The sequence below is a fragment of the Macrobrachium rosenbergii genome, chromosome 52 (assembly GCF_040412425.1).
Source record: "Macrobrachium rosenbergii isolate ZJJX-2024 chromosome 52, ASM4041242v1, whole genome shotgun sequence".
NCBI classification, from domain to species: Eukaryota; Metazoa; Arthropoda; class Malacostraca; order Decapoda; family Palaemonidae; genus Macrobrachium; species Macrobrachium rosenbergii.
In genome coordinates this window covers 27,119,424-27,190,398 of record NC_089792.1, presented here as the reverse complement: position 1 = coordinate 27,190,398, position 70,975 = coordinate 27,119,424, and the positions used below count along the sequence as shown (strand labels likewise).

The 70,975-nt window shown below is 41.2% G+C and overlaps 1 protein-coding gene across 1 annotated transcript; it reads right to left on the bottom strand.

Moving 5' to 3' along the window:
• Window positions 1-14,709: 14,709 nt before the first annotated feature.
• On the bottom strand, window positions 14,710-62,146 carry LOC136833942 (dentin sialophosphoprotein-like). The gene is made up of 5 exons (XM_067096223.1): window positions 61,970-62,146; window positions 60,695-61,381; window positions 23,770-23,954; window positions 16,559-16,769; window positions 14,710-14,952 (listed from the first exon to the last, which is right to left on the bottom strand). Exons 1-5 carry the CDS (start codon window positions 62,144-62,146, stop codon window positions 14,719-14,721), a joined length of 1,494 nt encoding a protein of 497 aa, XP_066952324.1. The 3' UTR covers window positions 14,710-14,718.
• Between the last annotated feature and the right edge of the window lie 8,829 nt (window positions 62,147-70,975).

Sequence of the window (70,975 nt, the reverse complement as noted above, 5' to 3'; positions counted from 1 at the left end):
TGGCTAAGAACCAACTGGTTACTTAGCAACAGGACCTACAGCTTATTGTGGAATCCGAACCACATTATGCCAAGAAATGAATTTCTATCACCAGAAATAAATTCCTCTAATTCTTCATTAGCCGGCCGGAGACTCGAACTCAGGCCTAGCAAGTGTTAGCCCACAATCTACTGACTCCGCCTGGAAGTGAGCCCTCCTGTAGCTTGATGCAAGGCAATTAGTTCTGATGATCACCACAGGACTGGTCGCCATCAGAACAGCCCTGTAGTTTTAGGGATAGTGTTAATTCCTGCAGTATGGAGTTTTCCACTGAGAAAGTCACTAGCATTATCTACACTTTGAAATTCATCTGCATTGCTTTCTATATCACTCAACTCCTGGAATTTCTTCCAGTCTGCTTTTTCAAGCAACCATCGTGGTGATCTCTGAATAGGTGGGCTTTCATTGGTGTTGATAACTGGCACATGATCACTTGCATGCCAATAAATACATGAGTGTGAGCTCTCCTGTATTAAGGAGTCTCATGTCCTCACTTTCTATAAGTGATAAGATTAAAGTACCCTTGTGTTGGCTAAAACATCACCCCACAAAGGATGTCTGCCATTCATATCTCCGGGTAGGAGGAATAGACACGGGAGCTGATGAATCAACTTGATCATATCATTATATGAAACATTACAGTTTGGATGCAAATGGTATATCTCCTACCTATATCGGTTTGTACAGCCACTGCCTGAAGAGGAGTATGTGACACCCCACTTGTTAGTTGTAGGGCCCTGTAGCTTAAATATTTCCAGGGGAAAAGATCATTATTGTCAAGTTAACTTTCCTGTAGACCTAATTATGGGAGAGTATTCATGAATAAGTAATTTTAGCTCTTCATATTTAGCACTCACACCTTAACAATTCCACTAAAGAATATGTATTAGAGAAACTAAGATTTTTCTAGGGAGACTCTATACAAGGTGTCTTCACCAGGTTTTTAAATTCTGTTAGAAGTACCACAAGATGCACTGGATAATGGAGATCTTGAGATCTTTAGAGTGCTACCATTCTTGCTTCTAGCATCATTTGTGGGTGCACTCTGGGGAGCATGAGGGATCTCAACATCAACTCTGACTGATTTAAATCATTTGTGGATCTTCTAACATCCGTTTGGATAGTGTCTGTTGATGATAATCTTTTATTTTTTGACTTGGGAGATAAGGATGGGGTTCTCCTCTTTCGCAATTATTAAATTGTGAGCTACCAAGGTTAGACACCCGCACAATGCAAACTATAGTCATTTGTTTAGTAATCAGGTCAAGACATCACCTGAGAGGATCGCACTACTCAGGATTAAAAACAGGCACCCGTGCAGACTACACAACATTTGTTCATGTTTTACGATTTCTCTTCAAGGACATCATATCTAACCTGAATGTCCTAGATGATAAAGTCGTAAATTTTCTGTTGTTGTCAAAGTCGTAAATTTTCTGTTGTTGTCACTGCCTTTGCGTAACTTTTCACCTTACTTAATAATCTTTTTGCATACCCTATACTATACTTATATGTTCAGTGGCAGACTTGTTTAGGGCTTTTTCTTCATTTTTATATTGGTCACAATTCTTGTCATTAGATTTAAGACTCATATTGCAGCTGATGCATTTGCCTTCAAGTGTGCAATCTCCATGTTCAGGTATAGGGCAAGCATCGCATATTTTTTAATTTTTACAAATATGCGATGGGATGCTTGAAACAACTGTAACATTGTAGTGGTCTCTGTTTGAATGGCTTAGCTGCTATTTTTTCCACTTTCAATATTCACATGGAGGTACATCAGGCCCCTCAAAAGTAAGGATAATTATAGATGTCCTAGGAACTTTATGAACCATCCACACTCCTACCTTACATGCTTAATATCTTCACTTCTGTAACTAGATCTCTGTTGGCATTACACCCTCTACCATAACTAAAATTTAAATGGGGTTAGGTATCAATCATCATATCACTGCTGTTAGTTCCTAAGCTGCAAAGCATATATGACTGTGTAGGAGACTTTGCATGAACGAGGACATTATTTAGTCCAAAACAGGAGATATCATCAGATCTTATTGTTCCAGCCTTTTTCTGAAGGCATCTGCTCACTTTAAAGTAATTACCATTACCCTCTCTGGCTGTTGCAATAAGCCACACTGGAAGTTTGGGTTTTCTCACTGAGAGTATATCTGTTCCTACATTATTTGTTTTATTGGTCCAGTCTGTAGGTCAGTAACCATCCGTCATCAGGAACAATTTCACAGAGACTGGCTAATACCCTCCACATTATGAAATGACAATTTTTGAAGTAATTTTGTATTTACCAAAATACAAAACCGAGGTCTTACATAAGGGATGAACTTTTAGCATGCTGGTAGTCTAGCAGTTAAATTTTCGCAAGGGTGGTTATGGTAACAGTTACCAATGGTAGGGGCAGAAGTACCGTCCACCTAATCAGTATACATTCATTTCTATGCTGTTTACCTTTTGGCCCAGGTAAGAGAATGAGGGGTGGTAAGAGGTGGGCCCTTGATGTAAAGACCTCAGGTTTGTTTGTTAGGAAAAATAGAAATTACTTTAAAAATTTGTCATTTGTTCCTACACGAATACAAACCCTTGGTCTTTACATATGGGAGACTTACTTTTGGAGTGAGGATTCTGAGGAAATCTCTGAACTCTGGGTACTCATTCCTGGTCATGAAAGAGCCAAGGAAGGGAGACCATACTTCGATCTACTGAACAGGAGAGATGTTCAATCGTCAGATCTCGACATTTCAATTAAAGGAATGGCTATATCCTTGATTCGGTGCTTGATGAACACCCAGGTGTCCCTGGTTATTGGCGTGTTCGGTTATCGGCTACAATCTACTTTACGCGCTTTTGTCTAGCAACGATAACTGGATTTTTGGCGCCACTCTCCGGTTATTGGTGCCAATAACCAGATATCGGTACTGATAACTGGGGATCAGCACTATTACCTCTGATTTTCACTTATCGTCATGCCGTTGGGAACAGAAACCCCCCGATAACCAGGAACTTCCTGTGGAGCTAAGAATAATCAACTGGTTTGCCCATAGTCAGTCCCTTTCTCTCCCTCGCTAGAGGAGGGATCTGCATCTACGTACCAATTCAAATACAGTAGTTAGATTATAGATAGGATACTGTCATCTAGATCACCTGCACATGCCAGTCCAGCATGACAGCTCGTTCACTGTTCTTCTGCCCATTGGAAGAGGAAGGAAGACAGGAGAAAAGGAGGAGGCCAGTCCCACACACACCTTCTTCTAGCAACCGCACACCTTAGGCAACATGAAACCTGTTCCTCAAGAGCTGGGTGAACTAAATGACTAGTTGAACATCCACCATAGGATCCAAGGAAAAGGAGTCCAAGGACCTATGGGCAATGTCCCCAAGTAAAAGGAGATGAATGTGACCTGCAAGATTACATTCCATCCTAGTAATCGACCGACAGGTTCTTCCTGAATGCGATGGACAGACCGATGCCCCTGGCCTCGAAAGATCTGGTCTGAAACGTACTGATGTCCACCAAGAAGCTGTAGGGGTACACTCACTTGATATCTCACTAGTCAGAGAAATGACAATTTGGACACTGTTTCTTGGTCAACTCGAAGATAATGAATGAGTCGTTAGCACTGACGACATACTGTCACTGCCACCACAGGACAAAGGGAAATGGAATGATCCATCTCACTGAACACTTTGACATACTCGTTACCCAATACTGGCACCATAGGACTCAAGAAGTGGAATGATCCATTCACTGAACACTTTCGAAACACGCAGAATGCATTCAAAGGTAAAAGCCCAGATGTAAATGGGTACCAAGATGCCTCATTTTATTCAAAGGTGCGAAAAGACAGAACAGAACAGCGCCAACTTCAGTAAGTCAAGAAAGAAGGACTATGATCAAGTTTCTTCAGAGGTTGAGCAAATAAATGTTGTACTGATATCCATCTTCATTATAATGCATGGTTGGTCACTGCACTGAATGTTTTTCTGTCTGTTCGCAGCTTACACTGCAACAGATGAGATGAAAGGACACTAGGACATTTTGTTGACCATGGCACTACCGTGGGTGTCATTGCTATCATAGCGAGAAGGTCTACCTTGATCTTGAGACGCTTGGAGTCTAAAAAAAGAACTGTGCTTAAGTCATAAGAATGAAAAGTCTTTGGAGGAGGATAGTGTAACCCTGGCACTACCTTGGCGTCGTTACTATCAAAGGAGCACCTATTTGGGTACTGAGACTCGGAAACTGTCTTAAGATCCACATAATACTTTCCTCAAGTTGTGATTAACTGGTAATTACAACAGCAGCAGCTACGTTATATCTTCCCACTTATAAGAGGAGGTAATCACATCAAGTCAAAAAGAAATGGATCTCCTACACAATTACTTTGACTGAATATGAACCAACATTAGTTGTCAGAACTAGTTTGGAGGTATTGTTGATCTCCCGCAAGTCAGTAAAATAACGGGAAGTTTAAGACAAGACTTGGAATCATGATGCAAAACCAAATCTTGTCTGTCAAACATCCACCATTCTGAGTGTGTCTGGTTGACCACCAGCGAGTGTGCTATTGTTAACCTGCACACCCACACCGCCAATGGAATGTGTCTGGTTGACCGCTGTGCTGAGTGTGCTACTGCAAACCCGTGCACCCGCACCATCAATTGAGGTCTTATACAGCTTCTCATAATCGGTTTCTAAATGAATTTCCTTAACATAAAATATCTTCAGTTTTCCAATGTTAGCCATATTCTGTGATTTGTTACTTCTAGCTTTTTTATTATTATTATGTTATTATTACAGGTACAGTATTATTATTATTCCCACAGGTGCCATTAGTAACCTTACTTAAATGGCACTTTGCTCCATCATCTTCACTGTCATTGAAACTGGCTTGTCCATTATCTGTTTGAGGGGAACTTTCCTGAGAACAGCCCATTGCCAAGCCATAAGTCGTAAGGAAGTTATGATTAACATTCACGAAACGAATAACATGAATTTCCTCCAGGATGAGGTCCCTCTCACCAGGGAGGCCCAACAGAGGGTGGAGAAATGCTGTTACTTGCAGTGGTAACTGCTCTGGTTCACCTGATATGCACCACACCCTTAGTACCTTAAGGGTTGTTAGTCCATCAAAGATTGGACCCAGCACTGAGGCAAGGTTTAACATGTGTACCCTCTCACTGACCACATTGGGTACTCTAGTTCTACAGTTGAGCGCATGCCATCCAACTCCACTCTCCTGCAAAGTTACAAGAGTGGTGACTGCCATTATTCAATAACATGCAAGGTTGTCAACAAAAGAAGGGAAGGGGGAAAATTTATAGGAGTAAAAGAGTTATAGGTCCCAATGTTTGGTTGAATCCAAAGCAGAGAGAGTAGGCATAAAAGAGCATGCTGTACACTCTCAGTAGTGGATCCCTAAGCCCGCCCACCTTGTCAAGGGGTTGGGATCAGGGGGCTGGTCACATGATTAAACCCATGCTGTTATGCCATTCCAAATGGCAAAGTGCTTAAAAAAAATAGACACAAACACACTGCCAATGTTTCACCAATCTAATAAAAAAGCATGGGTGACGGCCTCACTGTTTCTCAACAGGTGGAAAAATATCTATCCAATAACGGGATAGAACTCAAAGCTATGCTTATCACAGATAATTGCCCTGGCCATCTGGAAAACAATAAGTTGCTTAACCTAACACTGAGGATGTTTTCCTCCCTAAGAACACAACTCAATATTACAACTGATGGATCAGAGAGTCACTGCATTTAAAGCTAAATACACAGACAAAACATCCATAATCCTCAAGGAGTTGTTGATAAAAGTAGACCAGTGTTTGAGAGACATGGAAGGAATTCTAAATTATAGCCAACAACATTTCTTTTATTGGGTAGTCCATGATGAATTATCTATCAAGTGTGTAAATTCATGCTGGAGGAAATTAATTGGTTTGTTTCCATCTTGAATGTTGTCTTTTTGACAAAGACATTTAGTGCACTTACGTCCAAAACAGGTCTCCAGTCCCAGATGACTTGGTACTACAAAGAGACAGTTGTAGAATCCTGGAGGAATGAATGTCCTCTACTACCTCTATAGCCTCTTTCTGAACAAGAGACTCGACCTCTAGCAAGAGAGCAGCAAATCTCTCTGAGCCTGGAGAGTAAGACATCAATTTGACAAACTTGCAGACTAGAGGAGGTTTGTTCAAAAAGGGGATAGTGTAGCCCTCCTTCAGGACAGACAATCCAAGGGTTTTGCTCCTTTTTGTTCCCACCGTTCCCAAAAGCAGAGGAGCCGCGCTCCTACCTGAGTACAGAGGACTATAACTTCATTTCTTGTAGGAAGACTCTGAGGAAGACTTCTTGATGGAATGCTGTGGGAAATGGGTATATGCTCTTGTTCTAGTATATGTTCTAGAACGGGAGCTCCAAAAGGGAGTAGGCTGCAGCGGAGACGAAGATCTGGGAGGAAGAGCCGAAGAATCCTTGGGGCATCTTGCAGATTGGGAGAGCAGGTCCTGAGTGTTCATTTTCTGCAGGTCAGAGGTAATGTCCAGTACTGTAGCCTGGGGAAAAAGATGCATCTTGTCCAAGGGGGAGAAGAGAAGGGCCAATCTCTGAGATGGAGTGACGCCTTTCAAAGTAAAAGAACACCAAAGCTCTCTTTTCTTAAGCACACCCATGGTGTTAAGACTAGCTAACTCCTGTGAACTAGCGCAAACACCACTGTCAATACAGGAAAGTACTCCTAAGAGGGCCATAGAAATTTCTTGAGGTAACAAGGAGCAGTCTCTAATCTTGCACGCTAGTGCACTCACAGCCCAGTCTAGGAAGCTCATCACTTCAAAAACCCTAAAATATTCTTGAGAAGGTGCGCTAGTTCCGAAGCTGAAAACATGATTTTGGCTGAGGAGAAAGCTTATCTCCTAGCTGAGTCGATAAGGCCAGTCTCCCTGAGAGGAGGCAGAGACTCCCAGGGAAGGCGCTTCTCCCGTTGCGTAAAACCTATAAACCTATAACTTGACCTGGACAACTTGGAAGGTGGAAACAAAAAACTGCTTTATCCTGCTCCCTCTTCTCAGAGAACCACCCTTCTACTTCGTTCAGTGCCTTCTTCGCTGAAGAGGAGAGAACCAATTTCGGTAACCTTGAAGACCAACAGAGGGGGCTTCCATAAAGGGAAGTTGAAGCAGGATAGGAGGGAGTAGCTGGCGAAACGAAGCTTGGAAAAGTCGCTAGCAGGAACCTCAACAATGCAGAGTACACCGACGAAGGAGCATCTTGATCTGGAACGACCTCTTCTTCAGAAGAAACAGGAGAAAGCGATAAGTCTGCTGCCATCTGCCCTGTAGGAGGAGCCTTCTGAAGCAAACTTAGAAAATTATCCAGTTTGCTCTGAATCAGGTCAACTGAAGGAGGAACAATGTCCGAGGCGACACTACAATGAAGTGGTGGAGAAGCGGGTGCCAATGGGTGTTTGGGGGGCATTGTGGGCACTCACCTGCAAACGGGAGCTTGGGTGCTTTGACGCTAGTTGCTGGCCACTCAGGTGCTGATTATAGAAATGGTGGGTGTGCAACTCCTGATGAAGGTGTGCCTTTATTCAAATGAAGAACCTCGTGCCACAAGGCATTTTGGGCCAAGTCTGACCATCATCTGAAGTAGCAGAAGAGAATTGCTCCCGGCTATCCCAGTGACTGCATGAGGGGCGCGCTGAATCCTTGCCCTTCTTACAAGGAACAGGTAAAGAAATCTTGAAATCCACTGCATGCCTTTTCAGCGGGCGTGACTTGTCCGCATAGCGCCGTGAGCACCTGGAACTAAAATCTTCAGAGCTAGAGGACATACAGTGGGCACTCACTTGAAGGCCTTTCCAACGGCCTTTGGTTGCAGTCTGGGATTCATCAACAGACTGAACTGAGGGGGCAACTGCTCGGGGGCAGACCCCATCGACCTCCCTTAGGCTACCAGTTTAACTCCTCCCAGGTGCTGGGAGTATGTCAGGGACCTTGGCCTAGGAGAATCAACGGGCCGAACAGCCACCTTCTCCACTACCACTACACTTGCACTGGGCGCCACTGGGTGCTCTGACTCACTCTTATCCATTAACACTTTCACAGATGACGCTAATTTAGCGATCGATTGCACAATTAACTCAAAAAGAGTGTTGATTTTCGGCTCTAGACTGACGATCGTGTTGGGATCAGAAACGTGACAGCCGGGTAAAGGAGAGGATTGCACAGGTGGAGGAGATGGAACGGGATCGGAAGAAATTACAGGTGCAATTGCATCCGACTTAGTGGATGAATCCTGACTAGCTAAAGCTTTACTAGATTCCCTAACAATAGCTTTCTTCTTCCTATCTCTAGCTAGTTTCTTAAGATGTGACTCTAAAGTCTTTCACTTCTTTAAATCCCAGTTGCTACATTCCTCACAATGTAAATCCACTGAACATGTTTGTCCCCTACATTGAACACAAACAGTGTGAGTCGTAGGCTTCTTTAGTCAGTCTAGTATTGCAGCCTTTGCTACAATACCTAAAACTAGAACTACTAGTGTCAGACATCCTGGAAAATTCTAAGGTAAGTCCAAAAAATGGTCAAAAAGCCGTAAACCAATGATTAAAACTCACCTACCATTATCTAAATTGTGTCGAAGGGCTTGGAAAATAAATGCTTCAACAATCGTAGATAGAACAAACAACCAGCAAAGTATAAATTTCAAAATTCATGCTGCTGCCAACCACAGTCCTTCAACCACAGCCAGCAGAAACAAATTGAAGCTCTTTACTATGTTGTACCTCTTCTTACACCCAGAAGTGGGCAGGGCACGTCACCATAACCAAAACAAACTAGTGTGACCCACAATTTCAAAATTTTAGGCTGCCGGTTAAAAGAAACTAATAGCTATGTAATTACTGGGTAAGTTGCTTATATAAAAATATAGTTTGTTATTCCAAACCTAAGGGAAAAGTAGGAACCACAGTAGAGGGAGACATCAAAAGTGAGGCAGGAAGTGTTAAGGACATGTAAGCCATGTATACCAAAGTGACAAAAAATATCCATGGAAAGTACAAGAGCAGCAGTACACAGGGTCTGTGTGTAAAAAGAAGCATGATACAACACTGTAGGATGTATAAGCAATCACAAAAAGGTCATAAATACTATATTGCTCAAGGTCGTGGGGTATGACACTTAAGGTGGAATGGCCAAATATATTTGAATAGAAAAAGAGCCAGGGGCTATGAATAATGCACTGCTTAAGGTCACTGGATCAAACACATAAGCTTGAATGTCCATATACTGTACATGGGAGCAGTTTAAACATCAGAAGCATCTGGCTACAAGCAGGCAGTCAAGTAAAAAATTGTCATATGCTGGAGTATATGACTACACAAGGTCCACTGCAGAGATTGGATAAACAAGACCAAAAGGGAGTACAAAAGCTGACAGGTACGTATACTGGAAGCAATAGCAAAATCACTAAGAAATGCATCAACAGGAGTGAGAACAGAGCAAGATGAGACCACATGGACAGTGACGCCATAACAGCAGCTAACTCCTTAACCTTCAAGTCAACAGTAGCAAAGAATTGCCTCAGAAGACCAGATGAAACTTGAGACTGCAGCCTAGCATAAAAGGCAACACTGAAGGGCCCAAATGCAAACGTTGATGAACAAGATGATATGGCTTGATTATTAGGAGGAGAGGTCAAGAGGATGGGTAGCACAAGGGAGGCAGGGAACAGTCTTGGCAGGTGGTACTCAGGAAGCCCTCAGGTGGAGGAGACATTTGCAGTGATGAGAATTTCTCTGGAGAGTAATCTAAGGAAACGAGGATCAACCAGGTGCTAGGATGGAGGATGAGGATGTCTACTAAAAGCACTCATGAACACTCCTCAGTCATGGCACAAGTAGCCAAACCTGATGACCTGCCAGCAGAGGATGAAGACTGTAATTTGTAGACACAACACTGTTTGAAAAATTACAAATATTGTTTAAATTAGCCCCTGTAAACTGAGCATGTACGGGTGGGAGAACAAACATAGCCACTACAAGAAGAGCATTGTAAATGGGGGTCCATCTTCACTGAAATGTAAGTGCTGCAGGACCATGCTAGTAAGCTACAGCATAATGACAATGAGAATGTCAAAACAGTACCAAACACAAAAAAAAATCACAGAAACAAAGGTAACTGGTACTTTGATAAGGGCAAACAAGAAGTAAATGGTCAAATCAAACAGGACAAGGCAAGATGAAAAACTTACATTAACAATTCAAAGATATATAAATTACATGAACAGAAAAAGCAAAACAGCTGAATAAACACCACAAACTTTGATGACAGAAGTAAGGACAAAATGCAAAAACACAAAAGAACAGTAAGCTACCCATGTTATAAGTCTTATAAGTCAATTGCTAGCTGAAAAGTGCCTCGATGTTAAAAAACGATTATAACATGTCACTTACAAAATGAGAATAGAACAGAAATGCACTGAAAGTTAAATCCAGTGAATGGCACATCACTAAAAGCACTAAAAATACTGGTAAATCCTGAAGGGAATGGCACCAAATCTAAACACTACTAAGATCTGTGGCTAAGACAATCACTTGAGCAAGAACTTTTTTCTTTGAAATGTTTTGTGTAGTGCATCAGGGTGTGATCTGTACAGTTACAGGCTATTTTATGACTAATAGGTTTGTAACAACAAAGCATAGTTTATAACAAAAGGTTTATAGAAATTATACACAGTTCTCTGCATGCCTTCTAAGATGAATGATGTTCAGAAAAGTTAAAAAGTAGGATAATTCAACAACACATAAAACTTCTCAATTATACAGTCTAGAATAAAAGAAAAATTTTTATAGATTAGCTGCATCAGGTCTTCACAGCTTTGAAACTTATTTCAAGATTATTATTACATTACTGCACTGTCATAATCATAATATAAATGCAAAATGTTTATAAGAAAAAATATGAACTTTAGTGTAAACTTGATTTTTATTGTTTAGTAGCAAAAGCAAGCCCCAACGGCCTTCAAATTTCTTGTTAAGCATATGTTATTTCCAGAAGTTTTAGTTATGTATTTATTCAAGCACTTGGTGATTGTATGTTAGTTTTATAAGTTAGTCATTATTTTATTTTCTGCATTGATGAAGTGTATGGGTATTGCAGAATGTATAAAAAGAAAGCACATGTTTAATTTTATAAGATGTTTTATAGCATAGCATTCCTTATGTTTAAAGAGTATGTTATTGTTGTGACGTCATAGGAAGTGACGTCACAGGACGAAAATGGCGGGAGGGAAAAAAACAAACAAACAAAGAGCGGGAGTGTCAAAAGCATGGTGGAAAGAGGTAGAGAGAGCTCTCTGAAGGTTAGGTCAATAATGGTTGGGTTGTAAGTCTGTTTGTGGTTTTTGTTGTCGAAAGCTGGATTGCATAGAGTAAAAAGAACAACGTGAACAGGTGAGTGGATCACATAATTGAATGATTTAAGGATAGGTTAGGCTAGAAAAATTTTCAAGTGGTAGCAGAGCGTGGTTCGTTAAAAATGGACGGATCTGATGGTAAACTTTGGGAGATGAAATGGAGGAGAGACTGTCCGAGATTTAGCGGGGCACAGGGCGATTATAAAGGATGGAGAGGACAAGTCGAAGATTGGCTTGTGGTGTGTGGAGAAGAAGTGAAATATCCGGGGATAGAGATAAGGATGAGCTTAAAAGGGAAAGCTTTAGAAGTAACAGAAGGAATAGATAGAGATGAACTTAAGGATAGCGAGGGTTCAAAGATAATCCTGTCCAAACTAGATGAAGTGTATCTAAAAGATACGTTAATGGAAAATTACAGTAAAATGAAAAACTATTATAAAGACTCTTTTTGACGGGTGGTTTGCGATATTTGGGGCACCTTCTAAAATATTATCAGACAACGGGGGAGAATTTCAAAATGAAAAAGTAAGGAGGATGGCAGAAAGATGGAATATTAAAGTATTAGCCACAGCATCAGAATCTCCATGGAGCAATGGATTGTGTGAAAAGACAGTAGGCATAATCAAAGAAAGCTTAAGAAAGATGAAAGATGATGAGGAAGTGGATTGGTCCATAGCATTAAGATGGGTAGTGAGTGCCAGGAACTGCTTAATAAATAATGGTGGTTTCTCCCCTAACCAATTAGTATTTGGTAAAAATCCTTCCTTGCCTAATTTAATAGAAGAGAGAAAGTTCTTGGTAATGGTAGATATGGCAACAAGGTATTGTCAGGCTTTTTGGATAAAAGACAAGAAACCAGAAGATTTACAGGTAATAGAGTATTAGGACAAAAGGAGTTAACAGAATATAGATCAGTGGTAGGACAGTTGAATTGGGTATCGCTACATACTGTGCCAGAAATATCATATGATGTTAGTGAATTAAGTAAAGCTTTTAAAGAAGGAACGACTCAAGATATGAGAAAGCTGATTAAGATAGTGAGAAAAACTAAGTGCATAATGGGAGAAGTGATAATAAGTGAGTTAGAAGAAGAAAAGATTTATTGGGAAGCCTATGCAGATGCTTCATTCGGGAATATTGAAGATGGTCATACTCAATTAGGTTATGTGATATCATTGACAGATGGTAAAAGGAGAAGCCCTATATGGTGGAAATCCAGAAAATCTAGAAGAGTAGCAAAGTCCACCATTGAAGCAGAAGCTCTGAATGTTGGGGAGGCCATAGAAGGATTGATATATTTCAAACATTTGTGGGAAGAGATAGTAGGAGGGAGAAAATTAGAAGCACTGGTGAAAACTGATAGCAAAACCCTAATGACTGCAATAAAATCAAGTACCGGAGTAAGTAGTAAGAGATTAAAAATTGATATTGCAGCAATAAGAGAAACAATAGAATCTGGAGAAATAAGTGAGGTGAGATGGATAAAGGAAAGCATCAGATAGCTGATGTATTGACCAAAGCTGGAGTTTCTGGGAAAGCATTAGGAATTATGTAGAGGGTAAAGAATTGGAGAATAATGGAGATTAGAGGGGATTAGGATAAGAAAAGGCTGGAGGAGGGAGAAGGAGATAAGTGTGATTGTATGTTAGTTTTATAAGTTAGTCATTATTTTATTTTCTGCATTGATGAAGTGTATGGGTATTGCAGAATGTATAAAAAGAAAGCACATGTTTAATTTTATAAGATGTTTTTATAGCATAGCATTACTTATGTTTAAAGAGTATGTTACTGTTGTGACGTCATAGGAAGTGACGTCACAGGACGAAAAAAATGGCGGGAGGGAGAAAATGTAAAGAAACAAGGAGCGGGAGTGTTGAAAGCATGGTGGAAAGAGGTAGAGAGAGCTCTCTGAAGGTTAGGTCGATAATGGTTGGGTTGTAAGTCTGTTTGTGGTTTTTGTTGTCGTAAGCTGGATTGCATAGAGTAAAAAGAACAACGTGAACAGGTGAGTGGATCACATAATTGAATGATTTAAGGATAGGTTAGGCTAGAAAAATTTTCAGGCAATAGGGGTTCATACTTGAGTGGCGGGATGCACAGATCTTTAAATTCTAATATATTTGTAGTTTTACCTATCGACCTTTATTTCTCGTAAGAAACATATAGGTCTATGTGAAAATGTTGTTTAGATTGTAAATATACTATTGAGTATGGATAAATATAATTATTCATTTTACATTAAATATTTCATTTTTCATAATATCTTGAAGGACTATGTTGTAGTCATTCACAGCAATGCTAAGCAAAGAAATACATATGGTTATGGCAAAAGAATGGGAATTTATTTTAAGAGCAGCAAGCACTGCAGCTTAGACACCACCAAGCAAGTAGCAAAACCAATGAGAACAAAAGGGAAAATATCAGAAAGAAGTTTGATAAAAAGAAAAACAACAGAGCACCCATTATTTCCTCTGAATCTACTTTTTCCTGTCTGGTAAGCAACATATGACCTGGTGACAGTCTAAGTGATATTATATCACGTAAGGGACGGCCTCGTGAAAGTTGCCGTTACTATTTTGTACATTCGTCTGAAACGTGCTGAACTGAAAAGTGAGCCAGAGCATTTCAGAGTGGCTGTACAATGGCAAAATAGAACAAATTAAGCTACACATACCAGCTTAATTGTAGATACTTTTCTATACACTTGTGCACCTTCATACTTGCTATAATTCAAAATCCAGGATTTTAAAAGAAAAAACAGGGAAATGATTTCCCAACTGGGGTTGAAATTAGATATGCCCAGTATCGACTAAGGGACTAAATGTATCAATTTCAAAAGTGACTGCCACATCATCTTTTGAGTATAGAGATGTATTAAAACAGAACTGGATCTCCAATTGCATCACATTAATATCTAATAACAAATTCTTTACAGAATCCAAGATGTAGCCACAGCTCAAACTTCATGAGCCTTCACTTTGAGAATGGGTAGAGAGGACATGTCTAAATTACTTTGTGCTTGTCAAACTAAAAAACATATACCAAAGGACATACTATATTTAGTATTTATGCATAGGAATATCAAATTCCTAGCACTGCCGAATAAATTATGCCCATTTCTCCTAATTCTCCTACTCTACATAAAAAGAGAATTTATCATTAGGATGCTAATATTCAGGGCCATGACCTAGAAAAGTTCTATATTAAATATGCTATAACAGCAAGTCCCATTCACAAATTCAAAAAGGCACAATACTTGATGACAAAAAGCATGATAAACTCTTTTTACTAACCTGGGTCATATGATTTACATATGAGGACATCAGTAATGGAGAGTCTGTAATAGGTTTGTTGAGTTGCATATGAAGATCAACAAGAGCTATATCTTCCTGGGATGAAACTGCCGAAATGAAAGAAGTACTGGACACACTAACGACTTCTGAGCTGCTATCACCACTACAATCAACGGCGGGCTGGGGAAGCATTTTGCAATAAATTATTACAAATTATGCCACCAAGTACCCTTTTCCATGGCAAATATCTAACATACCTCAATGGACAATGACCTCCCACTTGGCATTTTTCCTCAGTGGATTGTGACCTCCTACTTGACATTTTTTAACTTAAATTATTATATTACAATATTCATTAATCAGAAGTATTACATGCAAATTTACTATTACTCTAGCATTTCAAATTTCTATTGGAATATATCCATTAAGTTTTAAGATAGGCCAAAACACCCATTCTGTGACACTTTCAGTTTTTTGCAAGTAAATCTAATAACTGAAAACCCTATTCCTACACTAATGAATTAAATAAGCATTGTACAAGAACCTTGAATAGACTATCAAGAAGTAACTAAAAATATGTGAAAAATCCACTGGTTTGCAGAAAAAACCTAAAATTTTCAGTCTTGCTGTCATCCATCAAAAACAGAAGGAAATCAGTTGAACTAAGAGTGTACCTGTATAATATATAAAACACAGGTTACTTTATCCATCACACAGGTCTAGGCATTTTGTACACACATTTTTACTGAATTTGGTTAAAAAAGGGTAAATACGCAAGAGACCAAAGTTTCTGAATTTATATTTTCAGAAATAGGCTTATAAAGCTCAAATGGACAATTGGCAATACTTGTAAGGGGATCAACACACTGCTAATGAGCACAGGGTGTACCCACATGAAGCAACCCATAATATGCAAATTAGTTGGCCATAAAATTATTAACTTCATATAAACTGTAGTTACCTTCTTGAGAAAATGGCTTACTGATGAAAAAAAAAAAAGATCCCTAATACTCACTGCTAAGTACAAAGCATCTATGTAATGCAGCACTGGACAGTTAAATAAAAATGCAAGATTTTATCTTGAAAGGAAAAAATTTTTCTCTTTATTGGTTTTTCATTATACAGCATATTTTGATAGAATTTATTTCACTGGTAACAAAGCTATTCTGTTTTATTTTTCTGGCAACAAAAATTGCAGATAAAAACCAGTTGTGAAATCATACAACCAAAAGCAATGGTAAAAGCCTCCAATTGTGATGTTCTTGGCTTCCAGTGAAGCATCTGGACCCGATTCTCAAAATTACCACTCACTCCAAAATTCCTGGCTCTCTTAATAAATGATGACCTCGTAAGGTGTACAGTATTCAAGAATAAATAATGGACCTTCATGATTTTGATAAATCTGGATTATACATAAAACAAGGATACATACATTTTTAAAGTTTGTATACTACATTAAACAGGGGTGTTTTTACTACTCTTGGTCCTGACTTTGCATACTTCCTATTGATTATTTGTATGAGAGTCTGTTGTATGTGACAAAAGGTGAGGTTCAAATACAATCAATCTAAATGGTTATGAATTGTGAAGAATATATAATTCCATCAGATAACTCTCTAACTTGGATTTGAGTAGGGAGTTCCTTTAAGCTAAGAAACTTATGGACTTACGAAAAATTAAGGCTTTGTACTAATTTAAGAACAGCTATTTCTAAATATGAGTGACCATACTCAGTGCTGTCATACTTTAAGATTTTGAGTACAAATCACATTCTCAAGCTACATACCTGAACCCTTTTCTTCTTGGATCTCAAAAGGTGTTCATTTTCGGAAGCCCTGGAAGAGTCATATGCTCCTGAGTGCAGCAGTGAGGCTTGACTGTGATCTAAGCTGGCACTGTGACCACTACTGCTGCAACTGCTATTACTCTGAGTGCTGCTACTGCTGCTATTTCTACTACGACTTCTTGAATGTGCATTCTTATGGTTATCCTCAGCACTTGAAAGAGAAAAAAAGGGAAAATTTTTCTATAGTGTTAACCAATACTCTGAGTTTTTCATAATTTTTAACAAGTTACTAACTCAACTCAAATGTAACCTACAAAATTTAGTGACATTCACCATATACAGTGACATCCATTGGAGACCTTTTTTTGCCTTTTTCAATGCTTGCAGCTTAGTTACATTCAGTCACAAGTCAAATTTTTAAAATTTAACATGAATCTAAAGCAAAATGCTTGTACTGCACACAAATGAAACAAAGTTTACTCTTCTTTCTTTAGTCATTTTTAGGTATAGATGCTTTTCTCCAATGCATCTCAACATTCTCAAAAAGCTTATGCAAACATAGGTCATAGTCTTTTTTACAACTCCCTTACAGTAAACTACTCTTCCTCTATCTCAAACTTTCTTCTCTGATCTGAGTGTTGGCAAAAAATGTTGAAAATGCAACCACAGTATAAATCAGCTTGACACAGAATGCCTTTTCATAGGAAAAAACAATCATAAAGATAAACTTAGAAAATCATACTTTGGAGACTCCAACTAGATAAAAAAAAAATACATAACAGTAAGGGAGCAAATGCCTAGAACAAATGGTTTTCATTCAAAGCAAACTTTTTCTAATTCAAGGCTGCTGCATCCAGGAAGGAAAAATAGCATCAAATGGAATAAAAGAACAAATGTCTTTCATTCAGAGCAAACTTTTTCTAATTCAAGGCTGCTGTATCCAGGAAGGAAAAATTGCATAAAATGGAATCAAACAGCCAAGATGGTTTAGTGAGGATATTACTAAAGCAATCAGACACATGGGAAGAATAAAACTGTCAAAGTTACAGAATCAGAAGTGAGAGAGATAGATCATAAATTCACTGACAGTATATCAGTTAACTAGGAAGACAAAAGCAAAAGATGGAGATAAGAATGCATCCAGAGCAAAAGTAAATCCACTAAGAATTTTTTGCACATGAACCATAGAAAACCAATCAACAACAGATAAACATGGCAATATTATCAGCAGGGACCCATGAAAAGCAAGAATACTTCAACAGTATGAACAGACATTCCTTGTGTCCTAACAATAAACTAAGGAAAGGAGCATTAAGGAAAATACAAATCAACAAAATAAATTGTAAAAATGAAAATAAGGAAGTGAACTACAACAAGTCCACAAATCCAGATGGATACCACCCTGAAGGACACCAAAGAAGGGGAAGAAGTAATTGCTTCTCACTTCAGTGACATCTATAAGTCATCCTTGAAGAAACAGAAAGCCATAAAAAACTGGAAGTTGCTAAAGCAATCTGGGAACCTATCACAGTTACACCCATCACTAACATGCAAAAAGCACATATCAATTAATCAGGAGGGCAAAGGTAAAAGACTGAATATAAGAATCCAAAAGTAGACTGAATCTAAGAATCCAAAGTATTTTTTTGTATAGGTGAACAGTAGCAAACAAATCCAGGGAACAAACAGGATCTTCAAATGATAAGGCAATATCATCCATACGGGCACATGAAATCCAGATTTACTAAATGAATATTTGGTTAATCTACACTGAGGACTATATGTCAGTTCATTCCTGTTTATCAGTAATATACAAAAGAAATTACCATTAAGGAAAACAGAAATAACAGAAATGTAAAAACGACACTAGGGAAGCTAAACAAAAATAAGTCTACACTTTACGATAGACTCCAACAAGGGTGATCCAAGAAGTGGAAAAACTGCTTGTCACGTTACTGACATCTACTGAGTATCCTTTAAGCAAAGAAGCAGTAAAATATTGTAAACTGCAAAATATTCCAATAATACTGTAATACCCCGAACTTGCGCGATTCAAGTTGCGTGAATTCAGACACACAAACTTTTCATTAAAAACCTAACTAATTGTCATATACGAGTTTTTCACAGACATGCGAACATTTGCAAATACTGAGAAACCCTGCAAAAGTGTTTATGTTTAATTTTTTATGTAATTTATAAGTTTTCAAGATTTTAAGTGTAAATTAAATAACATTAAATAATAAAAGTAATAATCTCTCTCTCTCTCTCTCTCTCTCTTACTAAGATGGGAGAATTTTTATGGTACATGTATACGTTTATTTGCTTTGTATGATATATAAATTTTTGCCTAATAATAAGTACTAATTTTCAAATAATAATAATAATAATAATAATAATAATAAAGGACTGATAAAAGTAGACAAAGACCCAGAAATATACAGAGACAGGAGAATCAAAAACAGAACACAGGAATGGCACAACAAACCAATGCACGGACAGTACATGAGACAGACAAAAGAACTGGCTAGCAATGAAACATGGCAATGGTTACAGAGGGGAGAACTCAAGAAGGAAACAGAAGGAATGCTAACAGTGGCACAAGATCAGGCTCTAAGAACCAGATATCTCCAAAGAACAATAGATGGAAATAACATCTCACCCACATGCAGGAAGTGCAATATAAAAGACGAGACCATAAACCACATAGCAAGCGAATGTCCGGCGCTTGCACAGAACCAGAACAAAAAGAGGCATGATTCAGTAGCAAAAGCCCTCCACTGGAGCCTGAGCAAGAAACACCAGCTAGCTTGCAGTAATAAGTGATACGAACACCAACCTGAGGGAGTGATAGAGAACGATCAGGCAAAGATCCTCTGGGACTATGGTATCAGAACAGATAGGGTGATACCTGCCAACAGACCAGACATGACGTTGGTTGACAAAATCAAGAGAGTATCACTCATTGATGTCGCAATACCATGGGACAGCAGAGTAGATGAGAAAGAAAGAGAGGAAATTGATAAGTATCAAGACCTGAAAATCGAAATAAGGAGGATATGGAATGTGCCAGTGGAAATTGTACCCATAATCATAGGAACACTAGGCACGATCCCAAGATCCCTGAAAAGAAATCTGGAAAAACTAGATGCCGAAGAAGCTCCAGGACTCATGCAGAAGAGTGTGCTGTTAGAAACAGCACACATAGTGAGAAAAGTGATCGACTCCTAAGGAGACAGGATGAAACCCGGAACCCCACACTATAAAAACCACCCAGTGGAATACTATGGCTGTGATAGACCCCAAAAAAACATTAATAATAATAATATAAAAATAATATAACTGTAATTACAAAATTTGTATGTGATACGTATTTTAAACAAACAAATACCTTTCCCTCATCTTTTGTAACTCGCTGAAGAAGCTCGAAGGCAAAGCTGCCAGACATGTAAGTTTAATATGACGAGAAGGGGGAGTGTTGTTGATTAGCGGATCACAGGTTTCTTACATAATTCTCTCTGTCTCTCTCTTTCTCTCTGTGTGTCCGTAATAATTCATAAAAAATTTCACTCTCTTATGTAAGGACAACTGTTGTCTCTCTCTCTCTCTCTCTCTCTCTCTCTCTCTCTCTCTCTCTCTCTCTCTCTCTCTCTCTCTCTCTCTCTCTCTCTCATAGTTAGTGCAACCTACATATTACTGTTTCTCTGTGTGTCTTTACCTGTACAGTAGATAATTTTAAATTGATCTAATTTTACCTGCACTGTCTACAAACTGTAAATACACTGTTCCAAAACATTGAGACATAAGAGCATTTCAGAAAAAAGAGAAAGAGACAGAATAAAGAAGTTTTTAAAAACGAGGCTGAGAAGACTTCTAAAAATAGATCAGTGGAATGGGGAGAGAGAGAAGTAGTATACTAATCTTCACACTCTCCTATATTTTTACGTCAACCATTTATTTCTTTTTTTAAGGGTAATGTATTAAGCTAACTTTTAAATGAAATTACAGTAACTTTACTTTCAATTAAAAGTTAGTTTAATACTTTGGGAGCAAGATTAGGGTCATATTTAGTGTTTAAATTCTAGAAATAAGATTTATTACCATTTTTAGAGACCGTGCCCAACTTACGTGGATATTCACCTAGTGCGAGGGTCTGGAACCTAACTCGTGAAGTTCGAGTATGACTGTATTCCAAAAGACTTCTAAGGAAGAACAGGAAACTAAAATCTTATCACACTGACTAGTTCCTTGGAAGATACTTTAATCTATCATAGCATATGACTCTTAATATAACACATTGAATCAAATCCAATTCCAGGACTGGATAGAAGACTTGCTAAGCAAGAGAAAAGTGAAGAGTTGTGTTCAATGGGACATATTTAAATGAAAAGTGGAACTACAAAGGTTCAACACCAGCCCTATGGGAACTTCTTTACAAATAAGATAGCCTCATTTTGGAATAGTATACCAGTTGAGATTGTGAGTAGTACCACTACTGGCCAGTTTAAGAACAGCTAGACAAAGAGACTGACACACTAAGGATGAAGAAGTCATACAGATAATGCATTTTACCATTACCTGGTACATTAATGGAACCAACAGTATAAATACTGTACGCAAACTTTGTTTGCAAATATGATAAGTTCACAGTAAATAAAAAAGATCATAGGAAGTACAGTTTGCAGCAGGTACACTACACCATCATAAGCTTGGCTGTGTAACTGGTTACACAAATTCACATACACACATAGGACTAGCTCATGTATAAAGCGGCCAACTGATTTCCATAAAAGTTTATAATGCATCTTAATATCTGCTTCATAATGATTACAAAAAACATTTTTGAAAAAGAGTAACTGCAAAGTACTGTAGTCTTAATTTGGAGGCTTAAGAGCATTCTATTTACAAAAGTGTCTGTCATATGCCAGCGGCATTCGGGAGTTAGCGCCGAAGCGGAAAAAACGTTTAAAAAAAAAAAAATCACAGCACGCTTAGTTTTTAAGATTAAGAGTTCATTTTGGCTCCTTTTTTTGTCATTGCCTGGTGTTTAGTATGCAACCATCAGAAATGAAAAAAATATCATTATCATATATAAATATTGAAATATATGAGTGCAAAAAAATGTCATATATAATTGTATACATATCGCTGTGAGCAAAACGGTTAAAGCTAACAAGTTATTTTTTTTTCTTTGTATTGTACACTAAATTGCAATGATTTTGGTATATAACAAATTGTAAAACGATCAAAGCAACACAGAGAAAATATTATCACAAAATGATGCATGAATTTAACGCCTTGTGGACGTAGAAAAAGTTTTTTTTTAAATTCACCATAAATCGAAATATTGTGCTAGAGACTTCCCGTTTGTTGTAAAATGAAGGTAATTGATTGAATATTACTAGACTGTGAGTGTTTTAGCTTACAATTGCAGTTTTCGACCATTTCGGTCGACTTAAAGTTGACCGAAAGTAGCATTTTTTCTATTTATCGTGATTTATATGAAAATATTTCAAAACTGATAAATGCTACAACCATGAGTTATTTTTTGTTATATTCTACATGGATTTGTGCACATTTCCACATATAAAACTTTATGTAACGACTAAAATAAAACGGTGCAAACATTACGACAAAGTGACGAAAGAATTTCTGAGATGTTCGGCAGAGTTACCGCGCGGACGTAAGGAAAAATTTTCAAAAATTCACCATAAATCGAAATATTGTGCTAGAGACTTTCAGTTTGTTGCAAAATGAAGGTATATGATTGAATATTATTAGAATGTAAGAGTTTTAGCTTACTATTGCGTTTTTGATCATTTTGGTCAAGTTAAAGTTGACCGAAGGTTGAAATTTTAGTGCTTATCATGATTTATATGAAAATATTTCAAAACTGATAAAAGATACAACCATGAGTTATTTACGGTTGTATTCTACATGAAATTGTACACATTTCCATATATAAAACTTTATGTAACGACTAATATAAAATGGTGCAAACATTATGACAAAGTGACAAAAGAATTTCAGAGATGTTCGGCCGAGTTACAGCGTGTGGACATAAGGAAAAAGTTTTTTTTTAAATTCACCATAAATCGAAATATTGTGCTAGAGACTTCCAGTTTGCCGCAAAATGAAGGTACATGATTGAATATTACTAGAATGTAATGGTTTTAGCTTACAATTGCGTTTTTCGACCATTTTGGTCGAGTTAAAGTTGACCGAAGGTTGAAATTTTGGCACTTATCGTGATTTATATGGAAATATTTCAAAACTGATAAAAGCTACAACCATGAGTTATTTTCTGTTGTATTCTACATGAAATTGCGCACATTTCCATATATAAAACTTTATGTAACGACTAATATAAACCGGTGCAAACATTACGACAAAGTGACGAAAGAATTTCCGAGATGTTTGGCAGAGTTACCGCACGCGGACGTAAGGGAAAAGTTTTTTCAAAAATTCACCATAAATCGAAATATTGTGCTAGAGACTTCCAATTTGTTGCAAAATGAAGGTACATGACTGAGTATTACTAGAATGTAAGAGTTTTAGCTTACAATTGCGTTTTTTGACCATTTCTGTCGAGTTAAAGTTGACCGAAGGTTGAAATTTTGGCACTTATCGTGATTTATATGGAAATATTTCCAAACTGATAGAAGCTACAACCATGAGTTATTTTCTGTTGTATTCTACATGAAATTGCGCACATTTCCATATATAAAACTTTATGTAACGACTAATATAAACCGGTGCAAACATTACAACAAAATGACGAAAGAATTTCTGAAATTTTTGGCCGAGTTACTGCGCGGACGTAAGGGAAAAGTTTTTTCAAAAATTCACCATAAATCGAAATATTGTGCTAGAGACTTCCAATTTGTTGCAAAATGAAGGTACATGACTGAGTATTACTAGAATGTAAGAGTTTTAGCTTACAATTGCGTTTTTCAACCATTTTAGTCGAGTCAAAGTTGACCGAAGGTTGAAATTTTTTGTAGTCGACGCACGGTACGTCCACTCGGCACCCAACAGACAATTTTAGTCAACGTCACGATATGTCCAGTTGGCGTTTAAGGGTTAAGTAATTATTTGTTAGGCAGACTAGAATTTTATATTGTTAGTACAGTATTAGCTACACACTGTGGTATGACAAAAAGGATATGGGACTTACAATCATTCATATACAACATTCTGGCGATAAAACTTACCCATGGCGTTCTGGATAGCCAACAGCAGTGTAAGACTGATCATGATGTGGTGAAGAAGAAAAGGCTTCACTTGGGATAAATTCATTGCATGGGGTCATCTGTTGTTGATCCTCTGGTACAACAGGTAGTGACTGTTGTGATGAAACCCTTGACAGACTGCCATCCCCATTACCAACTATGGTCATCTGTTGATTAATAAAATATACTAAAAGAACAAAATTTTTATATTTTAACATCATTACATACTTCCTAAATATATACTAAAAATCAAGACAGACAACAAACTTTTCTCAGAAATAAAGGACAATTTTATGCTTAATACAGAAATATGCACAGTAGCATGAGATTTGGCAGAATGATTTTCAACTTACAAGTTAAAAAATTATGATTAATAGTTAATATGCTCCTTCAAGTACTAAACTGTTCACGATAGGTTTTACATACACAAGGTTTTATCAATTTTATGGTCAAACCACTTGAAACTAAAATATTTGTTTTTTTAATTAACAAGTTGATGAGATGGCCACCCTATGCTCCTACCTAACCCATGCCAGAGGAAAACATGAAAAAGAAGCCCAGGAAAGAATACTACCTTCTTAAGGGTGGAATGTTACGTTTCTGGGAAAAATACTTGCGACACAGTTCCAACAATCAGCAGTAAAAAGAAACAAACATTCACAAAACAGTGCAATTCATGGATTATCAAACTGAGGTTGCCTCAGAAGATGGACTCATTCCTTTAGTTCAATGGAACATTTTCAGAAGCATGTATAACAACTTAATAGATGTGATTTCTTAAAGTTGAAATACTTAATGCCAAAAATGTTGACAGAAGTGAGGCTTAAATAATTGTTAAAAAATATATAATGAAAATTTGGGAGGGAGACAACTCAGAAATTCATGATACCTATGTCCTGAAGTACTGAACATAACTAAAATATCTGAATTCCATTTGGAGGTGTTCATAAGAACAGTGTTGACAGATGAAACAGCAGCAATTGGAACTGAGTATGAACAACACTAATGCTGAATCATCATCATATGCGTGAATGGTAAAATAAGTACTGGAGACCGAAGAAAAGTTACAAAAAAAAAAAAAAAGGTGAGTATCTGTTTCCTGTCAACAAAACAACTACAGCAACAACAAAAGTTTAATGTCAATGGAGATGTCCAAACACCAGTGAGATCAGAGAGATCTCTAGTAGATCTTGCTTTATTAGTAATCTAAATGACAAGTTTAAGAGTTTCGTAGAGTTTCAAATAATCAGCAAGTAGTTGTGGGAACCAAACAAGACAAAACATAATCAGCAGGATATTCACATCCCTAAGCCACAGAAATTGCCAGGAAGTATTCAGTCAAGTTCTTCTTCCCAAGAATCTTTTCCTCTTTCCAAGACATCTACACAGTTGCTCACCATCAACCATACACTAAGTGAATGTTAGGCAGTAAGGAATCAGTACTTTTCACTGTTATAAACGCCAAAAAAGTATATGTGTATGGGTGTGGTTTTATATTTCTTTACTCGGAAGGAAGTTTTCTCGCACTAAAGGAAACATGATAAGCCAGTTTTGTCTCTTACTGAAAAAACTTCTGGTTGTTTGTCAATGAACTACTGGAAATGTCATTCCCTGTTTTCTCATCATTTTGGTCCTGACAGATCTATAGTTCAATCTTGTAGTGAATCCTGTGTTTGGGAACTGTTTTTTCTACTTACTCTTGTTAGCAATTTTAATGCTTCAGATCCTCCTACTTATCCCTTTCTAATCCTTTTCCTTTGACAATGTTCTATGTTTATATGATCCTTAAGGTTTTTATATTGTATATATTTCTGCACAATTTTTGTATGTTGGTGAGTGGTATAAATGTGTACAGTATACTATACACAACAGTAATTTTTGTAAAAGTAATGTACTCTATGGGGTTTCAAGTTATGGATTATGTGACCTACTGTATGTATAGGTATATCAGTAATTTTAGACTACTGATCTCCATGCATCCTGAGATTCCATGCTTTTTTGCTCAGTGTCAGAGAGAGAGAGTCTCTCTCTCTCTCTCTCTCTCTGCCAAAAATCTGAAATAATATTATGAGTACAGTATATGGCCTTGAAGAAGTGAAACAACTTCTTGCATGAACTTTCACTTTTACTCTTAAGCATTCTCAACCTTTGAAAAATTTGAAATTCACAAGAACGTGCTATTGTTTTGATGTAGGTAACTAGACACCGACCACTTTCAGGGAAGAATAGGTACAACAGTGCTGGAGAGCTCAACTCGTTTGTGCCATATGTCCATGAGAGAGGAGGTGGGAGGGCTTTGATCATGTAATTACTTGGTAAGCATATATAACACTTTATTTTATTATAAAAATGTTATTTTTATGTAAGTAACTTACCAAGTAACTACATAAGCTGAATTCCACATTGACAGGAGGTAGGATGCATGGACATGTTCTACACAAAAACATTCAGTAAAGGAGATGAATTTGAAATAGAAAGGTAGCTAGCACTGATGTAATGCTTATTGTAACCTCACCTGGTGAGAGAGCTGCAGCAGGTAGATACTACGTCCGGTTGGGGTTCATCTCAACCTGTAGTGGTGTGGCAGTAAAGCTGAGGGTTGTCCCTGATCAGTGGGGACCTTGCAGTCGAGGAGCACTCCGAAGACTGACAAGGTCTTACAAAAACAAATGCCCTTGCTCTGGGCACAGTACAATGAATACAACCAGAAATTTGTTACCAAACACAATTAAAAACAAAACCATCACCCAACCATTAAAAATCAACAACTAGTGGGTACTCCTGGTACACAGTACCACCAGGCTTCCCAAAACTTGGCATCCTTTAACAAGGAGAGGATATAGAGGACTGGAAGGGATAGAAACTATCCTTCTTCCCCCAATACCATGCCTGCCATGGCCAATGAACCTAATGTACTGCAATTACTGTAGACTGTCTCCACATCGCACAAATAACGGGAGACAAACACTGATTGTCACTTCCAGTCTGTTGACTTGAGAATCGTGGAGAGTGACAAGTTCTTCTTAAAAACCAACAAAGTGGCGACTGCTCTAATCTCATGAGCTTTGACTTTAAAAACAGGGAGATCATCCTCTTGAATTTTCCAGTGTGACTCGGCGTTCTTGGATAATGGTCGTGAGGGGTTCTTCACCAAACACCATAGATTCTGAGAAGGACCTCTGATCCCTTTGGTCCTATCCAAGCAGTACTTAAGAAGTGCTTTAACAGGGCAAAGAGCTCTCTCCTGGTCTGCTGGCCCAAGGATATCCAACAAACTCTTGATTGTAAATGAACGAGGCCAGGGGTTGGACAAGGTTTCGTTCTTTGCCAGGGATCCAAGCTTGAATGAGCAGACCACATCTCCCTGTGAAAAACCTACTAGCTTACTGAAGGCATGTAATTCACTGATCTTCTATGCCGTAGCTAAAGCAACCAAACAGAAAGTCTTCCTGGTTAAATCTCTCAGCGATAAGGAATGAAGGGGCTCAAATGGAGGGCTGGGGAGGAGAGCCATATGAGAATGACACCTACATTCCAGGGGATTTACATAGACTTCTCTTGCTTGGAAGTGTCTAAGGACTTAATTAGATCACTTATGTCTTGATTAGCAGACAAATCAAGACCTCTATGTCTAAACACAGAGTTTAGCATAGACCTATGAACTCAGATTGTGGACGTAGCCAAGCCTTGAGAGAACCTCAGAAACATTAACAAATCAGCGATCTGTGCTGCAGAAGTTTTGGGAGACGACACGCCATGTTTTCAGCACCAGTCACGAAAGACCGTCCACTTCACCTGGTAGACATCGGAACACTGACGTCTGCACTTGGCGATTACTTCTTCAGCTTTTCTTCAAAAGCCCTTTGCTCTGACAAGCTCCTGACAGTCTGAAGCCTGTCAGAGCGAGAGTGGATAAACCTTGATGGAAGCAATGGGAGTGAGGCTGCTTTAGAAGTCTGGGGATGTCTGTCAGGAGACTGAGAAGGTCCAGGAACCACTCCTTCTGTGGCCAAAATGGAGCTACTAGCATTATGGATGTGCTGGTGTGAGCCATGAACTTTGTTAACACTTCTCTCACCATGTTGAACAGTGGGAAGGCGTAGAAATCCAAGTCAAACCAATTCTGGAGCATGTCATCTGTCACCCATGCCAGAGGATCCAGGGCTGAGGAACAGCAAACGGTGGCGATGGTTCCTCAATGTTGCAAACAGGTCTATCGACGGCTTTCCCCACCATTTCCACAAGTCGGTGCACACCTAAGGATTCAGTGTCCATTCCGTTGGTAGGACCTGTTTGCAGCAACTTAACTCGTCCGCAAGAACATTTAACTTGCCCTGGATGAAGCGGGTTATTATCCTGGTGCGGTTGTTCTCTGCCTGGAGAAGTAGATCCTTGGTTGCTTCGTAAAGGGAGAAGGATTGAATCCCTCCCTGATTCTTGATATATGCCAGTGCGTTTGTGTTGTCCGAATGGACTGTGAGTGCCTTTGCCACACACGTAGTCTCTTATCTTCTAACAACCACGTCCTGGAAATCTCCATGTCATTTAAAAGAACCCCCCAACCCAGATCCGACGCATCTGAGTACGATGTTAGTTTGGGGGTCAGCAGTTGCAATAACTTTCCTACCAAAAACCTCTCCTCTGCAAGCCACCACCGAAGGTCCTCCTCAATCTCGGGAATGATGTGGAAACTGAAGGAGTCTGCGAGAGTCTTCCTGTGCCAACTGACCTTTAAGAAGAGTTGCAGGACTCTGGTGTGTAAACCTTCCTAAAGGTACGAACTTCTCGATGGACGAGAGAGTACCCAGCAATCTCATCCACTCGTTGACTGTGCATGATGGGTGAGACATGAAGTTCCTTACTTTTTCCAGGCAGCCTTGAATCCTTTTGTGGAATGGAAAAGCCCGAAAAGTCAGAGTATTGATCCTCATCCCCAAATAGAGAATCTACTGTGTCGCAGATAACTGGGATTTCTGAAAATTGATTAAAAGACCCCAACTCTTGGGCAAGCAGAAGGCTTTTGAAGGTTCTCCACGCATCTTGTCCTCGAAGGGGAGCATAGTAGCCAATCATCCAGATACAGACAGACGTTGATACCCATGAGATGGAGCCATCTCTCTACAGGGGAGAAAACATGGGTGAAGACTTGCGGAGCTGTAGAGGGGCCGGAGCACAGAGCCCTGAACTGAAGAACCCTGCTCTGGAATAAAAACCTTAGATACTTCCTGGAGTCCAAATGCACTGAGACATGGAAGTACACATCCTGCATGTCAATTGTTACCATCCAGTCTCCCTGATGAATGGCTGACAGGACTGATCGGTCTGTTTCTATCTTGAACTTAGTGGTCTGCACAAAAAAGTTCAATGCGCTGACATCCAAGACAGGTCTCCAACCTCTTGACACCTTAGGGACGATGAACAGATGGTTGTAAAAACCCTCTACAGTTCTTTTCCTGAGTAGAAATGAGACTTCTTCCTTCACGGCCAAAAACCTCTGATTCTCCCAAGTAGGCTGTTCAGCTGACGGGCGAGAACGTCAAAGGAGGTCTTCCCAGAACAGGATGGCATAGCCCTCTTGTAGGTCTTTTACTACCCAGGGTTCTGCATTCCTGGCTTCCCATTTATCCCAGAAATGGAGAAGCCTGGCTCCTAGGGGGACATGGAGGGCAGGAACCTCACTTGTGAGAGGCCAGTTTGAAGGATGATGTCTTGGCTGGTCTGACTGACCATAGTTTGAACGCAGATGGGGCTGAAACTTGGTTCTTCTGCCTTGAAAGGGCTGCTACTGCAACAGGAAGACAGTCCTCGTACTAAACGAGACTGAAGTGTTGTGGGTTGGTTCCTTGGAACGCCTTGACGACTGCGTTAAAAGGTCTTGTGTCGACTTCTTCTGTAAGTCCAACACGACATGCTCTATTGTAGCTTTCGGGAACAAAGCCCGACAGATCTAAAGGTGCAAACAGGAGAGCCTATCTTTAAGAGGGATAACACCTTTTGTGGTGAGAGAGCACCAAAAGTTCCCTTTTCTTGAGAACTCCCATGGAGAATAAGGCAGCCAGCTCCTGGGAGCCATCCCTGATGGCCTTATCCACGCATGAGAGTACTCCCAACCAATCTGCAGCAAAGTTCTTCTATTTTTTTGGCTAACGGCCCCACTGTCCAGTCCAAGAAGCTGAAAACCTCGAAGACTTTAAAGATATCTCATGAAACGGTCTAGCTCTGAGGACAAAACATGATCTTCACGGAGTTAAAAGCTGATCTCCGCGCTGAGTCAACAAAGCTGGAGAAGTTCCCCTGGGAGGGGGAGAAACTCCCAGAGAAGGAGATTCCCCAGTGGAATAAGACTAGTACCTCCTTTGCGACAGGCAAGATGGAGGTGCGCTGAAAACCGCTTTACCATGCTCCCTCATCTCCGTTGACCAACTGTCAATGCCCGCTAATGCCTTCCTATGAGGGTGAGAAGAGGACCATCTTCGGTAGCCTGGATGACTCTACCGGCTGCCTCATCATGAAGGCTGAACCTGGCAATGACGGGACCCTTGGAGAGAAGAAAGTTGGATAGCAAAAGAGGAAGTATTCCAAGAGCGCTGCATATGCTGATGTAGGCTGCTCTTGTTCGACGGCTTCTTTGTGGGCTTCTTCATTGGAAGAAATGGAAGGAGGAGCTAAGTCCAGCTGATCCTGCATAGCAGAAGATTGCTTCTGCAAAAGGCCAAGAATGCTATCCAACTGCCATTGGATAGGCTCCAAAGAAGGATCCGTGACTGCTGGGGTTGGTGCCGAACGCTGGGCTACTGGCACTGAGCACACTGGGGTAGCACCAACACAGGAGAATGATAGCGCATAGGATAGCACTTCCGGCACTGGCAAAATCTCTGACACATGGCACTTGCAAACTGGGCATATGGACACTGGGCACTCGAACAGCACTGGGCATATGGACACTGGGCACTCGAACAGCACTGGGTGCTTAGACACTGAACGTTCAGACACTCGATGGTCGGACCCTGTGCATTTGGACACCTGGCGTTCGGACACTGGGAGCTTGGAAGTTGGGTGCTCAGACATTGAGCACTCATAACCTGATCACTTGGACACTGGGCGATCCGACACTACACTCGGACACTGTGAGCTCGGAAGTTGGGCACTCAGAAGTTGGGGGCTTGGAAGATAGGCACTTGGACACTGGGCATTTCGACACAGAACGCTTGGACACTGTATGTTCAGAAACCAGGCGCTTGGACTCCTTTGAAGCAGAAGGCCACTTCAGCATCAAAAACTGGCGCTCCATAACAGAAGTGCCATACACAGTCCACTCGGGACTATCCCAAAAGACTGCAGGAGGAAAGAGGACTATGCTCTTGCTCCCTAGGAAGCTTACGGGGAAGCAGAGAAGCGTGCTCAGCGAAAGGAACATACCTTTTCAATGGCCTTGACACTTTTGAAACGCTTACGCCCTCCGTCCACACTGGTGTCTGAGTCACTGGATGGCAGAGCATGAACATCTGTATGGATACCTTTCCGACAGCCATCCAACAATTCCTGGGTCCGATCAACAGGCTCGGTTGAGGGGGTAACTACCCGTGGGCAAACCCCACCGACCTCCCTTAGACCTCCGGTTTGCCGCCTCCCAGGTTTGGGGGAGTTTGACATTGACCTTTGTCTAGGAGCATCGGTGGGATGAGTAGTCACCTCCTCCACTGAAACTGCACTTGCACCAACACTAAGCATGTTCACTTGGTCCACAAGGGCCTTAACAGAAGACCCGACTTGGGTTACAGTGTTAACGAGCACACCAAACTTTTGGTCTATCCTAGCTTTGAGGCTGGCAATGAATGCATTGGGTCTAAGGTAGCGAAGTTTAAGGAAAAGTCGGAAGGCTGGTGACAGGGGAGAATGCAGTCACAAGTATAGAAGGCACAGCTTTAAAAGCGATATCTGAATTCGGAGTGGAAACCTGACTAGCCAAACCCCTAGCCTCGGCTCTAGCAGCTGCCTTTCTCTCTCTGTCTGTCTCTCTGGAGTTTATCAAGATGTGCACCTAAAACTTTCCATTTCCCCTAATCCCAGTCTTTCCATTCGTAACATTTAAGTTCAAACGAGCAAATTTGCCCTCTACAATGACAACACAAAGTATGCGAGTCATAAGATGGCAACACAAAGTGTGAGTGTCATACTTAGCAGAAGTCTACTATTACAGTCTTTGCTGCAATACCTAACACTAGACAAGCTAGAATCCGACATACTAAGTCAAAATTAGTCACAAGTCTGAATAAGGAACTGGCTAAGCTAATAAATATTAGCACGCTACTAACACAAATGAATACTTCACCAAAAGTGAAAGATACAACCATCTGGCAAAATTAAAATCAGAGCTGCTCAACCAACTGATGATCAGTTGTTGACTGGCACAAATGAATTAAGCTCTCTAGCACTGTTATACCTATTCTTCCCTGAAAGTGGGCTGGGTCTGGTTATCTACACCAAAACAATAGCGTTACGCATGAATTTCAAATTTTGATCTGCCACAATTGTTAGAAACTAATAGCTATGTAGTTACTTGGTAAGTTACTTATATAAAAATAATGGGTTTATGATGAAAACAGTTTTTAAAAATTTGTTTTATTTGTATTGCATTAAGCTATCTGACTGGGAATTTACATCTCATCCCTTATTGTAATCTGTTACTAACCATTTTGGTCTGGCAATGATCACATGAGGTACAATAATAGAAAAAGGGTTGGGTCCAGCAATCATCACATAGAAGTATTACTTCAAGCCCTGAAATTTGAATGAAATTGGAGGAACACATTCAAACTGTTTGTATGGGTCATAATTAACTATATGGCAAACTTCAGACCTCAATGCAGTGAGGGAGGTGGAATGGCAGTTGCCCATAAGATCTCGAGATGGAAGGTGATGCTGCATCTCCTGCTGGTCCCATGCCCCGTATGAGGTGGCTCTGGTGAATCTAATGTATTTGGAAAAGTGTTGGGTGTAAAATGTCTAAAAAGACATTGATGGGGGAAGAAATATCTTTCCAGTTGGAGTTTTATGAAATGGAAGATGGTGAGTTTGCTGACTCTGACAGCAGGAATAATGGGAGTAATAAAGATAACAACCTATTAGAAGTCTTGGGTGATTTAGATATTGATGACGATGATGATGATAATACAAGTCATCAACAAGAACAACACAGTGATGTAGAAAGTGATATAAGTGCTCAGTATGAAGGTGGTGAAACAGAGAGGCTGGTGGGGAGGTTTTTACAACAACATGGTAGGCATTCAAGGTTGCACTTGTCAAGCAGTGGTGTTGGTGGTTTGGCTAAAGCTTCTGAACATGATGGGTGGACAGATGGAAATGACTATGTACCAAATAATATGACATTTTTATTCTAAAATAATGTTTAACACATACTTACCTGTTAGTTACATATAGCTTTAGTCTTTGACGTCATGGCAAAATTTCAAAACGCGCGGCAGCGCCAGTCCAATATCGGGTGATCGCCCTTACCTGCCCTCTGTCGGGTACTAGGAACTATTCCAACATGCTTCAGAATAATTTGCCTACCTGTCCCCGTGGGGAGGAGGGTGGGCTTTAGATATGTAACTAACAGGTAAGTATGTGTTAAACATTATTTTAGAATAAAAATGTCATTTTAACACATACAACTTACCTGTTAGTTACATATAGCTGATTGACACCTTTAGGAGGTGGGGCAATGACAGCTAAAAAGAGTTGTTGGAAACATTAAGGTTATTAATGTAGAAAATTTCTTAGTTCCTCACCTGCTAAGGTAGCTGATTCCACAGTTACTGCCTCAGTAACCTGCTATCCTTAGAGCAACCGCTGGGTATAATGACCTGGTCGCAGATTGCTTAAGCTGGGTATCAGTCACCTAGGACATGGCCGTGACAATACCACAAGTATGCCCCTGCTCAGGCGCAGCACAAACATCATGAATTACAAAAGGGGTCACCCAACACCAAAGAAAAAGCATAACCATAAAAACCAAAACCAACTGTGGGGTAAAACTATCCAACACTTACCCTCACAGACAACCGTAAAAACCTTCACACTCCAAAAAACAAGTAAGTAAAGGTAGGTTAATCCTCCTTTACCCCTTTACCCATTACCGTGCCAGATACAACAAAAGGCCCTAACGTGCTGCACTCATCAAACACTGTCTGCACTTGCGAGAGATAATGCAAAGCAAATACAGACTTACATCTCCAGTAGGTTGCTTGCACAATATCTTGAAGGAGAGGTTCCTTTTATAAGCGAGAGAAGTAGAGATAGCCCTCACTTCGTGAGCCTTCACTTTACACATTTTCAAATCATTCTCTGAAATATTGGAGTGAGCTTCAGAAATCAGATCTCTAATAAAAAAGGACATGGCATTCTTGGACATCGGTCTAAGAGGGTTCCTGACCGAACACCATAAGGAATCTGAAGGACCCTAATATCTTTAGTCCTTTCGCAAATAATATTTCAAGGCTCTGACTGGGCAGAGGAACCTCTCCTGCTCTTACCTACCAATTCCGACAGACTGGAATCTCAAAAGAGCGAGGCCACACGGGTGCGAAGGGGGTCTCGTTCTTGGCCATAAAAACAGTTTGAAAGAACAAATTGCTTTTGAAGCAGAGAATCCTACTCTCTTATCCAAGGCGTGGATCTCACTGATTCTCTTAGCTGTAGCTAACAAAACTAAAAAGAGGGTTTTCCTCGTAAGATCTCTTAAAGAAGCAGAATCCATAGGTTCAAATTTCTCAGACATAAGCCACTTCAGGACTACATCAAGATTCCACGAAACAATTTTTTAGCATCTGACCTCTTAGAGGTACCGAAGGATTTAATAAGGTCCGTTATATCTTGGTTATTAGAGATATCCAAACCTCTGTGACGAAAAACAGTAGCCAGCATGCTACGATAACCTTTAATTGTGGATACAGAAAGGTTCTTATTCCCGAGGAACAAAAGAAAATCCGCAATCTGCGTCACCGAGGTTCTGGAAGAGGAAATGTCATGATCTTTGCACCATGAACGAAACATATTCCACTTGGACTCATAGACCTTGATCGAAGATGGTCTTCTGGCTCTAGCGATGGATTGAGCCGCTTTCTTCGAAAATCCTTTGCTTCTGAGTAGGCGTTCGATAGTCTGAACGCAGTTAGCCGCAGACTTGACAGGTTTTTCGTGAAATCTCCTGAAGTGGGGCTGTCTGAGTAAATCTACTCTGTTTGGAAGGCTCCTCGGAAGTCGATCAAGAGATCCATGAGAACTGGGAACCAATCCCTGGAAGGCCAGAAGGGGGCTATCAACGTCATCCTGGTGTTGGAGTGGTGCTGAAATTTCCTCAACACCGCACCTAACATCTTGAACGGCGGGAAGGCGAAGGTCCAGACCCGACCAATTCAGTAGCATTGCGTCCGTCTGGAAGGCTGCTTGGTCCGGGACAGGAGAGCAGAAGATTGGGAGCCTGTTCGACTTGTTCGTCGCGAACAGGTCTACCAGAGGTTGACCCCAAAGTCTCCACAGCGACTTGCACACTTCTTCGTGCAAAATCCACTCTGTGGACAGAACCTGGTGCTTCCTGCTCAAGGAGTCCGCTCTCACGTTGAGGGCTCCTGAATGAATCTTGTTAGGAGCAGAATCTTGTGCTTCTCTGCCCACAAAAGGAGGTCTCTTGCTACCTCGCTGAGGGAGTAAGAATGAGTGCCCCCCTGTTTTTTTATGTAAGACAACGCTGTGGTGCTGTCTGAATGAACCAGAACTGTTTGTCCCTGTACGAATGGTAGGAAGTGTACGAGACTCAGGTGGATTGCTTTCAACTCCTTCTTGTTGATGGGCCATTCTTTTTCTGTCGCATTCCACAAACCTGAAATTTCTTTTACACCCAACGTCGCTCCCCATCCTACTTCTGACGAGTCTGCAAACAGTTCGTGGTTCGGGTTCGACGGAAATAGAGAGAGACCTTTCTCTAATTTTCTTCGATCTAACCACCACCTTAGATCTTCCTTGATAAGGTCCGAGATTGGAAAGGAGAAGGAGTCTGGAAGCGTTTTCCTGTTCCATTGCTCCCTGAGGTAGAATTGAAGGGGCCTCATGTGAAGTCTCCCAGGAGACAAACTTTTCTATTGACGCCAGAGTTCCCAGGAGGCTCATCCAAGCCTTTATGAACAGGTATCCATATCCAGAAAGTTCTGGACTTTGCGAAGACAGTCCGAGATTCTTTGATCTGACGGAAAAGCCAGAAAGGAACTGTTTCCAGTCTCATTCCTAAATAGATCCTGGATTGTGAGGAGATAGGTGAGACTTCTTCCAATTGATTAGAAGTCCTAGCTTCTGTGTCAAGTCGAGAGTTACTTGCAAATCCTCCAAGCACTGAGACTGAGACTGGGAAACGAAGGAGCCAATCGTCGAGATAGAGAGAGATCTTTATTCCTCTGAGATGAAGAGCTTTGGCAACAGTGGACATAACTCTTGTGAATACTTGAGGGGCTGTGGACAGACCGAAGCACAGAGTCCTGAACTGATAAGTCTTCTCCTGGAAAACGAAGAAGAAACTTCCTGGACGCGGGATGGATCGGAATGTGAAAGTAAGCGTCCTGCAGATCTATTGAGACCATCCAATCCCCGGACGAAGAGAATTGAGGACGGATTGCGTCGTCTCCATCGAGAAACTGGTTTTTCCACGAAAAGGTTGAGAGAACTCACGTCCAGGACTGGTCTCCAGCCGCCTGAGGCCTTTGGAACAAGAAAAAGGCGGTTGTAAAAGCCTGGAGAGTTGACTTCTTCCACGATCTCTATCGCTCCTTTTTAAAAGCATGGAGTCTCTTCGCACTCAGAACCGAGCATTTTTCTAAGTTGCTGGAATATGCTGTCAAAGCTAAAGGTTCTGTTGCAAGAGGGGGCCTCTTGAGGAAGGGATAGAATATCCTTCCTTTAGCACGGACGTGGTCCACTGGTCCGCTCCGATCTCCTCCCAAATTTGCCAGAACTGCTGAAGTCTGGCTCGACTAGTGCATGGAGGACATGCAGATCACTTTTTAATTGAGGGTTTGATAGTCTTGGAGACAAATCTTGCTTTGCCCCGAAACGAGATACTGTACGGGTGAGGGCCTGCCACGAAAGGGCCTATCTTGATTAACTAGAGGACGAGTTTGCGCTGGCAGAGAAGGTTGAGGAGCTTTTGGTTTCGAGTGGATTGCACCAAAAGGTCCTGTGTGGACTTCTGAGTAAGGGATTTCGATACTTGGCCACAAGTTCTTGAGGGAAAAGGTACTTCTTATCCAGAGGTGCGAAAAGAAGAGCCGATCTTTGAGTCCTAGAAACTCCACTTGAGCGACAAAGAGCACCAAAGTTGTCGCTTCTTAAGAACTCCTAACGTGAAGATGGAGGCTAACTCAGACGACCGTCCACTAATCCCTTTATCTAAGCAGGACATAACAGAAGAGAAATCATCGAAATGCGCTCGGAAAGACCAAAAGACTTTACCTTCCTACCCAAAGCGCCAATAGTCCAGTCCATAAAACTGATGACTTCCAAAACTCTGAAAACGTTCTTCAAAAGGTGGTCCAACTCTGAAGGAGAGAAGAAAATCCGAGCCGAGTTCATCACAGAACGACGAGTAGAGTCAACGAGACTGGAGAAGTCTCCCTGAGAGGAGGCAGAAGCTCCCAGAGAGAAAACTTCCCCAGTGTCGTAGCAAGCCTTCGTCTTAGTAGAAAGCTTGGAAGGAGGGAAGCAGAAAGTGGTTTTCCCTGATCACGTTTGTCTTCCAACCAGGAGTTCATTTTCTTTAATGCCTTTTTGGCTGAAATAGAAAGCACTAACTTCATAAAGGAAGAGGTACGAGGCTTGAGTCTCTTGCGACTGTGAGAGGAGAGGGGCCGACCAGGTGCAAAATCCTCAGAAAATTATCAATAAAGAAGCGAAGAAGCTTCTTATAATCCGAGCGAGAGGAGTCTGTTTCGTCTACAGGAAACTCTTCCACAACTTCTTCCTCAGACGAAATAGGAGAAAAACCTTCCGCTTGCACATACACATCTTGTGAAGGAGGAGTAGGAGCCTGAATAAGAGCTTGAGGAGGAGCCTGAGCCTGAGTAGGCGCCACAAGAGGAGCCTGAACTGGCGCCACAAGAGGAGCCTGAACTGGCGCCACAAGAGGAGCCTGAACTGGCGCCACAAAAGGAGCCTGGGATGGCGCCTCACCTGGCGCTACCTGAGGCGCTTGAGCCTGAGAGAGCGCTAAATCTTGAGGGAGCGCCTGAGCCTGACTAGGCGTACGAGCCTGATCCTGAACCAAAGGAGGATCAAGAGACACAGATCGAGGAGGAGCTTCGTACTGGGCGCTCCGAGAGCTCGAGACGAAGGAGGAGGCATCAAATACACTTCAGAAGGCTTTGCTGGAGAAGAACCAGGCCTTCGAGCCCGCCAAGAATGCTTCCAATTTTCTTGTGCATCGCTCAAGAAAGTCATGAGTAGACGAGGATCCAACTGGGGAACGATGATCAGTAGAGCCAGGATCGTGATGAGGAAGAGCGCAGAAGCCACAATAGGCTTACGTGAAACCAAAGGAGAAACACCGGGAACGCTGGGCAACACCGAATGGGAAGTCTTATACCTCTTGCGCACATGAGCCTTGCGCCTGGGAGAAGACTCTTCTGACGACGAAAATCTCTCCGGACTCTCCCAAAAACTACAGGAAGGCTGTGATAAGTTTAAATGGCTTCTTCTTCTGAACCGCTGAAGGCGAAAGATTCCTGGACCTCTTCAATGGTCTAGACTCGTCGGAAATCTCCAGCCTCTGCGAGGCGAATCACTGGAGCTTGAAGAAAGACACTTCCTTGAGTCGCCTTTCCAACGGCGCTCTGAAACAGCCTGGGAAACAACAGGACTGTTCGAGGGGGCTGCTCGTGAGCAGACCCCACTCGCCTCCCTTGGACTTTCAGCATGTCTTCTCCCAGGAGCAGGGGAGCTTGACAGAGGCTTAGGTCTAGGAGAACGAGTAGGCCGAGCAACCACCTCCTCCACCACACTAACACTTTGCACTGCACTTAAATTATTCACAATATTTTGGAAAGAATCCATACGCTCATGAAGGATTTCACATTAACGCCAATATCCTCCATGGCGCCCACAATAAGGTTAAATCTGGCGTCCATCTGGACTTGATACTCAGACAGTGTGGGTTCAGGGATATCAGAGTCAGGAATAGGAATATTAGTAGCCACGGGGATATTAATAGAAGTTTCCTGCATAGCTAAGGGAGATTCCGGTTTCTGAGAGAGAGAAGAAGAACTTCTAGCTAAAGCTTTCCTGGCTCTATCTTTCTCAAGCTTCTTTACATACTTAGATAGAGCCTTCCAATCTTTTTCAGTCATACTGACACATTCATCACACTTCCTCTCATATGAACATTCCTGACCTCTACAAGCCACACAAATTGAATGAGGATCAAGACTAGCCTTGACCAACCTCGTCTTACAGCCTTTGCTGCATACCCTAAAGGTATAAGACCCAGAATCTGACATAATTATCAGAAAACCTGACTAAATAGGTGACAAAAATAACTGGCAAAGCCGCAAACCAACAAAGAGTACTTCACCAAGTGAAAACAGCTCGATGTAGGCAGATACAATGAAATTTCGCTCGAGTACCGACAACAATGTCGCCGGCGTGACGGCAAAATTATTCTGAAGCATGTTGGAATAGTTCCTAGTACCCCGACAGAGGGCAGGTAAGGGCGATCACCCGATATTCGGACTGGCGCTGCCGCGCGTTTTGAAATTTTGCCGTGACGTCAAAGACTAAAGCTATATGTAACTAACAGGTAAGTTGTATGTGTTAAATATGTTTTTCCTGGAATGGCAAGAGTGACAATCGATTCCAGTTTGAGGATTGACAGCAACAAATCAGATTGTTTCGTGCCAGTCATTGATAATATAGTAGTTCTAGTCATGGTTGCTGAAGCAAACTGCTACCATGGGTAACATGTCACTGGTTGACCAAAAGGATTAAGTTAGATGAAGGAATGAACAGTTGCTTGTTGGAAATGATAGTATTCCTCACAATAACATTACTCATGCTCCATGTATTCAAGCAGCATGTCAAAGATTATTGATTGACTGTTATGCTTATTCATACACCTGTATTTCTAAAGCTTATGCCTTGTGAATGGTACCAGACCATTTACAGATTTTCCACTTCACAGATAATGATTTCAGTGACTGCCATTCTAATGACAGACTGTGGAAAATAAGGAACATTATGACACAAATACGAGAACCATTTTCAAGATTTTTTCTTCCATGATGAGTCATGTGTTGTTCAAAGGGTGTCTTATTTTCAAGCAGTACAGGCAGTCCCCGGTAAATGGTGGGGGTTCTGTTCCAGGCCGAGCACTGATAACCGAAAATCGGCGACAATTACAGTAATAAATGGCGTTTACAATGTAGTAAGCACTAATAAACTGCTTATCGGCGCCATTAACTGTTTATCAGCACCATTAACCGTTTATCTGCGCCATTAACCATTTATCGGCGCCATTAACCATTTATCAGCGCCATTAACTGCTTATTGGCACCGTTAACCACTTATTGGCACCACTAACCATTTACCAACACCAATAAACTGCTTACTGACACCGATAAACAGCTTACTGACACCAAAAATCGCTTACCTTCACCAAAAATATGGTTAACGACGTTATTAGCCAAGCAACCGTAAAACCGAAATGCAGTTAACCGACACTGCTGATAAGCGAGAACTGCCTGTATATTACACTGAAGAGGCACTGGTTTGGCATAAAAATTTCATCTGTAACTGTAAAACTGTATATGTAATGGATGTTGTTATTCACACCGGAACAGATATTAACATTCCCACTAACAACCCTCTAGGTCAATCTTAAGCTGTCGTGAAAACACTCTGGCCAAGATAAGGATCTTGGCGATGGCCATATTCTGTACACAGACAACTTCACCCACCACGGCTTGAGTGAAGAGTGAATATTTGCGCGACAGCAACATAGAATGATTGATACCATTCATGAAAACAGGAAGAGATGCCTATCTTCCATCAGCCATGAAGAAAGGAGATGCTGTGTTCAGAGAGAAAGGGCATCATCTTACCATCAAATGGTACGCAATGGCCTGTTAGCACTTTCAGGGTAACGTGACCATCAGACAGGGGACCCAGTCAAGAAGCTGGATGTTATGGTAAACTATTTGAAAAACATGAGGCTCTGTTAATAAGTCTGATATGCAGATGGGTACCACTGAGTGTGCACGTGTGAGAACACTGAAGTGGTATAAAAGCATTCCTTTACCTAACTGACATTGCGTGCTGAATGCTTATAATTCATATAAGCACAAAACTGGAAATTCCATGTCTTGCAGGATTTCTCTCTGAGAATTTGCAGGCTTTTCAACAAGAATGGCACTTTTCAACCAGAAAGGAGTGGTAGAAGCTTATATGATGCCAACACAGTCATGAGCAAAAAGGACAAAGGGTGTGCCATGTGAGTGCAAAGATGAAGAAATGTGAGTGGGTTAAGAATAAGTAAGTGTCCACCTGGTGCTTGGGATGCTTCAGGGTATACTATAGCAATGTCAAGTTTTGAGAACATGAAAAGAAGCTTATATTTTTGTATATATCTTGTCTATCATTTTACTCTGGGAATATTACTAGCTTTAGCTCAAAAGCAAAATTATTAGAATAACTCAGTCAAATAGCTGATAATTTTTGCAAGCATTTCAGTGAAGAGGCTACACCCTGGAACAAAACCCTTCGGTTAGCTGGGCTCCCCACTCTGCACTAGCAGAAATATTCACTTTCAACTCGCTGTGGTAAATGCACAAAACTGTTTAGAATTTTTCATACCATGTGCATGTCATTTTCTATCCACTGATGTCTTTGTTTTTTTTTAAGTTGGCCAACCTTAAAGTTTGCCCTGTCTACGTATTTCATCAAGTTCCATAATAAAACACTTGTGGCATCCAGTTATTTTGATGTGACCTAAGGGACTGAAGGTATTGAAAATAGACAGCCAGATGGGAAGAAACCAAAAAGATTAGATGAGAATTAAAATACAGAAAACAATAACACTGCGGCTGATGGGATGCTGCAATACCTTAATATAGAGCCTACTGTTTGCCACTTAAGTACACTGTATGTGATAACCTGCCATAGGGCCCTTACAACCTGGTTATTCACTCTGATACTCTGCAACAATATTGATTTAATTATCTTCAAAGTTGGAATATAGGTACATGAACAAAAGAAATTCTGTTTGCTTCAGACATTAGAAAAATCATGAAGGTAAAATTACTAGTGTTCTTTTTTCCTTTGCGTCTATAAAAAAAGCTTACATTTCATGTTTCATACCTCACAGGTGAAAACTGTAACTTGAAAAAGTCACATATACTACCAAGGTTAACTGTCAATAAAAAAATTGTGAAAGTTTTAGAGCTTCAACCTGAAGACAAAATGTTATGAACAACATGCCTGTGTCAGGGCCATTCACTTTAGTTGTAAAATTAACTTAACAAATAAAGAATCGGCAAAACATAAACTTCATAAAACATAAAAACTAAGTGATTAGCTTTCAATAGCTCTTGTAAGCATTAAAACAAAATCCACAAAAGATTTAAAAGCATATCCATCTTAGGAAACTTGCCACTTACTTCATAATGTGAAAAACAAGCAACTAAATAAAGAAAGCAATGCAACAAGAGTGAAGGCAGTCCATACTGCTGTTGAAATTGAGCTTATTGTGTTAACATTAACTTATTTTTTCCCAACCTGGTGGGAGAATCTCCTCTCCTGCAGCATAATCATCATCCTCTGGTAGGATCTCTAAGAGAAAAATAATCATCATGATAAGCAACAACAAAATGCACCTAAAATGTATATGGAAATGTTAATCTACTCTATGGGAGAATAAATTCAAAAAATTTACATGTTCGATGAATATAAGTCTCTCATTTAACCTGTCCCTCAATGCCTGGTACTTATGATTCAACTAAAGGCTGATTACTTACTTTGCACAACTCATCTACTGGACCCTTCCTGTGTTTTTTATCAAGGACCGCAATGAAGTCATCTTTTGCCCTAATAACCATATGTGCCACTTTGTTTCAACCAAACAAATCACACAACTTCTTTAATTCTCTTGCTTCAAATCCTTATTTAAATCCTTATTTAAAAACATAAACTTTGAATTAGGTCTATACGAGCATTCTCCTGAAAAGAACCGAGTCAAAAGCTACTCCTTGATAGCCTGTGGTGTGATGTCCTTGCCTCCTGTTTTCCTATGTATTATTTTGAGCAATGCTTTTATGGGCTACTTGAATGTGTACCATCCACTTTCAACACTGAAAAGTCCAGGATCAGCTGATTTATTAGCCAATGATTAAAGTTACATCTACAACATGGAATTCCCTGTCTTTGGTGTTTACTGCATCCTTTAACCAGCAACTCTTCAGAAGGCTGGTTTTAAAAGAAGTGAGCATATTTTTGTAAACTTTATTTCTCATCACCAAAAATTATGAAAACTAACTAATACAACTAGGTAAATCAGATACAGGGAACCATAAAATCAAAGTAACAAGTCAGAAATTAAAACAAGAAATAACACCCGCACATAAAATATCACATATACCATATACAGTATACTCATGTATCATGCGACTTTAGAAGACCTAATTTTGAAGCTAATTTTAACGGGGTTGCATGATACATGAGATACAAAATTAGCGTATGTAATATTCACATATTAGTATCGTATTATAAAATACAAGCATAAATATGCATTTTTCCCATGGATCTTTTAAAAAGTTAGGCTTTACTTCAATGTACCCAATAATATTGTACTGTATGTACAGTACAGTATTCTCATATTACTATTGTATTATAAAATACAGTACAAGCATAGTGATCATGTGCCATCTGCACTGTTCAGGTTTTCATGAACCTGGACAACGATACCTTTCGAGAATTTTTGTTTAGGCATCAATTTCCATTTAAAGATAACCATGGGAGAAAGTTTCATCCTACCTGCCATACACATTAAAACAACAGTAAATTATGTTCTTTCACACCCAGTATTGATTAAAATACTTTTCTCTCTAATTTTATTTACGGTTGAGTTTGATGGCATATCGAAGTTTAGGGGTGTTTCATACATGTTGCCGATGCACAATAATTCATAGTCATTAGCAGCTTGCACATTGTTTGTTTTCTCAGCTTCAGCTACAACTCGCAGCTTAAATCTAGCAGTATATTTCCTGGTCGATCTTCTCTCCACAGCCAATAAGGGTACAGTATACAGTACTGTTATGTAAAATTATATCAGTCCTATTCTACTTAACGTCATTTGTAACATAACTACGGTAATTATATTACTTACTATCATACGATGGTTGCAATGCAAGCAAAACAGCTGTTATTATCTGATTTGGTTGTTCACAGCAAACCAGCTGTTTCTTGGTCGGTTGTTTATGGCTGTACACGCTTACACAATGAGTACAGTATAGCATTGCTAACGATACTTAAACCATTCTCTTTTACTTTTTTAACTTATCCAACTAGAAGATGGATAAAGAGATGGAGGAAAGGAGGTTAGTCTATTCTAATTTGGTCTCTCAAAAACGACCTCGACGAGACATGAGATACATGATAAAATCATTTTTATGAGTGAAAATTTGGGGTTCACACAATATGCGAGAACATGCATTACACGAGTAAATACAGTAAATGAATATCACTTTAAAAAATGTCAGCAACATGAAAAAGATGAAAAAATAAACATTTCCTGCCCAGCAAAATGGAATAAAAAGGCATTGGCTAGGGGCCCCCCCCCCAAAAAAAAAATGTGAATACATACTTAGTATTGGATAAGACAGTACATGATGAAAAAGGAACAGGAAAATTTTCTGAACTGAGTGATTTCCAGTTGCTGTACATATTCCTCATAACATGGGGGGGACAACATATACAGTGTACCTTGTGTGCCACAGTATATGGTACTTAAGGTTCTTTACAGTATTATCTGGCATCAGCTGCGTTGCTTTCTACCTTTTACTTTTCATTCGTTCCATTCAGCTCTTTATTTAGCTGCCCAACTTCTTTAACTTCAACTTGTTCCCATTTTCACCTAATTTACGATCAAATCTTTAAGACAAGCCCTATGAGAAAACAGATATATGACTATGTGATCTCATTATAGTAACTTTAATAATATCCCTATCAAGCACTTCATATTTATGAACAAAATTTACTGAACTTACATAAAAAGCTGCAATTTAGTAGTACCTGTACAGTATATTTCTTTCTCATTAGTATTGGTGCAACCAAAAAGATCATTATACCACCGGACTGATGAGGGGAAATGAAGAATCTACAACCTACAATACTTTAGTACAGCAAATGAGATGGTGGACACCTGGTCAAAGAAGTCTTACCAAGCATCAATTCTCATAATTATAATAAGAGGTTTGTTTTTTGTAATGATGTGTCACAGATATATGCTACAGAGTAACCTACAATTAATTAACTAAACACAAACCTAAGAAAACTAATATATCTAAACACATATATCTACAGCAATAGCCATACAACAAGAACATAAAAATTTACCGTAAAAATAAAACAATTGTTACTGAATCTTTGTCTGGGTTCATATTTTAATGTTTTTAACACAATTTGCTGTCCACTATCTGGAATAAAACTGCTTTGCACAAATGACAACTTCTCTAGTAAGTGGTATACATTCTGATAAAATATAAGGAATATGCCAGTGAGAAAAGGCAATTACATCAAAACAAGGGCATCATTTTTATTATTTACTCGAGTAAATTGTTTTACTCATGAAAATAACAAATTCATGTACGCCGTGCATACGAGAAAAGCAGTTATAAAATCTTATTAGAACATTTTTTTCTTTCAAGAGCGAACCAGTAAGCACCTACTATAAGTAATGATCTACATTCACATTAATTTGCCTGAATCCAGAATACAACATTACTGCACACATATTCAGTTTTAAAAGAACAGCAATAACACTACGCAACTTCATGAATGCCACATGTACAGAATTACTCAAAATTTTTTCCAGTTACCAGAGCTTTCATTACTAGAAATTTATGTGAAGAAAAATAATTTCTGAGAACAAAATTTTATTTTTAATGCAAATTCAATGCCATACTTATATTAGCCTGTATTCATAGTCTTCAAATATCCCACACATTACAGTATTTATTTTAACAGATGAAAGTGAATTGATGGTAACTCTATACATGCACTTTATGGATCCCTGAGTCCCTAGTTCTTGTTGCCCTAAGTTATGTGTAGTCTAGGCTATTAACTATGAAAAATCAGTAGAGCTGGAAGGTGGGATGTTAGTATACTAGTAATGGCTCTAGAATTTAACAAAATTAGATCTATTTATCACGAGTCCATTATTTATTTTAACTGGAAACACAATTCAGGTGGGGAAGCTCGAGCTGCTGAAAGCCACAGAAGTGGCTGGAGTGGACCTATGGTCATAGAGAGCTCCTGGGAGAGATTAGCTCTGGGAGGAACAGACATTCAATAAGCATAATTTCTGTTAAGTAGTAGAGAAATGTTTGAGGGACACTCACAATATACTGTATGTGGTTTGCAAATTCATGGGAAGGAAAAGTTACATTACCCTAGTAGTTGGTTCCAGGTCCAACTTCTTTCAGCTGCACTGCAGGCTGACATGTCAACATTACTGAAGAGGAAAATGGAGATGATGACAAAGTACTTTTGGCGATGATGCCATCAAAAGCCAGCCATAAAGGTTACCTTCTGAGCTCATAATTCTTGTACACCATGCATCTATTGTTGCACGGGTCTTAGTGAAAAAATTTGAGGTGTGGTGAGTAGATTGGAATAAAGCACCTGAACGGAAAATCCTACCTGTCCAGGTAGGAAGTATTCCCTCCAGTTAAGACGAAATGGGATATGGCGTTATGCAACCTGGGTGTCTATTGAGGCAAAGAAGTCCCCTTCCCTAGTTAGTGCCACACAAAATCCAGTTTCCATATTTAAAGGAGTCTACTGGATATACTTGTTCAGCAGCCTGGGGTTCAGGATGGGATGCCACCTTCTGTCATGTTGAGACCAAACCAAACAACGGTAGAATAACTGCAGAGTCATCCAACACCTCATCTACTGCCACTCCTCCACCAACATCACCTAGCTGGAACTATTGAGAATAAAAGTAGGGGTCTTCACAAAAAACAGCAGATGACCGTTGCTCAGGGCCTCTATTACCCATGACTCGGCTCTTTCTGTTACCAGAACTGTCCTGATTTCTGGAGAAAGACCTACAAAGGCAAAAGAGCATTCAGTGGAGAGGACTGACTTCACCTTCTTCCTCTGACTGGTGACTTGGCCAAACGATGTTTCCTAGCTGGGGTGGAAAGGTATGTCCTCATTATCAGGCCAGGGTTCCTCTATTGTCTTCCTCTGGGGTATGGAGACTGGAACAGCTTCTCCTGCTCCTTTGGGTTGCCATCTCATACTGAGATCTGCTAGCTGCAGCTTAGTCCTCTTGTCCAAGTTCCTTCACCATAACTTCCAGAAACAACTGTGCACCATAACATCCACCCAGCACAGGTTCTTCATATTGAAGGAAGGTATATTCTAACCTCTTAAATATGGGAACATTGGGACCAGGCCACTGCTGGACCACAAAAAATCCCAGAATATAGACTACATCCCTAAAAAATGAAGCCCCTAAGTAAACATAGTCGTGTAAGCTAATTCCACATACAAATAACCTAACTGCCAACTTAGCCTACTACTTGGCTAAGTTTTGACACTGCTTTTTATCATTTTATTACTAATATATTTTCACTTTATCATTTTATAACTTCATACTATATAATTTTCTTCAAAATACTATACTTTATTTGATACATTTAGCCTACATTCCTGAGTTGGCCTAACTGTAAGTCAACTACTTAATTTTATCAGAATCTGCAGAATATTGTTGGTGACTTTCATCTCCTAAATTTAATACCTTCATAATTATCACTATTAGTTTCTTTGTCATTAACTTTTATTGTAGAGAATAATGAAATGACAAAAAACAATGAATGAGTTTCGGCGATCACTCAGTGCATTTTGACACTGCTGTCAAAAAGTAAACAAAGCACACTGCCATCTATTGAGGAAAATGCAACACTAAACTTTTGCTAATAGGAGAAACATTTTCTAGCATTGATAACGATTTATGCTTGAGCTGTTTACCTCTGGCATCATCTGATCTCATAGGTGGCAAACCATATGGGTAAATATACAGCTATATAAAAGAAATGATCAAAACCATATCACAGATAAGTCTTTCAGGCGCTCTAAGAGTAAGGAATTCATGTGTTGCTAAATGTCTCATTGTTATGATTAAAAGTTTTGATTTGGTAGAGCCTTCTCAAGTGGAATCTTTGAAAAAATATATTTATTACTTTTAAAGTTAATATCGAAAACATATTTGATTTCACACATTTTCATTCTTAACAATTATTTTCATAAAAAAAAAAGGAGATATGGCTAATTTTTGCTATCAGGAAGTTGTAAACAATATATGGCACTGCCCTCGTGGCCTCTCAACAAACTACAGTAATGGTGGCTGATTCAAAAGCGAGCCGAACCACGGGTGTTCCCAGACCACAGAATGCCAGTTTTAAGAAGTTCGACTGTACTGAAGTTGAAAATTCTTTAATTACTGCGTCCCTCTTCTTCAGCACAATATCAGCAAGCATGTACAGAAACATGTGGCAGGATAAATTCAAGGCAACAAAAGAGAAGCCAGTAAACCCTTGTCCTCTCAGAAATCATTAGAACCTTCGGTCTTTTGTATCACAGCACGCTAGTTGGACCATGGACCAATTCCTGCAAGCTGGACATGGCAAGCAACTCTCAGAGGAAGTGATTTGTTCCACCCTCCTTTTAGGCAGAAACCATCACAGAGGAAGGAATATATATGTAGAACCACAAGGAGTTAGGGCCTTAATCACAGAAGGTAGCTGATGTGCCTGTGAAAAACATCTGCTATCTTATGATACTTTTGGAACTTCTAGTCAAGATATACAAATGACTGTGGAGAAACTGGAATCATCCTAGCCCTCACTTGATCTATTGTCAGCCTGGTTTCTTAACATCAGAAAGCTATGAAATTGCATCGGCAACAGGGAGACCACAGGCTATAAGAAAGATGAATCCTTAAGTGCCAAGCCCAACTTGCACTCTATCCTTGCACTGATATCCCCTTCTTGGGTTTCTGAAGCCTTTCCATCCCAAAAATACTAAACACAGTTATCCAGGTCTTGGTAAAATGAACCCTCACCTTGAAGAGCCATGGCAACTCTGGAAGTATTTTTGGGGGAAGATGTTTCTCTCTTGTTTCTTTTCAAGCATGATCTGGAGTAACAGAAGTCTTGGTCTCAAGAGCAATTCATTTCTTTGTCCTCCCTGAATGTCATAAAGCATTAAGCAAGGAGGCACATGACAAGGAAGGAGATATGATGAAAGAAGAGCTTCTCTTGGCCAGGGCCCAAGTCCTGTCTGCAAGCAAACCACTAGTTGATGATTTGTGACTTCTCACTTTGGTGAGGGTTCTATTCTGGCGTAAAAGCACCAGTGCTGTCTCCTTTAGTACCTGTAAGATTGCCTCTCCTTACAGCCACGTCTCTAGCCTTGAAGTGACCCCACAAATGAATATCACCTTTACTGGTGCCATGGTCACTGTCCCAACTCCGGGTGTCTGCATGGTCCATGTCCTTGCCTGGCCTTTTGACTGAAATGCTGCTCTTTATGGTCTCTTGACCTGGCTTTATAGCTTAAATCTACCCTGCTTGGTCTCCTGGTCATGGTCCAGACTAATGGCATCTGCATGAATCATCATGTCACAGCCGGGCTTCACTTCTAAAATGCTGTCTTCCTGGTCCCTTGGCTGTGGTCTTGATCCGGATATCTCGTGGTCCCTGTCTGGACTAACTTTGTCATTGATTGAGCTCATGACCCCAGCCCCATGTCCTGGTTCCAACATATTTCACATCTGCACACTGTTTCTAGTAGCCATGGTCTGCAGAAAGACTTGTCCTGTCTAACTCTGTTACCATGGTCCCAATTCCTGGCAATGGCATTGTCACAACCCTGGCCTGATCGCAATATGCAGTTCTATATTGACGTCTAGTAGAGTACCTCCTTTCTCTGCTCCTGGTCTCAACTTGTTCCCTACCATGGTGACTAAATGTGTCTAGATAAAAATTCATCATTACTGTTGGTTCAAGAATGCTCCTTTGACTATGAAGATAATGAAGCAGTGTAGGTGGCTTTTCTGTTATGAATCTCCAAAGTCCAACACTACAGCTGTATCTAAAGTACTAACAATTTTGATAAAACTGTTGATTTACTTGTCAATTATATAGAATGTATTATTGTCATCTTATCACATAAAAATATAAACACTGCCATCATGCGCCATCTGAATTCTGGTAATGTTTACATACTCAGAATCAGCTGACTGAAGTTTAACGACATCATCACTATTTGTTGCTAAATGAAGCATATTTTAGAGATGCATGTTTTGTAAATTAATAAAGCTTGGTTTAAAAATGCAGCTTATCTTTATCTATACAAACAAATTTTAAATTAAGTAAAACTGTGATTGGTCAGTTTTGGCTGTTGTTTTCGCCTATGCAAAACATTTAGTAGCCTGCACTTTATCTGTTTCTTCAGCCACAGTTATACCCTGCAGCTTTAGCAATATACTTTCTTAGACCTTTTTCTTCAATGCATGATGAAGGATGAATAAAAATGTATTTTATTTTTACTTATGGAAGTTACCAGTGATAATTTGCATGTTTTTAAAAAGGTACAACTGTAATCAACTCTAAATAATTTAAACATGCATTAGTTATGGTAACTGACATCAGCAAACAGCTGTTTCTTACTTCAGTTATTGTGTCAGTTCTTGCTCCTGTCTATGCCCATGTTTTGCTGAGTGGTGGTCATTGAAATAGTAAGTGGTTGTTAATAACAACAAATAGTGATGAATTATTAGATAATCCAATAAGTTTGGTAAGCCTGGTTGAATGTATGACAATTCACATTTATCTAGTCTGTGTATGTATACGTATACACATACACACATGTAATGCATTATGATTAACCTCTCTTATGGTTTACCATGCTATCTCTCTTATTACTTCATAAAAAAAAGGGATTTTGACGAAGGAAAAATCTATTTCTGGAGAGGGGACCGTGTCACCCGATGAAAAAGTCCATTCAGCACTTATTTCTAGGTAATTCCGTTTGCTAGATACCAGAGAAAGCTAAATGAAATGCTGGAGTTACTACCCCAGAGCGAGCTCCATCAGATGGAGTCGTGTATGGAAAAGGGTGAACTACAAAACACGGAACCTTATCCTATAGAGATCCCAAGGTCAAAAGTCCCACAGGAGGTGCCGTTACAAACCCATGTACCACCCGTGGACAGCACACAAAACACTGCTAGCCGCATTCCATGAAAGCAACACCCCACTAGAATGATGTTTACTATGGGAGGACATGACACATGATGGAGGTGGGTCACCGGGTGACACGGTCCCCTCTCCAGAAATAGATTTTTCCTTCGTCAAAATCCCTTTTCTGGATCGGGTCCCGTGTCAGCCGATGAAAAATTAACAGAGAAATAAACATAATTCTTAAACTAAAAAGATAAAAATTCTAAGGGGAACAGAAGACCGAAGGTCCAAAAATAACTTTTTAATCACTAGTAACAATAACAATAATGTACAAAAGAAACTGATGTTAGCTTAAAAAATACATAAACAAATAACTATACAATATTGAAAACCTTATAACTTAAATGTGTCATTTAGACAAATACATGGATAACACAGCCAGGTGAGAAGTCAAGGCAAGCCTGACTGAAATGACCGTAAGGGGGATAACTGAGGCAGTGGAGGAGGAAATGACTAGGAATCAGAAAGGGAACCAGAGGGAGGGACAACGTTCCCTGCCGCGACTGCTGAGAATTTAAGAGCTTCTAAGGATTTCAAATAGTGACGTTTGAAAACCAAGGGTGACTTCCAACCGGTGTACCTGGTAAGATCCGTGAAATTCATGTAATGAAAGTAATTAATGGAGGTGGCCACAGCTCTAATATCATGAACTTTTGGGACTGAGTCAGGGTTAGCCTGCTTGATAAAGTAAAGGATCTGTTGTCTAATAGCAGACATAGAAAGATTACCCCCTCCTTCCCTGATAAAGAGAGGCCCAGAAGAGATGTGAGAGGACCTGTCTAAATAAGCCCTCAAAGTATGAACTGGACACAGGGACAGGTCTAGAGGCAGAGGAAGAATTTTCCAAGGCGACCACCTATGCTGGATCTTCATTTTTGGCCAGGAAGGTAGGGTGAGGAATCAGCAAAACCTCCCTGATGGAAGGAAGTCGACGTGGTTGGGTTCCTAGAGAGTGCAGACAGCTCCGAAATTCTAGCACCCGAAGCCAGGCTAACTAAAAACAACGTTTTCCTCAACAAGGAAAGGTAGGGGCAGGATTGATTATCGATATCTGAGGTTAACTTCAACACGTCATTTAGAAACCAGGAAACCGTATGTGGACGGATTACTGGCCTCAGACGTGCACATGCTTTAGGGATGGAAGAAAAGTAAGGGTCTGTGAGGTCAATTTTGAAACCATACAAGAACACTTTACGTAGAGCCGACTTGACTGTAGTAACAGTACTAGCGGCTAAACCCTTCTCAAACAGTGATCTAAAAAAGGAGACCGCTAAATTAATGGTCATTACTGTAGCCTCAGATTCTCTTAAAAAGAGTGCTAGTTTCTTAATTGCTGAGTCGTACTGACGAAGAGTGGAGGCCCGTTTATCTGATTCTAAGAACATGGTATTGACAGGATCAACGTTAGCATCCCTTTGAGCCGCAAACTTCATAAAGTCCACAAAGCCAGGGCATTTTGGATTTTTGAGGAAGCTGACACAGTCTGAGTTTGTACTACTTGTGTTAGTTTCGGACTGGGGATTCGGATGTAAGTTTCAGTTCTAGTAGAAGATGAAACCAGCTGCTCTTTGGCCAGTAGGGAGCCACTAGAGCTACTTGACCCTTGAACGCCCTCAGTTTGTGGAGGACTTTCAACAACAAATTCACTGGAGGGAACAGATAGATCACCTTCCACCTGTTCCAATCCAATGACATTGCGTCCGTGAAAAGAGCTTGAGGGTCCAGGTTGGGAGCTACGTAATGAGGGAGCTTGTTGTTGAGCTTGGTTGCGAACAAATCTACCTCCAGACCCGGAACTAGTTGGCAGATCCAATTGAACGCAGGCCCCTGTCTAGGGACCACTCCGACTCGAGGGGAGTTGTCCTGGAGAGGGAATCTGCTACGACGTTCCGGACCCCTGCAAGATGGGTGGCAGATAGGTGCCACTTGTTCTTGCAGGCCAAGGAGAAAAGTGCAATCATTACCTGGTTGATCCTGCTCGATTTTGAACCTCCCCTGTTTATGCAGTGGACTACCGTGGCGCTGTCCAGAACCAGTCTTATGTGAATCTTCTTGGGTGGAAGAAGCTTCTTCAAGGTAAGGAAGACCGCCATGGCCTCCAGAACATTTATATGGAACTGGCGGAACATGAGGGACCAAGTCCCCTGTACTTCTTGGTGTTGAGAATATCCTCCCCACCCGCTTAAGGAGGCGTCTGTGTGGATAACCAACGCCGGAGGAGGAAATTGAAGGGGGACTGACTTGGACAGGCTCTTGACAGTTGACCAAGGACGGAGTCGCTTCTTCAAGATGTGGGGAATCAGAGACACCTTGTCCCTGAGCCTGATATTTGCCCGACCGCCACACTCTGTTGATATCCTTCAGTTTCACTTTCAGCAACAGGTCTGTCACCGAAGTTTAACTGAAGGGAGCCCCAGACTCGTTCCTGGGTCCGCCGAGGCCCTTTTGGATTTGAGAAACTGTCTGGTTGTTCTGGCTATCTCCTTCCTCTTGGGAGGAGGAAGAGAGAGCTTGTGAGAATTCAGATCCCACTGGATTCCTAGCCATTGAAAACAACTGCTGGGAACCAGGCGGGACTTCTCCTGTTTACACGAAAGCCCAAGGATTCTAGAAAGTCGACCACCACGGATGTAACTCTCCGGCATTCCTCGACGCTGGATGCCCAGATGATCCAGTCGTCGAGATACGCAGCCAGCGTAATTCCTTGAGATCGGAGTTGCTGTACGACACCGTGTCTGTCAACTTGGTAAAAATCCTTGGGGCTATGTTGAGGCCGAAAAGGCATCACCTTGAAGGAATATGCCTGCCTTCCGAGCCTGAACCCCAGAAAGGGGGAGAACCTTCTCGCAACCGGACGTGATAATAGGCGCCGGAAAGATCTAGAGAGGTGGTTACGGCTCCACGGGCAGTAGGGTCCGAACTTGGGAGACAGTAAGCATCCGAAACTTGTCGCAACGAATGTAGGAATTCAGACGGGACAAGTCCAGAATTACTCCGTTTGTTGGAACCTTTCTTTGGAACACTGAAGAGCCTGCCTTGGAACTTCAGAGACCTCACTTTCCTTATAGCCTGTTTCTGTAGGAGATCCTCCACAAAGTCCTCGAGATCCTTGGTCGTAGCCTGATAAAACTTGACTGGTGGAGGGGATTGTCGATCCAACTCCAGCCTAGGCCCTTGAAACTATACTCTGAGCCCAGGGACAGAAGGTCCACCGAGCTCGAAAATGGTACAGCCTCCCGCCCACAGGATGTATGTCATCGGTCCTGTGTTTGCTTCCCCCCTCTGGAGCCTCTACCTCCCCTGTTCCTGGGAGAGGAGCGGGGGGCTCCCCTTCCCCGAGCGAAGCCACGGGGCTTATTGCTTCTGGGTGATTGTCTGGGGCGAAATTTCCCCTGACTTTCATATGCAGGATTGAAAGCTGGGGAGGAGACATAGGAAGGAGCAGCCAAAGACTGATGTGCCGGGTTTACCAGGACATACTGAGGGGAGGATGGGAGGAAGAGGTCGAAGGTTGACTTTGTAAAGGAACCTGGACCAAGGACTGAGCTGGAAGACGTTTGAAGTGTTTAAATTTCTTACTGGACTTGGTGGGAGTGCTGGCAAGATCAGACTGTTTCCTTTTATAGGGCAGGCCCCAACGGGAACGGAGGCTTTGATTGACCCTAGCTGCCTCAGATAAGACTGCATCAACTTCTTCTTGTGGGAAAAGATTAGCACCCCAGATCGAACTCTTAAGAAGCTTATTTGGTTCATGCCGAACTGTGGCTGCTGAAAAGATGTGCTTCCGGCAGGCCAGTCGGGCAGTCATAGTCAAACAGATCTTGTTGAAAACTCGCCAAGAGAGATTTCGTCAAGACCTGGAATAATGGATCTTCTCTGTAAACCAAAGAAGTTGCTTCCGCTAAAGCCAAAGAGTTCAAAGACCTGGCGAGCCTTTCCTTAGTATCAGCCTCTGTTTTCAAGAGCGACTCCGGGGATCTTAGGGAGCTGCTCACTGAACAGATCAGAGGCGCAGTCTGGGTCAAGTCGAGTCACCAGAACGTATTAGGGCTCCCTTCCAGAAGTCGGTGCCTCCGGGAAAGACGAGCGATGTAGGGTCCGTCTCACGGAGATGAGGAAGGGGTTTACCTTCGAAGCAAGCCTGGCTAGTCAGGGAGGCCACTTTCGAAGTGCAAGGGAGAAGGAGAACATCACTGAGAGTGAACATAGTGAACACTCCCTTAGCTGGTGTGAGCTTAGTGTTCTCCGCTTGCCACTCCGTAAGGGTCCTCATCAAAGACGACTGGGCTTGGTCCCTAGGATAGATGACCGTCTCCTTAGGGACTTTATCAGACCTGTTCCAAACCTCTCCCTTCAGCCTGGCAAAACCAGTGTAGGGAGATGTCAGGTCCGGGAGGATAGAACTCTAACTCTTCCACTCTCCTCGTGCCTAAACCCTCTATGGTAAGAGTACCTTTCCACTGGAGCATAAAGGGTGAGACGCCAAGGATTCCCTAGATCAAAGGGAGGGAGAGTGGAAGGGTCAGGAACAGAATGCCTAGAACGTTGTTGAGATTCCACCTTCTTCGAAAGAGACTGAAAAGAAGAAGCAAGACCAGACAGCTTACTGTCTACTCGCTGTCGATCTTCTCAAATCTCGCGTCGATTCTTTACAGGAACTGTTCAAAGAAATGAAGTGTATCCAAAGAAGGAGGAGGGGAAACTACCTGACGTGATTGAGGCTCCGCCTGGGACCCGGAAGGGGAGGCTGTACTCGTCGACGGACGGGGCTCGCCGTCCGTGCCGCCGGAGGGACCCCATATCGCCTGCCGGAGTAGGTAAGGTTTTCTTTTAACGGACTTCACCTTCGGGGCAATAGACCCCTTAAAGTAAGTGACGGATACAAAGTGAAATGAAATGGGAAGGTTAAACTGTCCGAGAAAGCGCATTCCCGGCAACTAATAATAATATGAAACTAGCGATAACGGAAGACCGATAAACGCTAGAACCGCCGGAGCGGGAAGCAAGGAATGCGCTCCGATAGAAGACAGTAGTTAGCTAAGGTCAGGGAACGTCAAGAGCCCGACACGAAGACAGTCAGGCGGAAAGCTCACAACTGGCAACGAAGAAGGACTGAACCGGAGTGTCGCCAAATTAAACGATACTACCGGAGAAGACGTATGAAGGGGAGGAATGGGAACCCAATATTGGCTTAACTCCAAAGGAGAAGAACCAGAAAAGGAAACGACCAGAGAGTGGGAATGCACAATCCTGGCGTTTCCGTGTCCTCCCGCCCACACGCTGACTGAGTCGTTACCCAACAAACGCGAGAGAAGCAGGAGAGGAACAGGGACAACCTCCTCCAAGGGGGGGGGATGGGGACAGGGAGATAAAGATGGCCAAAGATGGTGGACAGGAGAGGGGGAAGCTCTCCCGGCCACTAACAGTCCCCGGAGGGGAAGTACAAAGGTAAAGTCACGGACCGTACCAAAGAGAGGCCAAACAATGCAGAGGAAGGGGGCACAGGCTATAGGCTAGGAAAAGGATGGGTCGACATATCCAAAAACTAGAACTAACCTTAAGTAAATACCAAACTAGGGTAGGCTACATGAAGCCCCTCGCTATCCCAGCTTAACCAAGAGGCTCATTAGCCTACGCGAAAAGCCGAAACAGGGAGAGGGAAGCAACATGAGGTCCTCGCTATTCCAGCTTAACGAGAGGCTTATTAGCCTACGCAGAAAGCCGAAACAGGGGAAGGGAACATAAGGGAGAAGACCCTGGTAAAACTTAAGGAAAGCGCCGCATGGAAAAAGCGAACACAAAACCCTAGAAGGGCATGTGAACGGAAAGAATGAACGACCATCCCCCTTTTTTATGGAAAAAGGGGGGGCAATAGCCTAACGCCCCAAAAAAGGAAAACCAAAGCTAACACCAACCCATAAAGTAAAGTAAAAATATATCAATACAAAACAAGAGGAGGACCATACCCAACACGATGTGGACGTGAAGGGAAATGGCGCCTCAAACAAAAGAAACATCCATGATAATCATCAAATATCAAATGCATCCGAACACTGGGTTAAAGGGAAAACAAAAAACTTAAAAGTACAAACGTAAATAAAATTCCCAGAAGCTACGAAGGGAAGGGCAAAAATAAGGCATGTAAATGAATTGATAAAATGCGAATAGGCTCGAGGGGGAAGCCCGACGCCTAAACACCAGCCCTCAACTCGAAGCAAAGGGGAAACATACGTTAGTCAATCAAAATCACTAATTAGACCTCATGAAAAGGAAAATGCTCCTAAACACGAAGAGGAACCGTGAAAAAGATTGAAAAACAGGCGACCCAAGATCACGAACCACGCATGGAGGTCACGTGAGGCCGTGAGAGGAGATCGAGACAGGCGTTATAAATCCCTTTAATTATTAAACTAAAGGGAAATAAGGAGCCTCAATCGCCTCAACTAAAACACGAAATATTGGTACTCAACTTAGGGTGACGAAAAAGACCTTGTGAGGAAGTCATAATGATGCAAAAAGGCACAAGATTAAAAGCACAAAAAAAACGTGTGAACGATGGTGCTTGCTGAAATGGAATGAGGCTAGCAGTGTTTTGTGTGCTGTCCACGGTGGTACATGGGTTTGTAACGGCACCTCCTGTGGGACTTTTGACCTTGGGATCTCTATAGGATAAGGTTCCGTGTTTTGTAGTTCACCCTTTTCCATACGACTCCATCTGATGGAGCTCAGCTCTGGGTAGTAACTCCAGCATTTCATTTAGCTTTCTCTGGTAACTAGCAACGGAATTACCTAGAAATAAGTGCTGAATGGACTTTTTCATCGGCTGACACGGGACCCGATCCAGAAATAGTACCATGAGAGAGAGAGAGAGAGAGAGAGAGAGAGAGAGAGAGAGAGAGAGAGAGAGAGGCAAGCAAATGCACAGCAAGTGTGTAATTTACCTTAAAGTTATGCATACATGTACAGTATTAGCAACCACATACACAAATTGAAATATTTATGAACGTTGCACTACATTGCTGCATTGCATACAATTCTGTACTATGTTAAATGAATGGCAATAAAGATACTGAACCAGAGAGAGAGAGTGGAGAGAGAGAGAGAGAGAGAGAGAGAGCTGTAAGTTCATAGTGTTTAGTAACTTATGTTAAAACAAAGATGTTCTGGTTATTTCATATATTGCATTATTATCATGAAATTGACACGATTTTTGTGTATTTTACATATCCTGTAAGCATACTTAGTAAGTAGATAGAGTTATAGCAATTGGCTATTATTTTGTTAAGTTGCACTGTCCAGTACAGTTAAATGCATTTAACAGATAGATCTCTGAAATTGAATTAGTGCATAAATATTTTAGAGAACAAAAATATCAAAATACCAGTTAGGATGGGCATTTAATTATTCTATATGGAACTGGTGTTCACTACAAGCTAAGTGAACTGCTCCCAGGTACAGTATTGTGTTGGCTATTTACCAATATTTGTTACTTAGCAGATTTCACCGGGAGGGGTAGACCTCCAAACTGTCTGTTAAATTGAGGTGTTACTGTACAGGAAGTAAACATAAAATAAGAATATACAAGCATTAATATACATACATATAAAATTATGCAGAAATCTATTACAAAACCATATAGTAATTGTAAATAAAACAAAATACAAAATTCTAAATACATACAAAACACAACGTAGTAACACTAGTGGATGCCATTACAAAAAAAAATCTATTAATAACACCTGCTTGTTAACAAAAGAAGTGAAAAAAAACAGCAAGAGGGAAGGAGTAAAGAAAAATACTCAAACCCTCTACAAAATGAGAGAACTTACAAAATTTTTGACCAGTTCACCAATGTTAGCTGGAAAGATCCTTACCCACAAAGCAGAAAATCAAAATCCACAACATTAAAACAATGGGCACAGAGCTGTGAGCAGCCCTTTAAAGTTCCAGACTTTGAAACCTCTACACAGGTTTTTTTTATTCACCAAGGAATATGGGAGCTTCTCAGAAAACCTCATATCTTATTGTTTTCTAAGAAAGAATATTTTGCTTACTCCACAGAAAACCAACATTCATTGGTAAAATGGTATCATCTTTAAAAAACAAATTGGTATGAAAATTTTATTTTGGATTAATTGCACCCTCCATGGGTAACGGCACAAAATTATCTTTGTTCTCTCAAACAGAGCCCATATTTAATAGTCATTCAAATTCCCCTTGCTAAACTACCATCCAGAATGGCATAAAAAATAATAAAGTTGACATAGGATGGATGCTCCCAAGTAAAGAGTTATCTTTATTCACTGATCACTCATCGAAAAAGGAAGAATGAGGATCAATGATGTAATGGTTACACGAAGGTAGGCTTTTCAGCAATCCTGTGGAACTCTGAAACAGCTGCAAGGTTTGGGGAAGTCAGCTGGCTGTTAACAGGCATTTAACCATTGGGGACCCAAGGATCCATAAGGCACATGCACAAGGCAACACTGATCATCTTTTGTCTATTATACAACAGACTGCAGTGTCTAGGGCAATAGGACCACAAATGTGAGCTAACTTAAGTGATGGATTTGTGATGAACAAGTTGCTAGGGGAAAGCTAATTTCACTAGACCATTCTGCAATGCTTTTTCTAACAAAATAAATTCAATATATCCTCCCGGGATGCTATTACAATTCATATCTTGAAAAGTTAAGATACCTACTTGATTAAGTTACCTGGACAACAAGAGACATGACATACTTTTACCAAGGGAATTTATCACTGAATGTTATGAATTAATAACATAACTGAATATTCATATACAAACTTGGGGCAGAAGTTCAACTAAAATAAGAAACTGACCAAAACAAGAGCAATAAAAATTTGAAAAAAAAAAGAAAAAAACTTAGGAAAACACTCCTTATATCATTACTGTACTTTCACCCTGATTGAAGGGGCAAAAAATAGCAAAGGCATGCAAGACGTACAATAACAAGGCTAGTAACCATCTGATTATCCAACTAAACACATGCTCATTCCACTAATTAATTTACTTAGTGGACAAAATGCTACTCTATTTCTTATAGTGACATCACTTATGGGATATGTACACATGCAAACTTCATAACAGAAACCTATGGTTGCAAATGCTTACAAGTGATGACTACATAAAACTAACAGAACATGTGAATGGATAACAATAAATCTTTCAAATTCTCCATAACAAAACTCAAAACAACAATGTTATTTTAGCAATGACACTAAATAAGCAAGCATTCATGATTCTTATTTAAATATATCACTGATTAAAATGCAACACATTCTAGAAATGCTGAAATATAAAAACAGTAATTGCAACTAACCTGATCTTCATCAGCAGAAAAGAATGCCTCAGACTGTGTTTCACTTCCAACTGAAACTGTTCTCTGCACACTTGTTAAAAGACTGTGTTGACTAGAAAGACTCTGTCTCGAATTGGATTCACGCATTCCAGTCACTGATAATCTATGGTTGTTAGAGGCATGGAGAGGAAGCTCTGTTTGAAGTGACAGACTTGATGGCATTTTGCTTTGTCTAGTAGAGCTAACATTATCTACTGATCGTCTCAAGTCTGATAAACTTCCTGGGGTTGAAAGATTATCTGCAGTACCAGGAACTCCTAGCACCACATCTTTACCACCACTTCGAAGAGTATTTGGATCCATGGGCCCTGAGGTACCCCTCACCTCCGACTCCATAACAAGGGGATCGGAGTCATGACTAGTGACAGATACTTCTCTCTGGTAATTATGACGAGGATTAAGTTTATCTGAAGCATGGAGATTTGTACCATGATGAAGAGAACTACTGGCTCTCATGAAATCAGCTGGGGTAGCAGGAGATGCACTCTTTATATAACCAGAGCTAAGAGCGCATCGATCTTTACTAGTACCAGAATGAGAGTCATAATGGGAATGAGAGAGTTCTGAATATGCTCCTAAATGAAATACTGACTGGCCCTCTTGCAGGATGCTTTGACCATACCCTGGATCTTCTGATGGCTCATTTACCTAAAAATTTTAAATAAAAATTAAACGAGAATTTTGTATTGAGTAATGATAAAAAATCTTAATGTTATCTTACACAGAAAGTAAAGTGAGGTACTATACTAAAAAATATACCATGAGACTGTGTTCTATTACCAATTAATGATACATGCAATAAGTTCACAACTTACATACAATAAATAGTTCAACCATAAGATTAACCAGTTATCTGCATTATGTTAACCAGCAGCTCCTACCCCCTCATATTTCCTAAATTTTTTCCCATGTCAGTATGTCTGGAGTCACCAAGGTGAAACCTCCTGAGTGTTACCTCTACTGGCCTAAGAATGTAATTAGGTCCAGCTTACATAACAGTTCATCAGTACTAATTTTCAAATAGTATTAATATTACGATTAATAATAAGAATAAATAATAATAATATTAATACTGTACCTATAATAATAATGGTAAGATTAAATCATACGGGTACTCACCAGTGATGAATGTTGAATCAAAGATGATGACGATGAATTAGCTATGCAGTCCAATGAATGACAATGAAGATATGACTGCAGAGCAAAGCAGAGGAGTTACATCTCCTCTAAGGGTGCCTCTTCCCCTTCTTCAGGTGCTTCTTCAGGCACTTCTTCAGGGGCTTGGAGTGGCACTTCTTCAGGGGATTTGGGAGGCTTTGGAAGGTCCTTCTTCATGGGCTTGAGAAACATGGTGATAGGCATCTGCTGTTGCTGCTTCTTCATGCTGACAAGGGTGTTATTATAGGGCGCCATTGCTGCATCAAGGGCATTTGAGCACTTATGGAGCATTCCATTTAAGGATCCCATGGCAAAGCCGCCTCCTTCACCAACTTGATCATCCTCATAAGTTTGGACAGAATTTCCCAAGACAGGTCCTCATCCTCCTTTTCCCGTCCCTGAACCTGCCATGTCTTCACCCTGCTAGCAGACTTCATCAACTCTTCCAAATCCTGGTCCATCGGGGAGTCAGAGTGGGCATCAATGAGGGTGCCAACTTCATCCCTGGTGATGTCATCGAAGCCTTCTCCACCAAGCATCCTTCCCAATTGGACTGCCTTATCAATGGCTGAATGTTGAATTTCTTCAGGAGAGAAGCCCTTATAAAAAGAACACACTCCTTTACAACTTCTTCCAGCATGCGTTGAGGGTCTACTTTTTCATATCATTCAACGATCAGCCAATGATGGTCAGACATGTGGCAATCATGAATTTACTGTCAGCGTCCACTGCCTTCACAAGGTGCTTGAGGGAGTTCTGGGTGTAGAGTGCCTTGAAGGCATGGATCATGCCCTGGTCCATAAGCTGGAGGAGAGAGGTGGTGTTGGCAGGGAGGAACTGGAGCTGGACTCAATCATAATAAAGATCCATAGGGTGGCCACCAGCACTATCCATTATCAACAACACCTTGAACTCCAAGCACAAGTTGTTGAGGTATTGCCTAAATTGAGGAATGAAGCTCTGAATAACCAGTTAGACGTAAGGACTTGGGTGATCCAGGACTTGGAGTTGTGCATCCAAAACACAGGCAGCAAGTGCTTGTTCTTATTCTTAAGGGCCCTGGGGTTTTCAGCCTTGTAAATGAGGCCTGGTTTCAGCATGAAGCCAGCAGCACTGTCACACATTATGAGGGTAACCCTATCCTTCTGGCCTTGAACCCAGAGACTCTGGGTTTTTCCTAAGAGGTATTTCCATCAAGGCATCTTCTTCCAGAACAAGCCAGTCTTGTCCACACTGAACACCTGTTATGGATGGTAGCCCTTGTCCCTGATGATTTTCTTGAAGGTCTCGTGATATTTCATGGTTACAGCTTCTGTGTCTGCCGATGGCGCTTCCCAATGCAGAGAAACACTCTTTAGTTGGAACCGCCTCTGAAAAAGGTGGAACCACCTCTTGCTGGCCTGAAAACCTTGTGGAGCTGACGATGGTCCTGCTTGTGGTTCTTCCATTTCTTCATCTTCTTCGGCAGCTTCAGTGAAGCCTACGAAGTCTGCTTCCTGTATGTCGCCACTTTCCGTGTCACTGCCAGTAGAATACTGCTGGGAGAGTTGCCGTGCCTTCTCGCAAGTGACGCTGGTGTCGAGGGGATGTTCTTATGGAGTCCTTGATCCAATACATCTTCACAATGGTCTTATCACACACAATAGAAACCTTTTTGGCACTACCATAAAAGCTAACACTCACGGCCTTCCTTATCTCCACCTCTTTTTTCTTGATGTACTGCACGGTACTCTCATTCACACCACAATGGCAGGCTACAGCTGCATAAGTTTTCCCTTCCTTCAACATATCCAGAAATCATACCTTCTCCTGGAGCGTCATATTCTTCCTCTGGCGCTTAGGCTCTTTGCCAGAAGCCTTAGAAGGAGCAGTGTGATTAGGAGGCATCTTGGGGCACAATTATACAGATTAACACTACTAAGAAATAACGGAAAGTACACAAATACAGGAAAAACACTCACACAGGCTAAGGAAACGCTTTGAGTAACAGATGAGCACTCCGTACGTCTCCTCAAAGATAGTCTTGGGGACACAGAGCCAGTCAGTGCCAAGTGTACAGCTAATGAGCACCAAGGAAAATGAATGGCGCTCCTAGATTGGCTGCTTTGCAAACACCAGCCAATAGCATGTCAGTAACATTGCGCCTAGGTATATGAGCTTCCCAAGATGCATTTTCTTTCACTAGAGGTTTGCGTTTGGAATTTCTGGGGGTGGCTTTGGGGTAAACATTTTTTTTAAGAATAAAAAATACATTTTATTGATATTTTGCTCTGTTTACATTAATATTGCTATAATATTTGGAAATTAGTAAATAATTCTCTATCATAAAAATGTTTGTTCCTACATGAATACAAACCGTCAGTCTTTACATAGGAATTACCAACAGTGCAAGCTGGAGCAGGCTATTCTACACAACAAGGTTGTTCGGTAGTTGCTCTACCGGTGGGAGAGGCTAGGGGTACCGTCACCACCTCCTTTCGCTGAGTCGTGTAGCCACTTGCCCTATAGCTTTTGTCGAGAACAGACGCAATCATATCTTCCTCTGCCCGAACATTTCCTGGCTGTTCTACCTGCACTTCATCTTGGTTTTTCCTTCCTTTTTGTTGTGCTAGAAGTACAATTTGTGATATATCTTCTTATTCTTGGATATCATGCAAACCCAAGAATCATCCACTAAGCCTAAACCTCGCTTTTGACCAGGTGTGGGAGAGCGACAGTGCAATTGCTGTCTCTCACCCTTTGAAGTAGACCAGCACACTGTTTGCACCAAATGCTGCAATCGCGTGTGTTCAATGACTAATACTTGTCCCGAGTGTTGTGACTGGTCCCCAGAGCAGCGGATGAGGTTTGCTGAAAAGAGGAAACCCAAGAAGGCTGCTCGTCCATCTTCGGAGGGGTATTCTCCTCCGAGGACGCTACGTAGCTCCTTGTCTCTTCCCATGCGATTCTGTTCGGTTGTTCTTCATCTAGGGGAGAAATCACTCCTCCACATTCCCTGGTGCTTCGACAATGGGGCATTTGCATGGAGGAGCGGGGGCCTGTCACAATCTCTTGAGGGCTTCCTCTGTTTACTCCAGGGGAGGGGGGAGCATTCTCCCCCTGGACAAAGGGAGGTAGCCTCTGATATTCCATCTTTTTCAGGTCTGGGGGAGATTGGGAAGACCTTTCAAGATCTTAGGAACCTCTGGCCACCCCTAGTTCTTTCACTGGAACCATCCGTGTGGGGCCTGATTGCACATCTTAGTGTCTCCAGCCAACCCCCCATCTCTACGGCATAGTAACTGGGACTACAGTTTCAGTTACTGGATCTAAGACTGCCATGACAACTGTCACGGCAACCTCAGTTATTCATCCAGTCTCATGAACATAACGCGCCCTTCGATGTCTCCTGATGTTAAGGATCTTCTCTTGGCCGAATTAATGAAGAGGTACAGGTGTGAGAGGACACTGAGGAAGACCCCCGTTCCCCTTCGACGCCATCAGTATCTTCTCCAACTACTTTTGCCTCCTCCCCTTCTTCTTCTGAGGGTCCCGTCAGGCAGACAGACCTGAAGAGGAAGAAGGGGGTGGCTCTAGACCACAAGAAGACTCCTTCTCCTTCTGAGGGTCCCGTTAGGTGGACAGGCCCAGAGGGGAAGGGTGGCGGCTCTAGACCGTGAAAAGGCCCGTGGGCCCTCTCACAACGTGTCTTCTTCTGTGGAAGAAGCATGAAGATCTCTACAACTCTCCCTTGTCCCAGAATGTGGAACCTGTGTCTCGCGTGTTCCCAGACATTCGAGGCACGGAGTACAACTCTCTCTCATCCCTGGACGGGGGACCCACGTCTCGGGTGTATCAAGACATCCAAGGCTGGAATGTGCCTATCCCATCTCAGGACAGGGGACCTGTGTCTTGGGCCCCGGACATCCAAGGCGCCAGAAGCAGTGCGGCCTGGGCTCAGCCAAGACACAGCTGACACCTAGGGCACGATACCAGACATCTCTAATGCCTAGTAAAGATCCTTCTTCCGTACAGAGATCCAAGGTTCTGACCTGGGCTCATTCCCATCATGATAGCAACGTCGTCTGGGGCACATTCCCATGCCCCAGTCGATCTGCGTGCATGGGTCTCCTCAACCCATGCCCCTGAAGGTTTTTACCCCTGGGCTCCAATGGACCTGTACCGCTACGATAAGCATTCTTGGTCCCCAGACTGAGACGCAGCCTACAGAGAGAGTGGATGTGCAACGTGCAGATATTGCCCCTACCTCCAAATCCCAGACCCAGGACGTGGTTTCCACAAGCCACGCCTTGCATGTTTGGAGGATCGGGTCCCGAGTCAGAGATGCTGACCCTAGGGTTCGCGTGCCAGACAGACCAATAGAGGCCTCGGCCTCAAAGAAAAGTCCAACATGCCATTGGGATAGACCATGCTCTCGCCTGATGGGGCACGATCATTCTCCAGGGGCAGTTCCTGCTCACGTTCATGCGAATCTACTCTCCTCAGGGTAGCTCCTGAGTGCGTTTGCGAGGGCATGCGTGCTCTCCAAGGCACAACCCCCATTCACCTTTGCATGATGGGAGTTTTCCCAGACCCATACATCAATCATCACCAGTTGTCTCTTCCCAAATCACTCAAACCAGAATAAGGAAGGACTTAGAAGATTCTTTGCACAGCCTAGCTTTTCCAGACGACAATTGGAACAAAGTCCAGGCCTGTTAGAGTTTGGGGCCATGGTAGATCTAATCCTGAGATCGTGACTATAGGATTTAACAGAGTTTGGATCTCACTTGATAGGAAAAGGCTTTGTGATTGCCTTTATCTGAGATTGGGAAGATACTTTGTCAGTGGACCTGGAAGGGGTCTTTGGCAAACAGGCCAACCTGACAACACTGTTCATATGAGTGATAATACATACGGATGCCTCCTTGACAGGATGGAGAGGCCATTGTGAGGATTGTCAGAAAGGGGGAAGATGCTCACCAGCGGGAAGTGTCAAACCTGTCTCCTGGAGCTATTGGCTGTCTTTCCATTTCAGAAAACTGAAACCTCCAAAAGTGACTCTCAAGTCAGTACAGTAATTGCTAACATGCTTCCACAACCTGGAAATGGAGCGGTTTGCCACACGCGAGAACCATCAGCTTCCAGTCTCTGAACCTGACATTCGGGCAATAGCAAGAGATGCATTCCTACAAGACTGGAACAAATGGAGGATGATATACCTTTTTCCTTCCAATGTCCCAATTTTGAAAGCTTTAAACAATCTATTAGCTTTCAGTGGAACCGCTTGCCTAATAGCCCTGAATTAGCCAAACAGTCATTGGTTCCTTATTTCTTCAACAACAGGTGCAAGAACAGATTCCAATAATGTCTGTTGTTCTATCCCAGACAGGAGGGGGAGAAGTCGTCTATGCATCCTCCTTTCTGAACCGTGACCTTCACAAGGAATTTTAAAATTTAGTCTACTGTGAAGATTATTTGCCTAACATTGCTAAGTACCTAGTGCAAAACTAAGGACTTCATCTATCCAACATACCAGTCCATATGGGAAATGTGGTTAGATTACCCCCACACTGAGAGCCCAGTTGAAATCTGTTGAAAAAGTTTTACATTTGATTATCTTTTGAGGTTAAGTGCCTTGCTACTTCAACATTCATAGCATACAAGACAGCTTTGGCAGAACCCTTGCCTTATGGTTTGGAACTTATTCTAATCTGAACTTGTGGCGTGCTATGATATGTGGGGCAGGAGGGTAGATGTGTCGTCTCCCCTAGCCTCCCGATCCCCTAACTACCCTGCTCTCACCTGGGGTGGACAAATAGGTTTGCAAGAGGAGGGTGGATGTGTCATGTTTCCCCTACCATCCCAATCCCCTACCTACCCTGCCCCCACCAGGGACAGACAAACAAGATCCACTTGGATTTCATTATTATAGATAGAAACTGTTAATTTCATTCTCCAGTCTTTTATACTACAAAGGCAAGCTCCTTCAAGGTTTCCCATTACTTGGTCCCTGAATAAGCTTCTTAGACTCCTGTCATACCTTCAATTCATAGGCAAAATATAACTACAATTCTTATGCTGCAAAAGGCAGTCTTCTTGACTGCTTTGGCATCAGGAGCTCTGATTAGCATACTAGGCTCTCTTAGACAATGAAAACATTTCACCACTCATACACCTAGTTGTCATTGATGTTGTCCCCTGGCCTATCATTCCTGGCCAAGAATTTTCCCTTTTTAAAGGGAAAATCCTCTTTTCTAATAAACGAACTCAGAATTTCATATAAAATATTATGCCTGGTTCAAGAACTTAAGGTTTACACGGATGTCATGGCAAACATCCCACTTGGTCCTATTTTTTCTACACATTAACACAAACCACTCTCTCTACATGGGCTGAGAATTATTTTAGTGGCCCTCATTAAAAAGGCAGACCCTCACTCCTTTCCTAAGTCGCATGACATCCAAAAGGCGAGTACATAGTTAACTTTCTTCGGACGTTTCCTTAGAAGAAATCTTCAAGCGTACGGAGTGATTATTAGAGACAGTATTCCTTAACTGGTGAAGGTGCAATAATCCTACAACTAGACCCAACATAATTAGGTAAGTCACCGTAGAACCACAATGGCTAATTCATTTATTCGTTCGTGTGTCTCCTGTTCTTTATTGCCAGACCCAAATGGGTATCCGGAATATAGAAAACTGTTGATAACCTGTGACTTTACCTTGAACAGAAAATTTCTGAAACACTATTGCCATGAGAGTGGTGGTCATGCTGAGATTTTGCTGGGGAAGGTGCAATAATCCTGCAGCCAGACCTCGACATAATTAGGTAAGTCACCTTCGAACTGCAAGAATAAGGAACATATTTAACTTCATCATACCTAAGAACTCGTCTGGACAAGCAAGGAACACCAGGAGCACCTTACATAATGACCCTGGGGTCAACTGTTCCCCTCAGCAGACTTGTCCAGTTTGTGTGGGCTGGATGATGGATCAGTGGTCTCTCTATACTCAAGAGGCAGGTGTATAAATGTTGTGCATCCAGCACTGTAGTTGGTAATTTTTCTATCTCTTTCCTTCTACTCATCTTCCACCTCCTCCTGTGATTTTGTTTACTCTTCACCTTTACTGGAGATTCTTCAATCAATGAACATTTCCTATTTCAACTCACGATGTAGGTTGCTTCTGTATTTCAGAGTAAGCTCTTGTTTTTGGTTAATCCATGAATAAGTTAACTGCAGACTCTTTAACCTCTACTACTACTATGCTGCCCATGCCTGTGACTTTAGTGATGTTGTTTAAGGGCTCACCATCTCTGCCTTATGTAGTCTAAAATGTGTCCTATGTACTCTGTTGTTCCTGTGTATATAACTGCTCTGGTAGAGGCAACTGTCCCTGCATATGCAATGGCTTCACATCCTTGGGTGCTCCTACATACACTCCTGCCCTTGCCAAACCAACAGTCACTATATACTTTGCTTGTTGTGCTTGAATGCCACCATGTACACAATAGTATTATGTACTCCTGTACTCCAGGGTATCTGGCTGCTTCAGTGCACTCCACTGCTCAAGAGAACTCAACTGCTCTGGCATACTCAACTCCCTCAATGTACACAACTTCTCTGGCATCCTTGCCCATATCTCAAAGAGTTTACCACTTCATCTTGACTGCTGTTGCAGGCCTTCATTTGTTAGACATTCCACTTCTAAGTGGTCTGGCCCCTGCACTGTCCCTGTGAGGCCTTTTCTGCCTAAAAGCATGCAGAAGGACCACTGAAGAAATCATCTCCAGATCCAGTTGACTCGGTTGCCCAGCAAACTACAGGCAGTCCCCGGTTAATGGCGGGGCTTCCATTTCCAGCCGAGAGCTGAAAATTGAAAATTGCAGACATTATGGTAATAAATGGTGTTTACAATGTTGTAAGCATCAATAAACCACTTATCGGCATCGTTAACCACATATCGGCGCTGATAAACTGCTTATCAGTGCTGATAAACTGCTAACTGACGTTGATAAACTGCTTACTGACACTGGTAAACCACTCACCGATACTGATAAACCACTTACTGTCACCAAAAATCAGGTTAATGACATCATTAGCCAAGCGTTATAAAACTGAAGTGCCCTTAACCATTGCTGCCGATCAGCGAGGAATGCCTGTAGTACATGCAAGCATTCTAAATCACTTTAGCACAGAAAGGACTCAGTCATTCCAGTAAACAGGGCTCTCTACAGTCTACAGGTTCTCATTGGTCCTCAGGGCCTTCTTGTTTACCATCAGCAGCCTCCTTGCTGCCCATGGCCACAAGTTGCGCTAGTACTTCATCATACTGTATCATCTTCAGCCATGTTTTCAAGTGATACTTCCCCTCTTCTTTCATCCCCGTAAGCTAAACCTCTGTAACCTGCTCTACTTTCCATGAATGCAGGCTCTGCATGGACTCTGACTTGGTGCTTGGATCTCTAAAAGAACCAGAGTTGATTTACCCAAGGATTGTATTTTTACATGTATTCCAAGAATATATTTGATTCTTCAAGCTCCTCAACTGGTCTGACATTTTCAATGACTGCCCCGCATGATGCTTGCTTGATAGTTTAGTAGCTGCCTGGCATGATGAGAATGCTATGGGTTTGAAGGCATCTGAGCTCCTTCTGGCTAAGTCTTTGGCTTTTATCAGTGAGGATATACCATGACACATGAAGGGTCATGGTTCCAGCTTCTCATCACTTTCCCCTGCCAAACCAGGATCTTTCATGTTCTTCACAAGCAAGTCTGCCTTTGTTCACCATGGAGACAATTATTAAAGATGTCACTGCCTTTTTCAGGCCTCATTCTACCCATTAGATGGCTGTGGAGATGAACAAGTGAGATATTCTGCAGAGGAAATTTGGTGCTGTTGAATTGGCAGGAGTTGATTCTTGGTGCTACCAACAAGCTTCTTGTAGGTGGTGGAGGATATGTTAATTGACTGATTATGAGGTTTAGGCCTTATGGCCAAGCACTGAACTTATCATGGCTATTCTGCACCTCTGAATTTACAATTTTCTTGAGGAACTACAGGGTATAAAGTTTTTTCCCCATCATAAAATATATACAATAAA

Coding starts and splice junctions, on each gene's coding strand:
- LOC136833942 (XM_067096223.1), bottom strand. CDS start 62,146: ATGGCGCCCTATAATAACACCCTTGTCAGCATGAAGAAGCAGCAACAG. Junction 16,770..23,769: donor GGCTATCCAGAACGCCATGG/GTAAGTTTTATC, acceptor TTCTCTTTCAAG/TGCTGAGGATAACCATAAGA. Junction 14,953..16,558: donor CCAAGAAGAAAAGGGTTCAG/GTATGTAGCTTG, acceptor ATGCTTCCCCAG/CCCGCCGTTGATTGTAGTGG.